The following is a 72,089-nucleotide window of genomic DNA, read 5'->3' on the forward strand; positions in this document are numbered from 1 at the left end:
TTCAAAGAATGAGATTTCCCTTCCTTCACCATTGATGCTGCCCTCATCCGCATCTTCTCCATTTCTTGGACATCACTCCATCTTCCCGCTGCCTTACCATGGATAGAGATCCTCTTGTCCTCACCTACCATCCCATGTGTCTCTGCATCCAGCACTTCATCAACTGCAGCCTCCTCCATCTGCAATGGGATCCTACCACCAAACATATCTTTACCCACTCCCTTCCACTTTCTGCAGGGATCCATCATTCCCTTGTTCATTCATCCCTCCCCACCTATTTCCTTCTTGGCATTTATCCCTACAAGTTTTCTGCTATATCCGTCCACTCACCTCCATCCATGGTCCCTAACTGTCCTTCCAGGTGAGGCAACACTTGGAAATCTGTTGGGATCGTATCCTCTATCTGGATGTGACCTCCTGTACATTGGTGAGACCCAATGTAGATTTGGGATTGCTTTGTTGAACACCTTCACTCCATCCATAAAAGGGATTTCCTTTTGGCCAACCATTTTAATTTCAATCCACATTCCAATTCCAGCAAGTTGGTTCTTGGTTCCTCTACTGCCACAACGTGGCCAATCTGAAGTTGGAGGAGCAACACCTCATATTCTGTCTAAGTAGTCTCAACATGATGGCGTGAACATTGATTTCTCTAACGTAATTTTCCCCCTCCCCTTTCCTCTTCAGTTCCCCAGTCTACCCCACCTCTTGCCTCTTCTCACTTCCCCCGGTGCTCCTCCTCCTTCCCTTTCTCCCATAGTCCACTCTTGTCTCCTGTCAGATTCCTTCTCCTGTCCTTTACCTTTTTCACCTATGATCTCCCAGCTTCTCACTTCACCCCCTCCCCCACCCACCTATCACTAACAGCTTGTACTTACTCCCCTTTCCCACCTTCTTATTCTGGCTTTTTCTGAACATTTCCTTTCCAGTCCCAATGAAGGGTCTCAGTCTAAAACGTTGACTGGTTATTTACCTCCGTAGATGCTGCCTGGCCTACTGAGTTCCTCCAGCTTTTTGTGTGTGTTCTGAAGTTTCAGCATCTGCAGAATCTCTTGTGTTTACTCAAGGTAAACATTTATTATCAGAGTACTTGCATGTCACCACATACAACCCTGAGATTCTTTTTCTGTGGGCATACTTGGCAAATCTACAGAATGATAAATGTAAACAGGAACAAGCTATAAATGCACATATAAATAGCAATAAATAATGATCATAAAATAAGATAAGAGTCCTTAAATTAGTGTAGTTACCCCTTTTGTTCAAGAGCCTGATGATTGAGGGGTAGAACCTGTTCTTGAACCTGGTGGTGTGAGGCCTGAGGCACTTGTACCTTCTACCTGATGGGAGGAGTGAGAAAAGTGCATGGCCTGGGTGGTGGGGATCTTTGATAATGGATGCTGCTTTCCTACGGCAACATTTCACGTAGATGTGCTCAATGGTTGGATGTGCCGTGATGTACTGGGCCGAATCCACTACCTTTTGTAGGATTTTCCACATTGTGTTCCCATACCAGGCCCAAATGCAGCCGGTCAGCATACTTTCCTCCACACATCTATAGAAGTCTGCCAAGGAAACTCAGGGAATAATGTTTTTTTTAAAACCTGTTTTCACTGCATAGTTATAAGACCACAAGTCACTGAATTAGAATTAGGCCACTCAGCCCATTGAGTCTGCTCTGCAAAATTAATTGGATAAGTCAATACTTGATCAGTACTTCAATTTTGATCCAAACCAGATGGTATTTGAACTTCATTCTGGCAGTGGCCCTTGTGCTGACTTAAAACAAGTGACAGCAATAATGTAGTCACTTCATTACTTACATTGAAATATGCACTTCAGTAGCTTAAGTGTCTTGGCTTCTGCCCAAAATAACTCTAGCAGAACAATTTGGACAAATTCTGTACTGCATGGAGAAATCGTAAGGCCATTGCAATTCCGTTAGTCTTGCGAGACCAAGTCTTCACTCTCCAGGGCGCAGGCCTGGGCAAGGTTGTATGGAAGTTGCCCATGCTGCAAGTCTCCCCTCTCCATGACACCAATGTTGTCCAAGGGAAGGGCATTAGGACCCATACAGCTTGAACCAGTGTTGCAGAGCAATGTGTGGTTAAGTTCCTTGCTCAAGGACATAACGTTGCCTCGGCTGGGGCTCGAACTCACGACCTTCAGGTTGCTAGTCCAATGCCTTAACCACTTGGCCACATGCCGATACGCTGCACTGTATGAAGCAAAATATCTCCTAACTGTCTGTTTTCAATAAATAACTCTTGTCAAGAACAATTCTGAAAATCCTTTTACCTCTCATGGCCTCAATCAAGCTGATGTCAGTTATGTTTAAGTGTTGAGATAACAGTTGAGGACAGTTCTAATCCAAAGAACCCCACTCACAGAGAGAAACAGATATTGACTCAGGCTTGCCATTGCAATCAGTGAATTCGAATAAAGAACAGGCATCTGGGCAACTGAACTAGCCCTACTCTGTTTTTGTCTTGTAAACTGTTTAGTAAAGACTTTAAACAATAAAACCATTCTAGAAAGGCATTTTAAACAATTCAATGTGTCAGCAACAACCTTGTGAGCCAAATATAGGATATTATATCAAATCATATAACATTCATTACACAATCAACAAACAAAAAATGCACAGTTTCATATAGTTTATAAATTAATATCTAATTTGACTCCAAAGGAGTGCGTAATTTGTCATTTTATCCATAGTCTAAATTAATAAAGCTTTAATTATTAAGAAAATATTGTATGGCTATTTTCTCTAAATATCTGACTCATTGGTTCTAACTCTACCGTCATTTATTGCTAAGGATGTCAGCCTTCTGCCTTATCTTCAATTTTCCAAGTTCAAAGTACATTTATTATGAAAGTATGCATGCTAAATACAACCTTGCGATTCCTCTGCTTACAGGCAGCCACAAAGAAACCAAATAAAACCCATTCAAGAAAACTTAAAACACCCACGTGCAGAATAAAAAGTACCACTATCGGTCAGTAGAACTGAATTTCTGAGATGCTCCTGCTCGTTAACGTGCGTCCATCTCGAGCAACGAGGACCATTACCATCATGACATCCACTGGGACTGGCGTGTGAGTTTAATGAAAGTGAGGGAGAGTCTCATTCTCTCGTCCTAGTCTATCTGGATGGATCCAGTGGCAAGAGGGGAGTCAAGGCGACTGGAGGTAGGTCAGGGTGCGGTGGATGGCCAGGGCGATCTACGTTTTTTGCCGTTCTCTTCGCGCTCCACAACGCGTGCTGGGAAACGCCGTCCTGCCCGCTGAACCAACTGGTGGTTTCCTTCGCGGAATCCAGTCTCCACATGCTTTGAGTAGACAAGCCCGAAATCACCGAGGGTTCAGAAAAAAACCCCTATGGCTACCCTCACCTGGTTTGGCCAGTCTGCCGAAGCTGTGGCCGCTGTCGCAAGCAAACAGCTTACTTAGAGCCACAGGTGAGAGCTGAGTACCAGGTGAGGACCTACCTCGGAAGGTACGACAGGTCTTCACACCAGATGTGCTACCCCTCCCTGACGCCCTGCAACCCTTGCTAGTAAATAATACATTTAACACAGTCATCCATGGTTCGATTGGCAATTAGATGCTTTCTTTTTGTTGTCTGAGAATTTGCTGACTAGGCCATAAACTTGCAGGGGTGCATGAGATAAGAAAGGCAATATACACATTTGTTTTTCCCTGTTGCAGTTCTCAATTTTTTATTTTGCTCTTTTTTTAATGTCTTTAGCTCTTCACAATCTATCCGTTGCTCTTACTTTATTAAGTGAAGTAACTATTCAAAGGTGTAAGTAATGGATATAGTTGAAAATACTAATCTTTGTTAACTGCAATGAGGAAGTGAGACCTGACGTTGGACTTTGCAAAGATGTGAACGGAATTGAGAAAGGACTGGTAAATCAAATAAGAGAATATTTGACGAGCACACAATGAGGGCCAGAATAGAAATGAAACTAAATTTGTGGGGAACCAAAAACAACCAGATGGTGAAGAGCTATTTGTTAAGATCTTGTTACTTCCATCTCTTGACAGAAAAGATAGCTCCATAGACTTCCATGTACACAGTATAACAATAAATTTAAAGTTATATGGTGAACAATGAACTAGCCCCGCGAAAAGTCAAAAACAACATGTTTGTATTAAAGTTCAAAGTAAACTTATTATCAAAGTATATACATCTCAACCTTGGGGTCTGTGCAGCCTTGCAGCTGGGCTGTGGAAAAGGTTCGGCAATCTCGCTTGTGATGGACTCAGATATGTCTACTGCTTTTTGTAGGATTTTCCAACTGAGGGCATCGGTGTTTCCACACCAGGCTGTGTTGCATCCAGTCACCACACATCTATAGTGGTTTGTCAAAGTTTTAGGTATCATGCGGAATCTTTGCAAACTTCCAAGGAAGGAGAGGTGCTGCCATGCTTTCCTTGTAATTGTACTTATGTATTGGACCCAGGACAGATCCTCTGAAACAATAACATTGAGGAATTTAAAGTTGTTGACCCTCTCCACTTCTGGACTAGCTTATAGGACTCCAGTTTTCTCCTTTTGAGATCAATAGTCAGTTCCTTGGTCTTGCTGACATTGTGTGAGAAGTTGTTGTTTTGACACCGCTCAGCCAGATTTTCATTTTCCCTCTAAATGCTTTGATTTGCCCATTGGTATGTTATTCCTGTTACATGCAAATTAATTTTCCTGATTTACGCCACACCCTGCTCAGCCTTCCCAGCATTTTTCAGTGTTAGTTCAGATAACTTCAAGAATAGAGGAGATCAGGTGACACATTGGAGGGATTGAAGGTGGCATGCCAGTGGAAGTGAGCTTGGCTTACATTTTAGTTAGCGGACATATAAAGTATTGTGCAGTTAACAATAGATTTTCTGCAGAAAGAAAGCAGTCTTCTTATGAACCTTACACTTCTCACTAAGACAGCATGGCAGCATCTCTACTTCCTTAGGAGTCTGTGGAGATTCAGCATGACAACTAAAACTTTGACAGACTTCTGTAGATGTATTGACTGGCTGCATCACCAATGCCATTGAATGGGAAATCCTACAAAAGGTTGTGGATTTGGCCCAGTACATCACAGGTAAAAATCTCCCAGCCACTGAGCACATCTACATGAAATGCTGTTGTAGGAAAGCAGCATTCATCGTCTGAGATCCTCACCACCCAGGCCATGCTCTTTCCTCACTGCTGCCATCAGGTAGAAGGTACAAGTGCCTCAGGACTCGCACCACCAGGTTCAAGAACGGTTACTACCCCTCAACCATCAGGCTCTTGAACAAAAGGGAATAACTACACTCACTTGTCCATCCGTTGAGAAGACCCCACAACCAATGATTTCACTTTAAGGAGTCTTTATCTTGTTATTTCGTGTTCTCGTTATTTATTGCTACTTGTTTATATTTGCATTTGCACAGTTTGTTGTCTTCTTTCATGGTTCTGTTTATCTTCCATTGATCCTGTTATAATTACTATTCTATCGATTTGCTGAGTATGCCTGCAGGAAAATGAATCTTAGGGTTGTATATGGTGACACGTATGTACTCTGATAATATTTACTTTTGTACTTTGAACTTCTTGTGCTTTTTCAATGCCTTTAATAAACAGCTTCTGGATTTCTATTTCTTTGTTTACAATTAATTAAGAACTTTCTTAATATCCAACCTATTGGAAAACTAGTTTAACTTCTTATTGGACTTGCTGATTGATTCATGCAGGCAGTTCGTGGAAATATTAGAAAGAAAGTAATAATTTTTTTTCTTTACAAAAAATTAATTTCTGGATGAAATAGGAGGTTTTTACAATGTTGAACATTTATAGTAGAATGCCAGTTTTAGACCCTTTACTTAAGGGAAGATATGCATGTCTTGCTGTAGGTGTGGCTCATTTTCAGGAAATTGATGCTTACAGTAAGAGGCTATCATAGCAACAAGCTGAATACAGGAATTCTAAGTAGGCCATAAGGCCTTGCAAAACAGCTCTGCATTGAACACGTGTGTATACAATATTCTCTGTTATTATGCCCAGGAATGGAAATGGCTACAGAAAAGTGATGGATGTAGGCAAAACTCTCTCCACCATTGGGTACAAATTATATGGAGCACTGTCACTAGAAAGCAGCACCCATCACCAAAAACATCCACTATCCAGGCCATGCCAGCTTCTCACTACTAGATTAGACAGGAAGCCTAAGGTCACACAGCACCAATCTCAGCAAGTTATTACCCCACAGCCATCAGGCTCCTAAACCAGCTTGGGTAATGTCACTCACCTCATCTCTGAACTGATTCCACAACCTACAGGAATTTTGATAACCTACCAAAATCCATGTTTTTGGGATGTTGGAGGAAGCCCACACGCTCACCTGGAGAACATGCAAATTCCTCACAGTACCCAAGGTCAAGTACCCAGTCTCTGTCACTACGTTCTACGAGCTATGCCACTGAGCTGCCTTTTGACACAAGACTGGGATATGGAGGAATGAGGGAGTTGTGCATCTTTGTAACTCTTTATCTAGACAGCTGCAGATGCTGTGTACTGAGGAGTGGAGAGGATTTACGCATTGAGAATTGTGGCTGCAGAGTAGAAATGTGGAAGTCGATCATCAGAATTTACTGAAAACACAAAGAACTGCAATGTTGGAAACTGGAGCAACACAAACAAAGTTGAGAGAAACTCAGTGGGTCAGGCAGCATCTATGGAAGGAAATGGACTGTTGATCCTTCAGCTGGACAAATGAAGTATCCAGATGAAGGGACTGGACTACAATTTCACTCCATAGATGCTGCCTGACCTGCTGAGTAATGCGTTAGAACTCGTGTCTAGGATCAGAAGACACAGCATGGAAGTACATCCCTTTAAAACAGGAGGAATTTCTTTAGCTAAAGGGTGATGAATCTGTGGAATTCATTGCCACAGATGGCTGTGGAGGCCAAGTCAAAGGATACGTTGAAAGCAGAGCTTGATAGATTATTTTAATATATATTTTTATTGAAAGAATGACACAATACAGAATGGATTACATTTTCCTCCATTTTGCTTTTATATCTTACCCCTAAACAAACCTTCCCTCACCCGCTGATGCACTATCACTTACTCCAAGAAGACTGGAAGTAGAGTAAATACTGATCGCACTGAATCTCTGTTGCAGAAATTGGCTGAAATGCAAAATGTACAAACCTTCAATGTACTTCTCATTTTACTTCTGTTTTCTGTTGGACAGTTGAACGTTTGCAGCCAATTATTCCTTTCCTGATTGCATTAGTCCAATGAAGTGCAGGAAAACCCGCAGGCATTAGGCAGCACAGCCCGGGCTGCCGCAGTAATTGGCTCTGAGACTTCAGTCGCATAGTTGAGGCCTTCTTTCCACACAACTGCTTTTATTAACAGTAAAATGGGTCCTCGTCCATGCTGAGTCTCTGCCCTGGACTGAGAGGAGGAGCAGTGGCGCAATCGCCTTTATTCAGGGGTCTGTGGGAGGAGCCACAGGGGCAGTCAGCAGAGGGGCGTGTCCAGACAGGTAACCCAGTTACAACATACATATATATATGGTTTACCACACCCGCCCTCCCCGAACATACCATGGCAGCTAATGTATTTACAATACAACAATTCACAAATACAAGTACGGACATTTCACTGTCATACCCCCACACTACTTCAAGATGAAGGCCCACACACATTCACAACATGTCAGATGATCCAAAATACACTCATATTACAATTCATCAACCACCCTGTGAGGTAAGCCATATGTGTGTTAAAAGGGAGGCAATTTCCCAAGTACAATCGAATGTAAGGGCAACAAAGGTTATGGAGAGAAGGGAGAAGAGCGGGGTGGAGAGCAGAAACAAGTAAGTAAATCAAGTCCTGACGAAGGGTTCCGGCCCGAAACGTTGACTGATCGTTTCCACGGATGCTGCCCAACCTGCTGAGTTCCTCCAGTGTGTTGTAAGTAAATATTCATGATTAGATAGTGGAGCAGATTCAATGGCGTGAATGGCCCGATTCTAACTTATTGAACAGCAGACAAGAGAAAATCCAACCAACACACACAAAATGCAGGAGGAACTCAGCAGGCCAGGTAGCATCTACCGAAAGGAGCACAGTCGACGTTTGGGGCTGAGACTCTTCTATTCCTGCTGAAGGGTCTCGGACCGAAACGTCGACTATTGAACAGCAGAGCAGGCGAGGGCTGCTTGTATTTCTTACGTCGGAAATAAGCTCTTCCGGAGCTGGACCAGGACATTGTTTGATGTTTTCTTCCTGCAGCCATTAGCACCAGGTCATCATCATACGGATGGAGAGGGGGAGGTTTGATTGGCATCTCCCGCACCAGGGGGCGAGGCTGTGGGTAACCCCGCCTACCCAAAGCCGCAGCCGGGGAAGGAGAGGAGGAAGAGCCGGTAGTAGGTCGATGGTTTTGGTTCTCGCGCAGCAATGAATCTTCGTGGGCTTTTCCAGGACTTTAATCCTAGGTAAAGTCCAGTTTCTTCTGAGATACGGGGATTGTCTTCGAGGGGAGGGAGGGAGGGAGGAAACACCGTGGCCGGTGCTGGCTGGGGAGGGTGGGGGGTGTGTGCGGAAAGAAGGCCTCAGCTATGCGACTGAAGCCTCGGAGCCAATTACTGCGGCAGCCCGGGCTGTGCTGCGTAATGCCTGCGGGTTTTCCTGCACTTCATTGGATTAATGCAATCAGGAAAGGAATAATTGGTTGCAAACGTTCAACTGTCCAACAGAAAACAGGCGTAAAATGAGAAATACATTGCAGGGTTGTACATTTTGCATTTTAGCCAAATCCTGCAACAGAGATTCAGTGCGATCCAGAATGCAATCACGCGATTTGTAACGCAGATGAAGTTTTATATGTCTTTTTAAATGTCGCATTGAGTTTATTAGGACATAATTGGCGAATTTAAGTTTTCCAGAATTCCTCAAAGATTTACGTTTTCCAGTAGACAAAGCGGGTATGATTTCCGGATTGCGACCAGGGTAACGAATGCAGAGTCAAAGTAAATTTATAATCAAAGTGCGTATATGTCATCATATACCACCCTGATATTCATTTTCCTGCAGGCATTCACAGTAGAACAAAAATACAATAGAATCAAAACTACACACAGACAAGGCCACAGAGTACTGAGATGTGGCATATAATTCATATGGTCCTTGTAGTATATGTTCTATATTATTTAGTCAATATAATTCATAGACCTAGTTGAAATCTAACCAGAGTAGTTGGGTATTTTAATTTGATTATATAAATAAATCTGCAACAAATGATTGGAAAACTGCCAGATTGTCTTGTGAGAAGCCATTTGATTCAATAATGTCCTAGGTTTGGGGTTGCTGGGGGGGGGGGACAGGGGACCTGACCTTGTTATATCAGATGGCAGTCGTCTAGTGATGTGGTTCAGTTTTAACTGCTCTCTCAAATAGCCAAGCAAAAATGAGATTAGTGTGGGTGGGTTTTCAATGGTCGGCACGGACACAGCGGGCATTAGAGCCAGTTTCTGTGCTCTGTGACTTCCCAGATACTGCACTGACTAATAATGAGCTCGTGGGGCTTATACCAATGATCTGTTAACTGAGGACAGAGTATACCCATTGAGCCAAGGGCCTTTACAAACCAGTAATAAATGATACATGTGAGTGCTGGCTCTTGCATTTTTGTTCTCTGCCAGTACACTTGAATGAACATTAAATCTGGGGGCATATCCCTAATACTTTTCTCTGTTTTTAATTCAGGATTTTGCTTTTATTTGTGTATGGTATTTATGTGTTTAGCTAATTTCTTTATTCATTAATAAGCCAATCTGTATTGCCAATTCATAATTGCTGAGGAGGGGCTAGTGAGTGGTAGTGTAATGGTTAGCACGTCGCTATTACAGCTCGGCACTGGAATTTGGCGTTCAATCCTGGCGTCCCCTGTAAGGAGTTTGTACGTTCACCCCAGGACCGCATTGGGTTTCCTCCGGGTGCGCTGATTTCCTCCCATACTCCAAAGACATACCAATTAGTAGGTTAATTGGTCATTGTAAATTGCCTCGTGATTAGGGTATGGTCGCTGAGCGGTGTGGCTCATTGGGCTGGAAGGGCCTGTTCCACACTGTATCTCAATTAATAAACTGCTGCCACATGGTAATTGTGCAGGGAATCGGGGAATTCCAGAATTTGGTGACAACGGAGGGGCTGTGAAATATTTCGGAATCAGAATGGTATGTTTATTAGGATGAAAACTTGTTGGTGATGGCGTTACATTATGGTGGCCACCCTAGCTCTGAGATTCAGCAATGCAGTCGGAATAGCCTGCGTAAGGAACAGCAATGTATTTTACAAAGTGGACTTGGAGAGGATATTTGCTATAGTGAGGGAGTTTAAGACCAGAGGGCACAGCCTCAGAATAGAAAAATGTCCCTTTAGATTATGAAGACACGCAGTCCTCTTTTATTGTCATTTAGTAATGCATGCATTAAGAAATGATACAATATTTCCTCTAGTGTGATATCACAAAACACAGGACAGACCAAGACTGAAAAAACTAACAAAGCCACATAATTATAACATATAGTTACAAACAGTGCAACAATACCATAACTTGATGAAGAACAGTCCATGAGCACAGTAAAAAGTTAAAAGTCTCTCAAAAGTCCCACATCTCACGCAGATGGGAGAAGGAAGAAAAACTCTGCCTGCCATGCCTGACCACAGTCCGACTGAGTCGTCTGAAAACTTCGAGCCTCCTATCAGCTCTCCGACACCAAGTACCGAGCACCATCTCTATGCGAACGATTCGACCTCAATCTTGGTCGCCAACAGCAGGCAAAGTTGGGGATTTTGAGGCCTTCCCTCCGGAAGACTCTCGATCGTGCAGTAACAACAGCAGTGAACTTGCGTTTCAGAAATTTCTCCAGATATTCCTCTGTGCTTTCACTCTGTATTCATCAAATCAGAATTGTCCTTTAGAAAAGAGATGAAGAAGAATCTGTGGAATTAATTGCCACAGACGGCTGTGGAGGCCAAGACATTGGGTATATTTAAATTGGAGATTAATAGTTTCTTGATTAATGAGGGTGTCAAAGGTTATGGGGAGAAGGCAGGAGAATGGGGTTTAGAGGCATAGTCAACCATGATGCAGTGGCAGAGCAGACTTGATGCAGGAATGGTCTAATTCTGCTCCTGTGTCCTATGATCTTATATGGCAGCCACTGCACCGGTGGTGGAGGAGCTCAGTGCTTAGAATGGTGGCTGACGTGAGTAACACACACACACACACACACACACACACACACACACACACACACACACACACACACACACACACACACACACACACACACACACACACACACACACACACACACACACACACACAAAATGGTGGAGGTACTCAGTAAGTCAGGCAGTATCTTCCAGCTCCTACGAAAGGTGCAATTGTTATCCTTTACATTTTTTTTTTACGATCATGAGACACTGCTGCATATTATGAACATCAGCTACTGCAGGTCTACCCTATCAGCAAATTGCTTGATAGCGGAGGAACTGGTCTTGCTGTGGACCGTGTTGCCGTCTGCTACAGGAAGGCATTGGAGGCCGTGCGCAGTTTAACAAACGGTGCAAGTGACTGTCTTGGATATTTTTCTTGTGATTGCAAGATACTTTCTTTTTCTTTTTCAATCCTTTTATTAATTTTCCAAAGTTATGAACAGGATAACTGCAAGATCCTGTTGGACACTGGTAGTCCGGTTCACTAGTTCATTGGTAAGACTGACGGCGCAGGAGCTGTGGTACGGACCAGACCCTCATGCTGTGGGGTCACCTTTTGCAGCTACCCAGGAGAGGAGACGCTGGAGGCAGTGAAACGCTCATCCATACTGGGTTGGGGGCTGGCCTTTCCCATTGGTGCTGCTCTCCGGTGTTGGCTTGGTGGAAGACAAGCTGGATTGTGTTCTGTGGCTGCGCTAGCATATGATTATCAGACTGCCGCTGACAACATCCCATGCACCTTCAATCTACAGGACATGACACTCAGGGTCTTGGGCTATATTATTATCTTATTGTGACTCAAGTGTTTTACTGCTATCATAATTATGTGTGCTATATGTGCCTTGCGCTGTGTATGACTGTTCGTACTGTGTTTTGCATTCTGTCCCCAAAGGAACGCTTTTTCATTTGGCTGTATTCATGGGTGTTCATATATAGTTAAATAATTAAACTTGAACTTGATCTATGGAGAGGAAAGAGGAACCAGTTAAGGAAGTCCTGATGAAGGGTCTCAGCCTGAAATGTTGACTGTTTGTTCCTCTCCAGAGATGTTTCGCTGACCTGTGCATGGCGTGTGTCTCTGGATTTCCAGCATCTGAAGAATCTCTTTTGTTTATGATGGTTTTGAGCTCGAGTGTTGTTGCAGTGAAACATCCAGCAAGGCAGCATGGTGGCGTGATGCTGTTACAGAACCAGTAAGCAGGGTTCAACTCTGCCACTGTCTGTTAAAGAGTTTGTACCTTCTCCCTGTGACTAAGTGGGGTTCTTGAAGGACCTTTGGTTTCCTCCCACTTGCCAAAGATGGACAGGTTAGTAGGTTAATTGGTCACATAAGGTTAGTAGGTTAATTGGTCACATAAGGTTAATAGGTTAATTGGTCACATAAATTTAATTGGCAGCACACACTCATTGGCCTCGAACAGTCTGTTGCCAAGCTGTATGTTGAAAAATCTAAAAACATGGAGAGCAAATCGTGAATGTGAGGTAAATCTTGTAGATGGTGGAAAGGCTTGGAGAGTCAGAAGATAGGTCATTCACTTCAGGATACCTAGCCTCTGTCCAATTTGTGTAGTCATGTTATTTGTGTGGTTGATCTAGTTAAGTTTCTGGTTGTTGGTGACTCCCAGGATATTGATGGGTAATGACATTGATGGTCAGTGGGAAGGGGTAGACTTCTTTGTCTTGGGAATGGCTGCTGACTGGGATGTGTGATGTCAGTGTGATTTCTCAGCCTATGAATGTTTTCCAGGTCTTGCCATGTGCAGGCATAAGGTTCAAGATTGTTTAATGTCATTTCCAGTACACAAGTGTAACAACCTGGGAAAGGTTTCCCTGCAGATGAAATGGTTTCTCTGTAGTGCAGTGTTTGGGTTATGACTAGAGATAACGGGGGCTTTGGAATGTGTGCTGGCCAATGAGGGGAGATGTTTTTTTTCTTGTGGGCCTGAGAGAAGGTTTTGCGGTCTTTTGTTTGGCGGTAGATGGAGAGAGAAGATGCCAGAATGGGGACGTTATAGACTGTAAGACAGAGTGGACTTGGATTGGGGTCTGTAGTTGACGCCCGGGGAGAAAATTGATGGAGAATGAACAGACGGGAAAACAGTGAACTCCAATGTTGCTCATTTGACTGTTTCATGAGAATGGACCTTTTTTCTTTTTTGTTTTCTTTACTAACCCTATAGTCAAATTAAGAACTATAAAGCTCAATCGTTTAATCACATATAGTGTACTGTTTGTTATTTGGTGGTACTGATTGGTAACAGGGGACACATCGCGCAGCCTCCACCCAAACAAGATTTCTTAAGTTTGGCCGAGCTGGAGGCTGTCTTCCCCTAGATTAAGCCGCTAGCTGAATCTAGGGTTACAAATGCGGGGGCTCATCTGGGATTGATTTTGTTGGTGCTGTGTGATTACCCTGAGCATTGTACCAGCGGGTAGATATTCGTACACCGAATGAATTGTTAATTCACCTGTAAGTACTATTAAAGCTGCGATTGTGGGCAGAGGTTTGATAAAATGGCAGGTTCAGTTGTCATTTTAATGCAGACCAGTGCTGACGCAGTGGGGCAGGCCGAATCACAAGTCGAGTTTCCTGTAGCTGGGGGCGGAGATTTGAAAGACAGGGTTCTATTGTTTCTGAGGAGTGAAGGGAAGGAGTGGTCGGATTTGGAATGTCTAATTAGTCCACGTCCCCAGTGAAGAGTGAGAATTCTGAGGTAGTATCCGCCCTTACTCTGGCGAATAAATGGAAAAATGCCGAGGTTCAAAGTCCCAGCTGTGGTAGGCTCCACCTATTCTCTAGAATAACACCCACCCCTAAAGGGGAAGAGGAGTATGAGACTTGGGCGGAGCGGACCTCTCAGTTGTTGGATGAGTGGCAGTGCTCTGATGACATAAAGCGACAGAGATTGGTTGAGAGTTTGAGTGGGCGGGCTGCTGACTTTGTGAGAGCCGTCAGGTTACAGTATCCGGTAGCTACAGCTGTCGATTACATGAAAACATTGGAAAATCCTTTGGCCCAACAGGAAGCCCAATGGAGCCCATGGTGTGGTTTCAGAACATGTCAGGAGAAGGCTGGGGAGAGCTTTCTGGGAACATTGTCCATGCACCCGGTGTTTCGAGCTGCTTTTGAGGAAGTGCGTGGCTGCATTGGGCGACTTTAGACGAGGCACTGTGTGGTTTACCCAGTCGAAGCCAATAGTGTTATGGTCCGGGGAAGTAGCGAGGGTGATGGGGACCACCAAATTTCCTGGAGTACCTGAGGGTGAGGCCCTCTTAGTGGGCGCTCTGCAAGACCATGAGGCAGTGTCAGGATTTCCTGCAGGGGTACTGGTGAGGCCAAACTGCAGAAGCCCTGAGTTGTACAGGCGAGCAGGATGGCAGTGATTGTCAGGAACACTATGAAGAGGGAGGTCACCTTCAGGCGGGGGATGCCCCTGTTGTATCTGTTCCTGGTGACAGTAATGTCTGGTGTCCCTGTGAGACAAGCCGGGGAGAAACTATTGGAAAAGGGGGTACAGTTGACTGCAGAGTCATTCAACTTCGGGGACTCCCCGGTTCCTGTGGGTTGGAAGAGGAAGTTGGCAGAGAGGAGGTTGGTAGAAAAGATGTTGAAGGTGGGAGGTGTCTTTTCTGCTGACGAGTTTGATGTGGGTTGTTCCAAGAGCACTCGTCACGCTACCCAGGTGACCAAGGACACCCCGCTCAGAGAGAGGTTGCGGTGACTGGCTCCTGCAGAGGTGGAAGACGTTCGGCAGCATTTGTGTAAGTTGAAGGAAGCTGGGATCATCACCGAGTCCCAAAACCCCTATGCGTCTCCAATAGTAGTGGCCAGATAGAAGAATGGGAAAGTACAGATATGTTGTGGACTATAGAACTCTGAACAGGCGCACCATCCCTGACCAGTATACAGTTCTGAGGATTGAAGATGTGCTGGCCTGTCTGAGTGGTGCGTAGTGGTTCAGTGTGCTGGATTTGAGGAGTGGATGTTACCAGATCCCCATGAGGGAGGCTGACAAAGAGAAGACGGCATTCATATGTCCCCTGGGATTCTTCAAATTTGAAACGATGCCCCAGGGCATATTGGGAGCACCTGCAACCTTCCAGCGGTTCATGGAGAAGAGGGTGGGAGATATGAACTTGCTTGAGGTATTGATGTATCTGGATGACCTCATAGTGTTTTGGTCCACCTTGAAAGAACGAAGCGAGGCTAGTGAAGGTGCTGGGCTGCCTGAAAGCTGGAGGGTTAAAACTTTCTCTGGACAAATGCCAGTTCTGCAAGATGTCTGTTAGCTATGTTGGGCACATAATGTCACGGGATGGAGTAGCTACAGATCCAGCTAAAGTAGAGGTGGTTACCACTTGGCCAAGACCCCAGATTGTGAGCGCTCTGTGGTTACTATTGGAGGTTCGTGAAGGGCTATGTGAAAGTGAGTCACCCATTGAATCAGCTTCTGTGTTATTTCCCTCCCTTGGGGAAGAACGGTGGGGGGGAAGGAGAGGAGGATAAAGAGTATCTTAGCCTGTTGGAGCCTTTTCAGCTGAGGTGGGATGCAAAATGTGAAGAGGCCTTTTAGTCGTTGAAGGAGCTGCTGACCGGGATGCTGGTGCTGGCTTTTGCGGACCCCCGCTTGCTGTATGTACTGCATACGGATGCCAGCCACGGGGCGTAGGGGACGTCCTGTAATAGGATCAGGGCACCAGGTTGAGACCCGTTGCATTTGTCAGCCAGAGTCTGTCGCCCTCTGAGGAAAAACTATCCCTTACATAAATTGGAGTTTCTGCCGTTGAGATGGGCTGTGGTGGATAAGCTGAGCGATTACCTCTATGGTGTCAAGTTTGAGGTGAGGACGGACAACAATCCCCTAACATATATCCTAACCTCGACGAAATTGGATGCCACAGGCCAGCGGGGCTTTGTCTGCCTATGATTTCAGCCTGAAGTACCAGCTGGGAAGCAGGAACATTGATGAGGATGCTTTGTCCCAACGGGCACATGAGGGGCTGGACAGGAATGAAGAGTGAGAGAGCTTGCATGCTCTGGGAGTAAAAGCCATGTGCCAGTTTGCCATCATGGTGAAGGCTGACAGAAGGCAGGGGCAGGATCGAGTGGTACATCAATTGGGAGCTTCTGATGACGCCATTCCACAAGTTTACTATAACCTGACTGCTCTGAGGACAAATCAGTTGCTGGAATTGAGTTCTGGGGAAGTGGCAGCTGCTCAGCGAGATGACCTGGGCATCGGTACTATTTGGTCAGCAGTCCAGAAGGGAGACGTGGCTCAGGTGGAGAAGACGAAACATACCATGGTGCCCCTATTACTGAGAGAATGGCCCCGGTTGGAGTTGCGGAACCAGATCCTATACAGGATCATGTCACCTCCGGACTGACCTCAGCACTCCCAGCTGGCTCTGTCGGAGAAGTATCGGAGGATAGTGTTGAAGTCACTTCATGATGATTCTGGACATTTGGGCATTGAAAAGACCTGTGAATTGCTCAGAGACTGGAAGTCGGAGGTCGAAGAATACTGCAAGTCGTGCATTCACTGCATACGACAGAAGACGCTGCTTACATGGGCAGCTCCTTTGTCCCACCTGCAGGCTGTGGGGTCCCTGGACCTGGTGTGTATGGATTTCCTGTCAATAGAACGTGATACCAGCAACATGGTGAATATCTTAGTCATCACGAATCACTACACCAGGTATGTGCAGGCTTTCCCTACCAAGGACCAGATGTAATCTAGGGTTACACAAATATAAAGGAGAACAAAATGATTGTTAATCCAGATCCAATGCAGCATATATAAAAGACTCTGAGATAAAGAACACAATATTGTTCTCTATCTTAGTGATTTAGCTGTCATTTTTCCAGCTGCCCAATCAACTTAGGAATGAGAGAAGAGGTGACCCACAGGTCAAGGAGAGAAATTTAAAAAGGAGAGTTTGTGGCTTTCAGCAGTTTTTTGACAGCCCAATCAAATTGCGATTCATTAGCGAGGGCAAATAAAAAATAAGACAGGGACAAGTGGAACGGCAGTTGTTGGGCTGGACCAGTGTTAGAGTGGGGAGGCTTTGACTCAACAGGCTTGGGCAGGGTAAATATCTGATACGTTTCTTCTTCATTCTTTCTCTGGTAGTACATAGAGCAGTGAGAATTGCCCCTGGGGCTGTGTTGTGTCCTTTGTATGAGATGTGGGAATTCTGGGAGACATCCAGCCTCCTGGATAATGACATCTACACCAGTTGCACTGAGCTGCACCTCGATGACCTTTGACTCATACGGGAAACTGAGGAAATGGTAGCTAGGAGGTACAGGGGAGGTAGTCATCCTGAAGTTGCGGGAGGTAGGCACCTTGGTGACTGTAAGGAGAGGGATAGGAAGTGGGCAGCCAGTACAGAGTACCCCTGTGGCGATTCCCCTCAGTAATAAGTATACTGCTTTGGATACCGAGGGTGATGACTTAAGGCTGAGTTATACTTGTGCATCAAATGTATGCTGTAGATACTGCGTACCCTACGCCGTAGGGTGACATGCATCTCCCCAAAAATGTAACTCGCTTCGCGACGATGCTGACCACAACAACTGTGATTGGTCTGCTTGGTAGTATCACATTTCCAGTTGCTTTTCTCCGCCATGTCTGTACACTGATGCGAAGTAAATGTTTGGAGACGATGAACCAAATCGTCAAATCTACCTGCTGACATCCGAAAATATTTGAAATGCATTTCCTCGTCCAGGTCTCTCACGAAGAAACTCAACACAGTGGCATAGAAACCCCACCGCCAACTAGCGTTTTGGCGGTGAATTGCTGAGCGACGCAGACACAACTACGCATGCTCGCTACAGCGTAGGGCTACGCAAAAGTATAAATCAGATCTATGGCATAGGCTACGGTCTAGCCCGTACGCACAAGTATAAATCAGCCTTTACTAGGGGAAGCCATAGTGACCGGGTCTCTGGCGCCGATGCTGTGGCTTAGAAAGGGAGTGGGGGGGGGGTCGGAAAAGAAGGCTGCAGTTGTGATAGGGGATTCCATAATTATGATTATGAAGACACGTAGTCCTCTTTTATTGTCATTTAGTAATGCATGCATTAAGAAATGATACATTATTTCCTCCGGTGTGATATCACAAAACACAGGACAAACCAAGACTGAAAAACCTGACAAAACCACATAATTATAACATATAGTTACAAACAGTGAAACAATACCATAACTTGATGAAGAAGTCCATGAGCACAGTAAGGTTCAAAGTTTCTCAAATGTCCCACATCGCATGCAGACGGGAGAAGGAAGAAAAACTTTCCCTGCCATGCCGACCACAATCTGACTCTGAGTCATCTGAAAACTTTGAGCTCTGATCAGCTCTCCGACACCGAGTATTGAGCGCCATCTCTGTCCGAACGATTCGACCTCCTTCTCGGTCGCCAAAAGCAGGCAAGGCTGGGGATTTTGAGGCCTATCCTCCAAAAGGTTCCCGACCACACAGTAACGACAACAGCGAATGGACGTTTCAGAAATTTCTCCAGATGTTTCTCTGTGCTTTCACGTCCATTCTCCATCAAATCAGAATTGTCCACAGCCCCTATTTAACAGGTACGATATCATTTTTCACGGGAGGGCTGCGCACATGCAGGCGTGCCGCCATCTTCTCCTCCCTCCTCCCGTTAAAGCAGTAGACATGAAATTCTGTAGATGCATAAGGACATCAGGGTGGTATGTTGCCTCCCAGATGCCAGGGTCAAGGACATCTCAGATTGGGTCCAGAACATTGCAAATGATATACGTAGGAAAAAGGAGCTCCTGAAGAGAGAGTTAATGGGGCTAGGTAGAAAGCTGTAAAGCAGGGCATCCAGGGTAGTAATCTCTGGGTTGCTGCCTGTGCCTTGTGCCAGTGAGGATAAGAATAAGATGCTTTGGCAGCTGAATGCATGGCTGACTCATTGTGGGTAGAGTTAAGAAACTGCAAGGGTAAAAAGACGCTGATGTGAGTTATATACAGGCCTCTGAATAGTAGACAGAATGTGGGCTAGAAATTACAACTGGAGATAGAAAAGGCATGTCAAAAGAGCAATGTTATGTTAGTTATTGGGTATTTCAATATGCAGATATACTGGGAAAATCAGGTTGGTGTTGGATTTCAAGAGAGTGAATTTGTAGAATGCCTACAAGATGGCTTTTTAGAACAACTTCTGGTTGAGCCCACTTGGGGAACAGCAATTCTGGATTGGATGTTGTGTAATGAACCAGATTTGATTAGAGAGCTTAAGGTAAAGGACCCCTCAGGAGACAGTAATCGTAATATGATAGAATTCACCTTGCAATGTGAGAGGGAGAAGCTAAAGTTGGATATATTAGTATTATAGTTGTTCGTCCATCATTGACGTCGATGAGGACCTCGACACCATTATGATGGTGTCGAGACTAACGCGTGATTTGGATTTAAGTGAGGGAGAGTTGCACAGCGTCAGCCTCACTCTCTCTTCCCAATTCCCATCTGGATCCAGTGGCAAGACAGTCTAGACGGCTGGAGATGGGACTAGGTGCAGTGGATGACCAGGATGTCTTCTGTGTCTTGTCCTGCTCTACACGTTCCACAACGCTTGCAGAGACCGCCTTCCTGACCGTTGGACCTTCCATTGGTCTCGTCCACTCAATCCACCGGAGTCTGTCTTCACGGTATTATAGTGGAGTAAAGGGGATTACATGAGCATGAGAGGAGAGCAGCAGAAAGTTGATTGGAAGATGACAAAAGCAGGGATAATGGCAGAGCAACAATGGCTGGAGTTTCTGGGAGCGATAGGAAGGCACAGGACAGGTACATCTCAAGGAAGTATTCTAAAGGCAGGAGGACACAGCTGTGGCTGACAAGGGAAGTCAAAGCCAACGTAAAAGCAAAAGAGAGGGCATATTATAGAGCAAAAATTAATTGGAAGTGAAGAGGATTAAAGCTTTTAAAAACCAACAGAAGGCAATTAAAAAAGCCATTAATTTAATATGGACATAAGCTAGTCAATAATATCAAAGAGGATACCAAAAGTTTTTTCAGATATATAAAGAGTAAAAGAGAGGTGAGAGTCGATATTGGACGCTGGAAAATAATGCTGGAGGGGTAGTAATGTGGGGGCAAGGAATTGATGGATGAACTGAATGAAGTATTTTGCATCAGTCTTCACTGTGGAATATGCTACCAGTATTCTGGAAGTTTGAGAGTGTCAGGGCAGAAGTGAGTGCAGCTACTATTATTAAGGAGAAGGTGCTTGGGAAGCTGTAAGGTGTGAAGGTGAATAGGTCATCTGGACCAGATGGACTACACCACAGGGTTCTGAAAAGATTGTGGAGGCATCAGTAATGATCTTTCAAGAATCAATGGATTCTGGCATGGTTCTGGAGGATTGGAAAATTGCAAATGTTACTTCACTCTTCAAGAAGGGAGAGAGGCAGAAGAAAGGAAATTATATGCCAGTTAGCCTGATCTCAGTGGTTGGGAAGATGTTAGAGTCGATTGTTAAGAATGAGGTTTCGGGGTATTTGGAGGCATTTGATAAAATAGGGCAAAGTCAGCATGGTTTCCTTAAAGGAAAATTCTGTTTGACAAATCTGTTGGATTTCTTTGAGGAAATAACAAGCAGGATAGACAAAGGAGAATTGGTAGATGTAGTTTACTTGGAGTTTTAGAAGGCCTTTGACAAGGTACTGCATATGAGGCTGCTTGGCAAGATGAGAGCCTGTGGTATTACAGGAAGGATACTAGCATCGATAGAGCAGGAGGCAAAGAATGGGAATAAAGGTAGCCTTTTCTGGATGGCTGCCGGTAACTAGTGGTGTTCCACAGGGTTCGGTGTTGGGACTGTTTTTTTTGTTTAATGTCAATGATTTGGATCACAGAATTTAGATTTAGATCCCCTCCAGTTCGCCTACCAGCCCCAACTAGGAGTTGAGGATGCCATCGTCTACCTGCTGAACTGTGTTTACGCCCACCTGGACAAGCCAGCGAGCACTGTGAGGGTCATGTTTTTTGACTTCTCCAGTGCGTTCAACACCATCCGCCCTGCTCTGCTGGGGGAGAAGCTGACAGCAATGCAGGTGGATGCTTCCCTGGTAACATGGATTCTTGATTACCTGACTGGCAGACCACAGTACATGTGCTTGCAACACTGTGTGTCCGACAGAGTGATCAGCAGCACTGGGGCTCCACAGGGGACTGTCTTGTCTCCCTTTCTCTTCACCGTTTACACATCAGACTTCAACTACTGCACAGAGTCTTGTCATCTTCAGAAGTTTTCGGATGACTCTGCCATAGTTGGATGTATCAGCAAGGGAGATGAGGTCGAGTACAGGGCTACTGTAGGAAACTTTGTCACATGGTGTGAGCAGAATTATCTACAGCTTAATGTGAAAAAGACTAAGGAGCTGGTGGTAGACCTGAGGAGAGCTAAGGTACCGGTGACCCCTGTTTCCATCCAGAGGGTTAGTGTGGACATGGTGGAGGATTACAGATACCCGGGGATACGTATTGACAATAAACTGGACTGGTCAAAGAACACTGAGGCTGTCTACAAGAAGGGTCAGAGCCGTCTCTATTTCCTGAGGAGACTGAGGTCCTTTAACATCTGCCGGACAATGCTGAGGATGTTCTACGAATCTGTGGTGGCCAGTGCTATCATGTTTGTTGTTGTGTGCTGGGGCAGCAGGCTGAGGGTGGCAGACACCAACAGAATCAACAAACTTATTCGAAAGGCCAGTGATGTTGTGGGGATGGAACTAGACTCTCTGACGGTGGTGTCTGAAAAGAGGATGCTGTCTAAGTTGCATGCCATCTTGGTCAATGTCTCCCATCCACTACATAATGTACTGGGTGGGCACAGGAGTACATTCAGCCAGAGACTCATTCCTCCACAGAGTGTCATAGGAAGTCACTCCTGCCTGTGGCCATCAAACTTTACAACTCCTCCCTTGGAGGGTCAGACACCCTGTGCCGATAGGCTGGTCCTTGACTTATTTCATAATTTACTGGCATAATTTACATATTACTATTTAACTAATTGTGGTTCTATTACTATTTATGGTGCAACTGTAACGAAAACCAATTTTCGCCTGGGATCAATAAAGTATGACTATGACTATGACTAGAATTGATGGCTTTCTGGCCAGGCTTACAAATGATACAAAGATGGGTGGAGGGGCAGGTCGTTTTGAGGAAACAGGGAGGCTGCAGAGGGACTGAGATTAGGAGAATAGACAAAGAGGTGGCTCATCAAATACAGTGTCAGGGGGTGTATGGTCGTGCACTTTGGTAGAAAGAATTAAAGTATAGACCTTTTTTTCCAAATGAGAAAATTCAAAAATCCAAGGCGCAAAGGGACTTGGGAATCTTCATGCAGGATTAATTTACAGGTTGAGTCTGTGGTGAGGAAGGTAAATGTAATGTTAGCATTCACTTTGAGAGGACTAGAATTTAAAAGCAAGGATGTATTGCTGAGGTTTTATAAGGCATTTTTGTGTGCACCATATGGCCCCAACAGTGAAGTGTTTTCCATTTGATTCTCATTCACCAGTTACATCATCACCACCATCATCATTTTGTGCCGTGTCATATGATGTAGGCGATCGCAGTCTCATGACCATGATTGTTCTTGGCAACTTTCTCTGCAGAAGTGGTTTGCCATTGCTTTCTGGGCAGTGTTTTTACAAGATGGGTGACTCTTCAGAGATTGTCTGCAGTGGTCACATAACCAGGATTTGTGATATACATTAGTTGCTCATATAACTATCCACTATCTGCTCCCATGCCTTCACATGACCTTGATTTTGGGGGGGGGGGGCGGCTAAGCAGATGCTACACTTTGCCCAAGGGTGACCTGCAGGCTAGTGGAGGAAAGGAGTACCTTACATCTCCTTTGGTAGAGACTTGTCTCCACGCTGACACCCATCCAATTACACCAGGATCCTTTATGCCATGGTAAGTCAACTGTTTCCTTAGTGTCAAGGGTAGTGACTTGAAGCTTGCATCTGGACAGTGGCTCTTTGGCTAGAATGAGATGTGGAACCCAGTAGTCCAATGGTGAATTCTATCAGTGAACAGGTTGTTGATTTTTTAAAAAAATTGTTGATGAAACTTTCCAGGACTCTGTTATTTGAGAGCAGATTGATTGGGTAGTAATTAGCTGAATTGTACTTGTTTTGTTTTCCTGTGGGGGAGAAAAATATTAAGCAATTTCCATTTTATTTGCATTGATGGAGGAAGAGGTCCAATTCAATAGATGAGAGAATAGGGTGGTTAAGAAGGTGTATGGTGTATTAACCTTCACTAGTCAGGGTATTCAGTTCAACAGCCACGAGGAGTGGTGGTAGCGGTTGATACAATAAGAACATTTAAGAGACTTAGGCAAATGGATTGTAAGAAAAATGGTGGCTTATAGACTGTATAGGTTAGAATGATTGTGGAGTACTTTTATATTGATCGGTACAATATTGTAGTTCAAACGGCTGTACTTGCTGTACTGTGTTCTATGGCGGTATTGTAAATACTGTATATTGGAACATCTCAGCATTATCACTTTTCAAGTCTTGATTTAGTGGGCATATGCTGCTAATGTGTTGCTTGAAGTTCTGATCCCACATTACAGGAAACGTGTAATATCACTGGACAAGTTTCAGAGAAAACTTAAGCGGATTCTTTTGAAAGGTACAGAAACAGCGACAATGAGGAGTTGTTTTTAGAACAGAGAAGGGTTTTATTGTAGTGTATGAAATGAAATTGTGACGTCTCCATAGGGTGAACATGAAAGAGCCATTTGCCTTGGTAGACAAGTCAATAACTAGCAAACATAGATTTAAAATAATAAGATTCAAGAATGATTAGTCATTCTTCGGTACACTAGTGTAAAGGAGAATGAAATGATGGTCACTCTGGATCTGATGCAGCATAAAAAAACAATAACTATAAAAGCACTATCAATAGTGTTACGAGAATACACATAAAATTAAGATGTTTGCTGGCCTGGGCTAGCATCAGTGGCATCAGCAGTTGGTCTGCCACCTGCCCTCAGGGGAAGGAGAGATAAGGAACAATGGAGCAGCGTCTGGAGATGTGTAATGAAGGGATGTGGGAGGAAGAGCTGTCTGGAGCGGCTCCCCCCCCTTTGAACCCTGAACTGTTTGAAGTGATGGACAGGCGATACCCCAGCAGGGGGATAAAAAGGGACAGGTTCGCTAAGACAGACACACGCCACCCGAGGTAACGAGACCCTGGAAGCGGTGCGCTTCTCACGAGTGGGTGAGAAGTCCCAGACAACGACAAGGGTGGAAAGGTACGATCAGCGGGAACCCGGTGTGTGTCCGCCCTTGCCTGGGTGCCGGGTTCACTGCAGAGGATCGACCGCATCTGGAGGAGGGGTCACAGTCGGTGACCTCAGGTGACATCACCAAGGACCTGCCCAAAAGCTGTTTGTGAGCCATCTCGCTGGTCTGTGAGCCATCTTGCTGGTCTGTGAGTGAAGCCGTTCTGAATGATGAGTTGTTCCTATTCTATCTCTCTCTTCCCCCACGTTGTCCACCGCCATGGCAACGATTACTGCGAACTGAACTACTAAACTGGACTGAACTTTGAGTCATTTTGAAATTGGTCATTTACCCCTAGACAACGATAGAGCTTGATTGATGCTGTTATCTTAATTCTGTGCACATGTGTGTTTATCATCACTGAACTGTTGCATTTATTATCCTTTCGATTACTGTGTTGCTTGTTTCTTTAATAAAACTTTCTTAGTTCTAGTACTCCAGACTCCAACTGAGTGATCCATTTCTGCTGGTTTGGCAACCCAGTTACGGGGTACGTAACAATAGAAATATAAAAACAATTCTCTAAAACACAACATACAAGTAGCACACACACAAAATGCTGGAGGAACACACAAAATGCAAGGCTTATTGAGAAAGCAAGGAGGCATGGATTCCAAGGGGATATTGCTTTGTAGATGCAGAACTGGCTTGGTCACAGAAGGCAAATAGTGGTTGTAGACGAGTCATATTCTGCATGGAGGTCAGTCACCAGTGGTGTGTCTCAGGGATCTGTTCTTTGACCCCTACTCTTTGTGATATTTATAAATGACCTGGATGAAGAAGTGGAGGGATGGGTTAGTAAATTTGCTGATGACACAAAGGTTGGGTGTGTTGTGGATAGTGTGGAGGGCTGTCAGAAGTTACAGTGGGACATTGATAGGATGTAAAACTGGGCTGAGAAGTGGCAAATGAAGTACAACCCAAATAATTTGAGGTGGTTCACTTTGGTAGGTCAAATATGATGGCAGAATATAGTATTAATGGTAAGACTCTTGGCAGTGTGGAGGATCAGAGGGATCTTGGGGTCTGAGTCCATAGGACACTCAAAGCTGCTGTGCAGGTTGACTCTATGGTTAAGAAAACACACGGTGCATTGGCCTTCCATCAATCGTGGGATTGAGTTTAAGAGCTAAGAGGTAATGTTGGCAGCTATATAGGACCCTGGTCAGACCCCACTTGGTGTATTGTGCTCAATTCTGGTCACCTCACTAAAGGAAGGATGTGGAAACCATAGAAAGGGTGCAGGGGAGATTTACAAGGATGTTGCCTGGATTGGGGAGCATGCCTTATGAGAATAGATTGAGTGAACTTGGCCTTTTTTCCTTGGAGCGACGGAGGATGATAGGTGACCTGGAGGTGTATAAGATGATGAGAGGCATCAATCGTGTGGATAGTCAGAGGCCTTTACCCAGGGCTGAAATGGCTAGCACAAGAGGGCACAGTTTTAAGGTGTTTGGAAGTAGGTACAGAGGAGATGTCGGCGTAAGTTTTTTACGTAGAGAGTGGTGAGTGTGTGGAATGGGCTGCTGGCAACAGTGATGGAGGCGGATACAATAGGGTCTTTTAAGAGACTCCTGGACAGGTACATGGAGCTCAGAAAAATAGAGGGCTATGGGTAACCCTAGGTAATTTCTAAGGTAAGGACATGTTCGGCCCAGCTTTGTGGGCTGAAGGGCCTGTATTGTGTGTAGGTTTTCTATGTTTCTATGAACCCAGGCCAGACAGCATTTATGGAAAAGAGTAAACAGTTGACGCTTTGGGCTGAGACCCTTCATCAGGACCACATAACTGTTTGAGTGTGGCTGCATGTATATTAGATTAGCTTATATAGGTAGACTGATTTATTTACATGAAGTGGGTGCTAGGTGCAGAGGTATCTATATATAGGTGACTCTTGACTGGAAATGATACAGCAACAAAGTAACTCTTGGAAAGAGGACATTTTGCATGGAAACACCAACACACTTGTATGGAAATTCCTACAAAAAGTAGTGGATACAGCACAGTCCCCTCCCACTATTATGCACAACGACATAGAGCATTGTCACAGGAAAGCAATATCCATCATCAGGGACCCCCATCACCTAGGTTGTGCTGTCTTCTCACTGCTGCCATCAGGAAGAAGGTACAGGAGCCTCAGGACTCACACCACCGGGTTCAGGAACAGTTCTTATTCCTTAGCCATCAGACTCTTGAACCAGAGGGGATAACTTCACTCGTCCTGTTATTGAAATGTTCCCACAACCAATGGGCTCCCCTTCAAGGACCATTCATCTCATTTTCTTGATACTTATTGCTTATTTATTTATTATTATAATTTCTTTTTGTGTTTGCACAGTTTGTTCTCTTTTGTACACTGGTTGAATGCCCAAGTTGGTGCAGTCTTTCATTGATTCTGTTATGGTTATTGGATTTATTGAGTATGCTTGCCAGAAAACAAATCTCAGTGCTGTATATGGTGATATATATGTGCTTTGATAATAAATTTACTTTGAGTTTTCAAATCTAAGTAGCAATAGAACATATAGAAGCAGTAGGACAGTGACTGTCCATGTAGGTGTGTGGTGTGGAGTGTAACTGTAAAGCGAGTGTATGGGGGTGAAGGATACTGAGAGGCCGTGGAGAGAGTGGCTGATCTGGATGTAGTAGTGGTGACGTGGATTAATGTGTGGTGGTGATCATCTTGAATGGCTTAGGGGAAGTAACTTTATCAGTCTAATGGTCCTGGTGTGGATGCTGCATAGCCTCCTCCCTGATGGGAGTGGGAATCTGCAGTTCATAAGCACAGTGGGTGGGATCCTTCATGACATTGCTGGCTGATAGGAGAAAGATTTAAAGGGCAGTTTTGCTTTATCTTAAGAGTGGTTGGGTTCTCATGGTCATTGTCTTAGTTATAGGGAAATAGAGCATGGAAACAAGCCCTTCAGCACTGTTCAGCAAACAGATGGTGAGTCTGCACCCACCATCAAACACCCATTTATACTGATTAATTCCACTCTCCACATTATCTGGAACGCTGCTTGACGCACAGAATCTTTTCATTTTAGACTTGAAGAAGTATGTGATGTGCTGGTACCCAGATTACTCAGGAGAGCTCTTGGCTAGCATGGACATGATAGGCCAAACTTTCTCCTTCAGTGCCTTAGACTCTGATTTTTTTTACATGAATAGAGTAATTCTGTTGACGGTACATCGTAGGTTCTTGTAACCCTCGATGAAGTGTCATGGAACCTTACATGGTGAGATCTGTTTATGTATATACAAATAGATACAGGCATCTCTTTGTTTAATTGCTGAGACATTGTTTCATTTCACATTTATCTGTGAAAATTAGTAGGCAGATGAGATGGTTTACAAATACAGGTGATCTGGATCAGTCTGGCCCAAGTGCCCTGGATGTGAGATTAAACAATACTGGGCACACTATCATGGCCTTTATCCAAAAATCGGAGGATTTGTCCTGGGACCAAAAATCAAAGGATTTGTCCACGTGCCATTACAAAGAAGGCAAAACAGTGCCTCTACGGTGTTAGAAGTTTACACTGATTTGGCATATCGTCTAAAACTTTGACCAACTTCTATAGGTGCACAGAGGGGAGCATCCAGACTGGTTGCATCACAGCCTGGTATGGAAACAGCAATGCCCAGGAATGGAAAAACCTACAAAAAGTGGTGGATACAGTCAGTCCATTACAGGAATAGCCCCTCCCCACCATTGAGGGCATCTATAAGGTGTGCAGCCACAAGAAAGTAGCATCCACCATCAAGGACCCTGAGGCCATGCTCTCCTCTCACCACTACCACCAGGTAGGTACAGGAGCCTTGGATCCCACACCCACCAGGTTTAGGAACAGTTATTACCCTACAACCATCAGGCTCTTGAACCAGTGCGGCTAAATTCACTCACCCAACTGATTCCACAACCTATGGACCCACTTGCAGGGACTCTACAACTCATGCTGTCAGCATTATTTATTTACTACTACTTACTGATTTTTGTATTGCACAGATTTGTTGTCTTTTGCACATTGGTTGATCGTCTTAGTGTGTGGCTTTTCATTGAGGGGGACAGAGGGGAAGAGAGACACACACAGACACACTGACCTGCTGAGTTCCTCAAGTGTTTGTGTGTGTTGCTTTAGATTTCTTGCATCTGCAGAATCCCTTGTGTTTATGTTTATTGAATCTAGTGTGTGTGGAGTAGAAAGTCAATTTTCCTGGGTGATTATTGTAACTTTTCTATGTTGTTCATGGCCTCCAAAGTTCATTCGGTTTAATTTTCTTTAATTTCTGCTCTTGTACATTTATTATTCTGCCTAACAAGTATTGTTACTACTTGACAGGAGAAGGCTCGATGGGCCGAATGTCTAATTTTGCTCCTATGTCATACTGACCGAGATTTGTTGTGTTCTCTTGCAGCAAATTTCTGATCTATGCCTGCCTGCTACTGTTCTCCATTTTACTCTCACTGCGCCTGGATGGGATCATCCTGTGGAGCTTTTGGGCAGTCTTTACTCCTGTCTGGCTATGGAAACTCATGGTGATCATAGGAGCCTCGGTGGGAACCGGGGTGTGGGCACGTAATCCGCAATACAGGTGAGAAATTACTGCTGCAAGGTTGAAAGTATTGCTCAGTGTTTAACAAAGTAGGCTGAAGGTGTATATTAGAAAAATGATTAAGTGGGAACATCTGTGGTCCATAGCTTTACTTTTTCCTTCTGCTGTTATTAACTAACATCGCATAGAAAGAGGCCTGCTATCATCCAAAAGCTCTTCTCTCGAAAGTGTTATAGGGCTATTAAAACATCATTTTAAATGTTTTTTCTCCCAGGAGGCTAATCTGATCAACCATTCTAGTTAGCCCCCTCCCCCACCCCCTCTATCCATTACCCTCTGCACAATAGGCACTTTACACTACCTTTTATAATGTTGTTTCCATTATAAATACATGTTTGTGTTTATGCCCATTTTATTCCAAATCCATGCTTTAGCCTCTAACTTTTATCAGTTCCCTGTGGGACCTTATTCCTGAGCCGTTGATCTGTTCTGCAGAGAAGTTGGGCTTTCAGCCCAGCATATCAAAATAGGGATTCCCACCCTGGGGTCTGCTGACCCCTTGCTTAATTGTATTGGTCCATGGCATAAAGAACGTTGGGAAGCCAGATGTACAGTAATCCCATTTACCTGTATGAGGGTCAGGTCCTTCGATTTCCTGTACAAGTGTCTGTCTAAATGTTTTTTAGATGTATTAATTGTATCTGATTCCACCACCACCTCTGATTCAAGATTGTTTATTGTGATTCTTCAGTACACAAGTGTAAAGCAGAACAAAATGATTGTTACTCCGGTTCCGTTGCAGCATAAAAAAAATTCAATAAATATAAAAGCAATCCTGTAAAACGTATTGTACAAGTAACTATAAAGTGGCAGTGCACGGGGGTGGGGTGGGTGTGTTGGTGAAGTGTGTTAAGGGGCTGTAGGGAGGAGTGGCTGATGTATATGTAGTAGTGGGGTGGGTTAACGGGTGGAGGTGTTAGCCTGACAGTTTGGGGGAAGTAACTGTTTCTGATTTTGGTGGTCCTGGCATGCGTACTCTGTAGCCTCTTCCTGATCAGAATAGGACAAACAATCCAAGAGCAGGGTCAGTGAGATCCTTCATGGCCTTTTCCCAGCTCGTTTCTGTATATATGCCCTTGATGGTGGGTAGGTTGGTGCCAGCGATGCATTGGTTAACCAGCCATTGTGGACCCCTTCTGTCCACCGCAGTGCTGCTTCCGTACCCAGTGCATTCCCAAAATCAGCCTCTCTGGGTGTGAGGGAGAGGGAAAATTACTCCTTGCATCTCCTTCGGAACTCCAAACTGATGTTCACTTGTTTTGAATGGTTGAGAAAAGACAGGAAAAAGTAAGAGAAGAAGAGATCACAGTTTGATTAAATACTAGAGGGAACATGTCCTGGTACAAACAAGGACAATATCCATGTCCCAGATGTGATTACACCATTGGGCCAAATTACGTACCACCAACTTGTGGGAAGGAGCAACCTTACAGGAAATTATAAAGATGGGCCAGCCAGAGAAAATTAATAATATGCAACTAACAAACTATAAATTAGTGTATAAATAACAAAAAGGATAAGAATGGGAGAATCATTTGATATGGATTCAGAGAACTTACTTCATTAGTATGTACGTTTCTGGTCCAAAAGAGTATGTAAGTAAACTAGAGAATGAGGTTCTGGAGTGTGGTGAAAGTACAAGTTGAGGTGAGAGGGAAGTTATTTGGAAATGACATAATTTTTCTGTAGCTGATGTGTGTGGAGATATGTCTCTACCAAAGAAGGTGTAAGGCACTACTTCCCTCCACTAGCCTACAGATCACCCTTGGGGAAGGTGTAGCATCTGTTTAGCCCCCCTGATCAGGGTCACATGAAGCCATGGGAGCAGCTGGTGCGTATCTGCCGTCGTAGTTACGTGATCACTGATGCCAGACAATCTCTGAAGGGTATTGATGATGGCTGGGGTCACCCTTCTTGTAAAGACACTGTCCAGAAGAAGGCAATGGCAAACCACTTCTGTAGAAGTAAATTGCCAAGAACAATCATGGTCATGGAGACCATGATTCCCCCATGTCATACAACACAGCACATAATAAACGAATGTGTGGGTGAGGTATGTAGCATGTATCAATATACAATTCACTCTGCAATACAATACTTTTATATTCAGTTAGCATCTTAATTTAAAATGTGTGCTTCTGCAAAGGAAAATAAGTAGTTATTTAAAAAAATGTTTATGATTGGTTTTGTGCAGTGCCTTGGTACATTTTCCTACATTAAAAGAAGCATTATAATATTGTTGTTAACCAGAGAATCATATGACATAGATAGAAATATCTGTGCTGTCTCTTTTAAAAGGCTGTTTCAGTTAATCACATTAGGAGGGCTGAGAGTAGGTTAACCTCAACTCCACAATTCCACAACCAATGCACACAAAATGTTAGGGGAACTCAGCAGGCCAGGCAGCATCTATGGAAAAGAGTATAGTCGACATTTTGGGCCGAGACCCTTCATTAGGACCGAGTCGACTGAGCTCTTTTCCATAGCATGCTGCCTGGCCTGCTGAGTTCGTCCAGCTTTGATTTTTCAGCATCTGCATAATTTCTCATTTCTGATTCTAGAACCTATGCTTTCACTTTTAGGGGCTCTACAACTCGTTTTCAGTATTACTTTATTATAGTTACACAGTTTGTCTTCTGCACCTTGTTTGCTTGTTAATGTTTGTGTGCAGTTTTTCATTGATTCTATTGTATTTCTTTGACCTACCATAAATGCCTGTGAGAAAATGAACCTTAAGGTTGGGTATGATGACATATACTTCATAATAAATGAACTTTGAAAAGATCGGCACAACATTGTGGGCTAATGTTCCACATGTGTCCTACCGCTAAAGTAACAAATAGTATTTTTCTCTATTGTTCATTTGTTTACACTAATAAGTATGACGAAATTTTCTGACAACCCACTGGTGTGAAAGATGAAATGCTCCCTAATTTACTCCTTATTGTATTTTGCTGCAGGGCTGAAGGAGAAACTTGTGTGGAATTTAAAGCAATGCTGATAGCAGTTGGAATCCATCTGTTGCTGTTGATGTTTGAGGTTCTGGTGTGTGACCGGATTGAGCGAGGAAGCCACTACTGGCTGCTTGTCTTCATGCCACTGTTCTTTGTGTCTCCGGTGTCAGTGGCTGCCTGTGTGTGGGGTTTTCGACACGATCGATCTTTGGAGGTAGGTTATACTGCCGTGGGAGTCTTGGCCAAGCTAATTCTGAACTGGTCTATTAGGATTTATCAGGGTTTTGTTCATCATGCCTTCTTGTTTTGGTGTGGTACAATGCCAAATACGGTAAATGGTTACTCTTGAATCACTAGGAGAATTTTACAGTTGGGCACCAAGCAGAAGTTTATTTTATTTAGAGATACAGCACAGTAACAGGCCTTTCAAGCCCAGTGAGCTGGCGGCATCCAATTGCACCCATGTTACAGATTAACCTACTAACCCGTACATATTTGGAATGTGTGAGGCAACCAAAGCATTTGGAGGAAACCCACATGGTCACGGGAAGAATGTATAAACTCCTTACAGACAATGCTGAAAACTGAATCCTGGTTGCTGGTGCTGTAAAAGCATTGCAATAACCATGATGCTACAGTGCCGCCTTATTGTTATTAATACATGCATTAGTGTGCCATATCCTGCTCTGCAAAATGTTAGAATAAGAAACGTTCTGAATTTCTTTCAACCTCAAACCAGATTAATGAAAGTTATTATTCATCTAACATTAATTATCAATGGAATTGTATAGCACAGAAACGGACCCCTTTAGCCCATCTTGCCCATGCCATCTCCGCCCATTTGATCTAATCCTATTTGCCTAAATTATATTCCTCTGCGCCTTCCCATTCGAATTATCTTTTAAATGTTGTAATTGTATCTGCCTCCATCACCACCCCTCCTCTCTCCTCCCTTCTCATCTTAAAGCTATACCCTCTAGTTGTAGATGTGTTGTTCTGGGAAAAATATTCTGACTTAAGAATTTTGTAAATCTCCATAAGACCACCCTTTAGCCTCCCGAGTTTGAGAAGAATAACTCCAGCCTATCGGATTTATCTATAAAACTACAGCATTCCGTTCTGGAGGTTTTGGTGAATGCCTTCTGAACTTCCTCTATTGCTACCACATCATTCCTCCATGAACTCTACATAATGGCTCCAAAAGCACTTTAACCAGTGTTTTACACAGCTGCATCATGGTGTCCCATCACTTATACCAATTGCCTTGGCTATCAAGGCAAGCATTTCAAAAGCCCTTTTCACTACCTTTATCCATCTGTGTCCTCACCTCCAGTGAGCTACGGACTTGCATTCCTTTATGTTTCTAAACATCAGCATTCGTGATGTTCCTCTGTACGTCCTACTGGAATTTGAGTTTCCAAAGTGAATGCCTTGCATTTGCCTGGATTCATTGAAATTTGCATAGACAGGTTTCATAGGGCTGATGGGGGTCTAACAATTCTATCAAAAATTAAACTGTAGCTGCTGTTATGAATTAAATCATTAACTTTTAAAGCTTTGTCCTCTTGGGTTAATGCAAATCATATATGTTCATATATTCACCCTTTTGAGCACACTAAAGTTTTTATGAATAAATCTGGAAACACGTTCTTTCTGGTTTTGTCACTTTTTCCCCTTTCTTTTCTTTGTGCTGACCAGCTGGAAATCCTGTGTTCTGTGAACATTCTACAGTTCATATTCATTGCACTGAGACTGGATGAGATCATAAAGTGGCCTTGGCTGGTAGGTTGCTCTTTATTTGTGGCTTGTCTTTTATTGCTTTGTGATTCTTGTGGTGAGAAAATCTGAGACAAGGGGATAATTAGGACTAAGAATTAAATAGGGTTTTTTAAAAAAGTTGACAAAAAGTGGTGGATACAGCCTAGTCTATCACAGGCAAAGCCGTCCCCACTGTTGAGCACATTTATAAGGAGTGCTGCCACCAGAAAGCTTCCATCATCAAGAACCCCCACCGTCTAGGCCTCTTCTCGCTTTTATCATCAGGAAAAGGTACAGCAGCCTTGGATTGCACACCATCAGGTTCAGGAGCAGTTATTACTCCTCAACCATTAGGCTCCTGAACTAGTGTAGGTAACTTCACTCACTTCATACTGAATTGACTATAAACCCAATTTCAAGTACTGTACAACTCGTGTTGTCTCTATTATTTATTTACATTTTTTATTATTTGCACAATTTGTCATTTTTTTGCACATTGGTCGTTTGTCAGTCTTTGTTTATGTATAGTTTTTTTAAAAATAAATTCTAGTATTTCTTTATTTCCTTGTAAATGCCAGCATGAAAATGAATCTCAGGGTTGTATATGGTGACATATTTGTACTGTGATAATGAATTTAAGTAGAGCTTGCTGAACATTTAATTTTTCACAAGGATTGTAGAAATTTAGAATTTTATTCCCTGACAAGAGGTATTGGATGTGGTGGTAAAGAACTTCAAGACTGAGACTTGGGTTTGTTTGGCAATGGTAGTTAAACTGGGTCAGTGAAGTTAATGTACAGGTCAGATGTGATTCATGGAGCAGAACTGGGACTGAATGGGATACTTTAGTTATATTTTATGCTTTTAATAATATTGTCTAATTCAAACTTCTTATCCCTGGTACTTGTTTACTGTATTGGAGAGTTACTGATTGGCCTGTTGTTAGAAATGCACTTCCACGGGCCTTTGGCTGCCCTCAGACCAAGCACATGCTGTTTATTGGAATCAGGTGCTTTTCAACAAACAGATTTTCCTTCAGAAAAAGCTCATAGCTCAGTCATGAGGCTAATATCTCATTGTTTGCTAGAAGGAGGGGGAGGAGGTATAGGAGTCTTAGATCCCACACCACCAGATTCAGGAACATTTATTACCCCTCAACCATCAGGCTTCTGAATTGGCGTGCGTAACTTTACTCGCCTTAACTCTGAACTGATTCCACAAGCTTTCAAGGACTCTTTAACTTGGGTTTCAATTTTATTTATTTTTGTGTTTGCACAGTTTGTCGTCTTTTGTACATTGGTTGCTTTTTCCATCTTTGTGTGTAGTTTTTCGTTGATTCTATTGTATTTCTTTGTATCTACTGTGAATGCTTGCAAGAAAACTCTCAGGGTTGTATATGGTGACATGGACATACTTTTTAGAGGTTTTTTTCAACAGCAAGTGTAGACTACTTGTGAGCAAGTTATTCCAGGCAGCCTACAGGCTCTGTGAAACAACATGACCTGTTTCTCCTATTGAATGCATAAAGGCTATTATTGTAACCTTTGGATAAAGTGTTCAGCAGGCTGACAATCCAACTGGCCTGGACTAAACAAAGTATGCAGAAAAGCATTTTGTAGCCAGTAAAACTTCTTTAACCAATCTTTCTGCTGTTTCTTTGTAGGTGGTATGTGTCCCTTTGTGGATTCTGATGTCATTTCTCTGCCTGGTGGTGCTCTACTACATTGTGTGGTCAGTACTTTTCTTGCGGTCTATGGACGTGATAGCTGAACAAAGGCGGACCCATGTTACAATGGCTATCAGCTGGATGACCATTGTTGTTCCTCTCCTGACCTTTGAGGTACGCAACTCTCCTTTGATAATGGAGTCAGTGTGTCCTCCAGATGCTAAATCACCATTGCAGTTTAAAATGTTCAACCAGCTTATTTTTATTGCTGAAGATGTGTTGAATGCTTAGTGGCTGATTTCTTTATTTAAGAATACCAGAATTAAGTGTTTCTTTGCCTCTTTGCTTAATTAATCCAGCATTATAACATTTGGCATGTACAGTACTGTACAGAAGTCTTAGTCACATAGCTAGATGCCTTTGACTTTTGCACAGTCCTGTAGAAATTTTATGTATTGTATGATTTTGCTGCAAAAAAGAATAATGACGTATGTGAGTGATGATAGACCTGATTCTGATATGGGTCTCTACTGAGGACTAACTTTTTTTTAAGATTATGAGGACACTCAGTCCTCGTTTATTGTCATTTAGAAATGCATGCATTAAGAAATGATACAATGTTCTTCCAGACTGATATCACAAAAAAAAAGGACAAACCAAAGACTAACACTGACAAGACCACATAATTATAACATATAGTTACAGCAGTGCAAAGCAATACCATAATTTGATAAAGAGCAGACCATGGGCACGGTAAAAAAAAAGTCTCAAAGTTCCGATCGACTCCTGATATTCCCAATAGCAGGCAGCAAAAGGGAGAAACTCTCCCTGCCATAAACCTCCAGGCACCGACAACTGTCGATGCATTGGAAGCACCTGACCACAGCCGACTCGTGAGTCTGTCCAAAAACTTCGAGCCTCCGACCAGCCCCCCGATACAGCCTCCCGAGCACTATTCTCTGCCGAGCGCTTCGACCCCGCCCCGGCTGCCGAGCAACAAACAAAGCCGAGGACTCGGGGCCTTCTACTCCGGATCACACAGTAGCAACGGCAGCGAGAAAGGCATTTCAGAAGTTTCTCCAGATGTTCCTCCGATCTTTCACGTCTGTCTCCATCAAATCAGGATTGTGCACGGCACCCTACATGACAGATAACAGATATCATTCACCGGAGTGGCTACTGCACGCTGCGTCGTGCCGCCATCTTCTCCTCCTCCACTTTGCCTGGTGTCTCAAGACTAGGTGTGTCTGCACCCACGCCCTGACACACCTCCTCTGCCACCTGTCCCACACCCCTCCAGCTGCATTCCATTCTTGCCATTCCCAACATCATTTGCTTCCGTCGGATGTGCACACTTGCTCTCCTCTCTTAATGTTGGCGTGTACAATTCTGTGCAAAAGTATTAGACATCTTTATATGTGCCTGAGACTTTTGCACGGTATTGTATATACACTTACAAGTAATGATGAACGTTAAATGGCATTATTAGTCTGAAGACCACAGTCACAAAACACGAGGCCTTAAAAGATTCAAGGTTGTTTAATACGATTTCCAGTACACAAGTGTAAGGGAGAGCGAAATAATTGTTGCTCTGGATCTGATGTAGCACAAAAGAAACCCAAGAAGATATTCACAATAAATATAAATACATCAGATAGTTCTAATACATAGATTAATTGTATGTCCATAAAGTGATGTTAGGCACAGGAGTGTCTGTGCATAACATAACTCTGACAGGAAAGATAAAGTGGAAGGGTGGGTTACTGCTTGTGTGTTTGGTAAAGTGATTCAGAAAACTAGCCTAAAGTGATATCCATGGCGCATTCCTCACATCGCTATGCCATTGTCTGTAAAAGTACAAAGCTGTCCTTCCCGAATTCTGAGAAATTTATAAGAAATGGAAGCATCATTTACAAGCGTAGGGAAAACAGTATGAGCCTCTCCCTATCAAACTACTGAGATGTAGGACTTCCTGTTGCTGGCAAGGCGTCATAGGGAGACTCAAGGTTTTTCTTTCTCTTTCCAGATTCTTTTGGTTCACAAGCTGGATGGTCATAATAATTTCTCCTATATTCCAATTTTCATCCCTCTTTGGCTTTCTCTCATGACATTAATGGCAACAACTTTCGGACAGAAAGGGGGTAATCACTGTAAGTATCTATGTTGGAGTTTTATGGTATCCTCTGCGTTAATTCTCGTTATGAGCTAGTGATGTTCATTAGAACATAAGAAGTGGAAGCAGGAGTCAGTCATCTGGCCCGTCGAGCTTGCTCCATCATTCAATAAGGTCATGGCTGATCTGGCCGTGGACTCAGCTTTACCTGCCTGTGTTATTCCCACAATCCTGAAAAAATCTATCTAACTGTGTCTTAAATATTTTAATGAGCTAGCCTCACTGCTTCGTCTCTGATCTCTGTTCTAAATCTATTTCCTTGAGGCTGTATTCCCTAGTTTTAGTCTCACCTACCGGTGGAAACAACTTTCCTGTCTCTGCCTTATCTATCCCTTTTGTAATTTTATATATTTTTATAAGATCTCCTTTTATTCTTCTGAACTCCAAGAAATACAGTCGCAGATGATTCGGTCTCTCTGTAGGCTAACCCTTTTCATCTCCGGAATCAACCTGGTGAACCTCCTCTGCACTGCCTCCAAAACCAGTATATCTTTCCTTAAGTAAGGAGACCAGAACTGCACAAAGTACTCCAGGTGTGCCCTCACCAGTACCCTGTACAGTTGCAGCATGACCTCCCTGCTCTCAAATTAAATCCTCCCAGCAATAAAGGCCAACATTCCATTGCTTTCACGAGCACTCCAGAGTTCGACTGCACAATAGTGTGCAGGAATCTTTCACCATTTAAATAATAATTTTGTTCGTAATGTTATGCGCTTCAGTTGTTTGCATGATTTGTGCTTTTTTTTTCTTGCTCATCAGGTATTGGTCATTTTTAAAAATCAAATTCTTGTGGGTTTTTTGCTTTGTGGCTATCTTTGAGCAAACAGATCTTAAGGTTGTATAATTTATACATTCTTTGATAATAAATGTAGTTTGAACAACCTGATCTATTTTTTTCTTAAGTGCATTTACCAGTGTGATGCTCCATCTGCCAGTCCCTTGCCCGTTCCCTTAACCTATCCGTATCTCTCTGCACACCCTCCGCATGCTCTGCACGATTTGCTTTTCCAGTCAAATTAGTATTATAGCAAACTTGGATATGCTACACTCCATCCCCTCTTCCAAATCGTTCATGTATATTGTGAACAGTTGCAGGTCCAGCATTGACTCCTGTGGCACCCTGCTAACCACTGACTGTGAACCTGAGATGCACCATTTATCCCAACTCTCTGCTTGCTTTTAGTTAACTAATCCTCTATCCATGTTAATACATCACCCCCAATTCCATGTACCCTTATGCTAAGTCTTTTATTCGGCACCTTATCGAATGCCTTCTGGAAATCCAAGTATAGAACATCCACCTGTTCCCCTGTATCCACTGTGCACATTAAATCCTCAAAGACTCCAGTAATTTTGTCCAACAGGACCTGCCCTTCATGATCCAGTGCTGTGTCTGCCTGATGAAGCCACCTCTATACAGATGTTTCACTATTTTTTTCCTTATTATTACTGCTCATAATATTTTCCCTATAGTAAATAAAATGTATATGTGCACAGTGTAACTTAGCTTGTGGACAAATTGTTATAATTCAGTTGAAAGAATTGGATTCAGGTTTCGTTGGGATATTGATCCTTTCTCTCCTCCCATTCATATACTTAACTCCTACTGATTTAGGCTTGCACAAGATTATCTTTTCAAGGCTCTGCCTAATTCTGCTTTGAGTCTATTGGAGGTAAATATGATTCAGTCCACCACGTGGCTGCTGAACAATGCACACAAGATGCTGGAGGAACTCAAGCAAGTTGTGCAGCACCTGTGGAGGGGAAGAAAGAGTCAGTGTACAGGCAAAGACCCTACATCGGGACTGGAAAGGAAAGCAACAAAAGCCAGAAGAAGAAGATAGGGGGAGGTGAAGGAGTACAGGCTGGCAGGTGATAGAGAACAGGTGAAGGAGAAGGTGAGTGGGGACGGGTGGATGAAGTAAGAAGCTGGGAGATGATAGGTGGAAGAGGTAAAGGGGTGAAGAAGAAGGAATCAGACAGGAAAGGACCATGGACCAAGGGAAGAAGAATGGGCACCAGAGGGAGGTGATAGGTGAGGAGGAGAGAAAGGGCAAGAAGGGAATCACAATTTGGAATAGAAAAAAGAGAGAAGGGGAAGGGGGAGAAATGACTGGAAATTAGAGAGGTCGATGTTCATGCCATCAGTTGGGAGGCTACCCTGATTTACCAATCCAAATTTCTCTTGTATGTTGAAATATGATGTGTTACTCCTCCATCCTGACTGTTGCTTCATCATGGCAGTCAAGGAAGCCATGGACTGACAAGTTGGAATGGGAATAGGAAGTAGAATTTTAAAAAAGGAGCCACTGGGAAATCCTGCCTTTTGTGGTGGAGTGATGTGCTCGATGATGTAGTCCCCCAACTTACATCAGGTCTCACCGATGTAGAGAAGGCTGCACTGGGACCACCCGATCAGTAGGTGATCCCGACAAAATCACAGGTGAAGTATCATCTCACCTGGAAGGACCGTTTGGGGCTCTGAATGGTGGTGAGGGAGGAGGTGTAGCTCTTGCCCTGCTTGACCAAGTTGCTTTTCATTAATGGTTGTACTGACAGGAACATCTTCATCTTAAAGCATCAGTTGGAACTCTAGTTTTGTATTGAACCAATAGTGTAATTAAAATTGGTTTTCAGAAGGCTGATTAGGTTGAAATTTAAAGAATTTTGGAAGAGGTTTTCTTGAAGAAACTTCTAATTGTATTCTTCCTAACCAGTTTAATCATATCAGAAGAGTTGTTTGGTGTATTTAAAAACAAGATGCTGAAGAAGTAGTTTGAGGAAAGGTCATAGAAATGAAGTATTACTACATTCTGCCTGATCTACCAAAGAGCTCCAGTGTTTTCTGTTACAGCATAGAAACAGATCTTCGACCCATGTAGTCTGTCAAACTATTAATCTGTCTGTATCCTATTGACCTGTACCCAGACCATAGCCCTCCATACCCCTCCTATCAAGTACCTATCCAAATCTCTCAAACGTTTAAATCGAACCCACACCCACCACTTACACTGGCAGCTTGTTCCACACTCTCACCACCCTGAGTGAAGAAGTTCCCCTTAATCCCTGACCTCTAGTTCTAGTCCCACCCAACCTCAGTGGAAAAAGCCTGCTTATAGTTATCCTATCTAAACCCCTCATAATTTTGTATACCTGTATCAAATCACCCCTCATTCTCCTATGCTCTAGGGAATAAGGTCCTAGCCTATTCAACTTTTTCCTGTAGTTCAGGTCCTCAAATCTCAGCAACATCCTTGTAAGTTTTCTCTGCACTCTTTCAACCTATTGATATGTTTCCTGTAGTAAGTGACCAGAACACAATGCTCCAAATTAGGCATCACCAACGTCTGATAACATCCTGTACTCAGAAGTTTGATTTATTAAGGCAATGACCCTATCCACCTGTGATACTACCTTCAAGCAATTTTAGATCTGTATTTCCATATCTCTGTGTTCTACTGCTCTCCTCAGTGCCCTACACCTCAGCATGTAAATCCAACCTTGTTTTGTCCTCCCAAAGCGCAACACTTCACACTTGTCTGCTTTAAACTGCATCTGCCATTTATCACCCCGTTTTTCCCATTGGTCCAGCTTCCACTGCAAGCTTTGATAGCCCTCCTCTCTGTCCACTACGTCTCCAATCTTGGTGTCATCTGCAAATTTGATGATGCAGTTTACCACATTATCATCCAGATCATTGATATAGATGACAAACAACCACGGGTCCAGCACCAGTCTCTGTGGCACTCTCCCAGTTAGATAGGCAACTATTTACTACCACACAGTGGCTTCTCCTGCGGAGCCAACGTTATCAATTTCTACCTCAAAATCAAGTTTCGACCTCATCCTAAATGCCAAGTCAGTGAACCTCCTTGACCATGCGGGATCTTGTCAAGGGCCTTGCTAAAGTTATTTCAAATACGCTAGCCGTTTCCTTTTTGGAGAAAGGAAGATGTAAGAGTGGTTTATTTTCAGTTAAGATTGTTTTGCCTATCCTTGTAGTTGTACTTCAGGTTTAGATTCATTTATTTATCACACGTACATCGGAACATGCAGTGAAACGCATCGTTGACGTTAAGAACAAACACAATCTGAGGATTGCTGGGAGCAGCCTGCAAGTATTACCATACTTTCTGGCACGAACATAGCATGCCTACAATATTCAGCACAACACAAGCAATGAAACAACAGCTTTAATGCTGTTTTTCAGGGTTGATATTGTAACAAAAAAGCTGTTTCTAAGATTCTGGTAGGTTTGGGACATTACCAGTATTCCAGGATCAGCATGTGTCAATTGAACTCAACCCTCCCATTAATAGCTTCCAGCTTTGAGATTACCATAAGGCCTAGCAGAATTGTGCCGTTTGGCCCTTTGAGTCTGCTCCGCCATTCCATTATGGCTGATTTTTTTAATCCCTCTCAACCCCATTCTCTTACCTTTTCCCTGTAACCTTCGATGCCCCCACTAATCAAGGACCCATCAACCTCTGTTTAAATATACCCAATGACTTGGCCTCCACAGCCATCTGTGGCAATAAATTCCACAGATTCACCACCCTCTGGCTAAAGAAATTCCTCCACATCTCTGTTCTAAAGGGATGTTCTTATATTCTGAGTCTGTTACCTGGGTGAGCTGAAAAGCTGTATCACAAGGGAAGTAGTTCACTTGCATGAGTAAAAAGTTCACATAAACTGCTGGAGGAACTCAGCAGGTTAGACAGCATCTAGGTATGTTTTGGGCCGAGACCCTTCATCAGCACCAAAACATTGGTCTCAACCCGAAATGTCAAATGTTTATTCCTTTCCATAGACGCTGCCTGAGTTCCTCCGGTATTTTGTGTTGCTCTGGATTTCCAGCGTCTGTAGAATCTCCTATGTCTACAAGTTAGAAGTGACTCCTTTCCTCTGAAGAATACTTGGGATCAGGGCACCTCACTGACTTACTGCCATGGATCTATCCATGATGCTGGCACTTGGGTAACAAAAGGGCTTGAATCCTCAATTTAAAAAAAAAATTGAATGTCTGTCCATTCCCCCTGTTGCACATTGATGCTGAGGTCTTGTTAACATTTAAAGATTCAGATCTATTTATCTCATGTACATTGAAACACAGAGAAATGCTTCATTTGCATTAACAACCAGCATACGCAATGTGCTGGAGGTGGCCTGCAAGTGTTGCCACACATTCTGGCACCACCATAGCATGCACAGTGTTCCGCAGAACAGCACAAGCATCGACAAAGCAAGACAACAGAAAAACAAACCACACAAAGGATACACACACCCCCTAACTCTAGCCTCCAACCCTCAACCCCACGATAGACCAACTGTGGGCCTTCACTCCTTATCTCCAGATTCTCAGTCTCGCAGACATCGAGACTTCAGCTTCACACTTCATCCCAGGAATTGCTGATCACGAGTTTGACTTTTGGGTCCCAACTTCCTATTTTTAAACTCTAAGCTCACGCTGAAGTGGGACAATCAGACATATATTAATGCGTTGGACTTTACCCTCTCTGAGGCTGGTTGGTTTTCCAGATGTGTGAAAGGCTTTTTGAGATAGAAAGGATATACTTTTTCTAACAGTTGCTGTTCACATCATTTTTGTAGGGTGGTTTGGAATCCGCAAAGACTTCTGTCAATTTCTTCTGGAAATCTTTCCTTTCTTGAGGGAATATGGAAATATTTCATACGAACTTCAGTATGATGACAGTGAAGAATCCGAAGAAATACCTATACCAGAACCTGCTAAGATCCCCCCCATGTTTTATAAAAAGACTGGTGCTGTGATTACCCAGAGTCCTGGGAAGTATTTTGTCCCCCCTCAAAAGCTGAACATCGATATGCCTGATTAAGAAATGTACGAGAGGATATTGGACTTGAATGAAATAGTGCTGGATATGGTACGCCAATGCTAGGTGTTGTACAAATGGGACTCTCTTTGGCATACAACACTGTGCTGCCAAATATGTAAAAAAAAAATATAATCCATGAAATCATATTCTATTTGCTATAGAACACCTTTCTATTTAAAACTGAATAGAACACCTGTGCCACAGTGTCATTAGCAGCAGTAATTTCAGATTCTGCTATTGTATTCCCACAGTGACAGCGTATCTGCTGTTCAAACCGTGTCGAATCCACATTTTACTATAGTTTAACCTGATAATTCCAAGCTTTCTTGCACTTAAAAAAGAAGTTTGAATTACAGATCACATTGCAAAATGTTTAACTGGTAAAGGAAATCTTAATGAGCTGATAATTAGAACTGAGATGGTTTGAATTTACCAGGATTAGGGTTATTTAAATATTGCAGGAACGTGGATAAAATATCACCATAAATGGGTTGGGTTATGTCAATATTTTATTGCTGTGGTGATTGACAGCAACAGAATTGAACAAATAGAAATAAATCATCCACCTTTCCATCAGAGCATAAATGTTTATATAAATAGACTACGAAAGGCAGTGCTCTGTTTCGTGCTTGCCTTCGGTAAATCCATGTAGCCACTTAACACTGCACACAGTGCTTTACACAAAGTTCTGTACACAATTAGGTAACCTGGAGAATAGTGATTCAATGTGAACGCAGAGGCATTAGTTCAGCGTGATTCTGTGCATCTTGCTGTGTTCAAACACACGTTTGGGTCTATTTATCACAACCTGACAACTCTTAAAACATTAAGTGAGTCTCTACTTGAAAGAAAACAGTTCAGACATTGTGCGTCTGGATCCATTTTGTTAAAGAGAGACTTTGATATTGCTTGGATGTCGGCGTGTTTGCAGCTACTTATAATGTAATAGCCTCCTCGAATAGAAAATTAACAAAACTCTGCTTGGAAAGCAGTGAGACGGGTTCTTACTTATCCTCAGAGAAGTATGCAGCTGTTCTTTGTGCCCGATGCATTGCGTTGTGCTCGGTCTTACTGCTAACAAAAACATGGCGTGCAATAATAATGAGTGTGTTTTAAAAAAGTTTTTTTAAATGCACGGACAGAAATTTCAACAATTTTTTTTTGTTGTGTGAATTATTAAAATGCATTTTGTAATATAGTTGGCTGTTTAGCCAGTTTTTATCCAGTGAAAAGCTGGCTGTGCTTTTTGAGTAACCTAAATACGTTAAATTAACTCCTACTCTTATTAAGATAATATCCCTAGTTAAGTGCTGGATGCAATGGAAAACACTGTAATATATCAATACCTACAAAGCTCCCCTAATTCTACTGGTACCTATTCAGTGAATGGGAATCATGTTATCTGCTTGCCTGCATTTGCAAGCAGAATATAATAGGCTCATGGATGTTATGAAATATCAGCGAAGATGAGGTTTGAGATTGTTGCTCTTGATTTGAATATGTAAGAATGTTTTTAGTTTGAGCAACATAATTATGCAGTATTATCGATGCCTCAGATATTTAATCTCTTTACCAATGCATCAAAGGTGTATGATCAGTTTAAAACATTGTACTTCTAACCTTGACTGTATAAAATCTGTTTGCTATGTTTGCTTTTATTTTGTGCCACACAACCAACATTCATTGAAATGTCTGTACTGATTATTTAATTGAATTACTGATATTTACTTAGGTTTTAATTAATTACCGCAACCTTAAGTGACTCAGCCTAAAATGAAAGATAGCATTACAAAATACTTGTCTTAAAGATGTTCTGATTCTCTTTAAAAATTGTAATTAAATTATTTATAATTTACTTAAGTCCCTTTAAAGGGGTAAACTCTGAAGCATTAACATTGAAGTTGCAATCTCTAAAGCTAGAGATCCTGTCTTGGTGTTTTTATAGCTGTGTGGTGGATTTAAGGAAAACTAATTTGTATCGAGAGAATCTGGCTGAATATTGAAATGTTTATAACTATATAACAGGCTGACTGAATCTTCTACTTGTAAGACACAAACTATGAGATCTGTTAATTGAATTTATGAAATTATTTTGCATTCAGTGATCAGGGGAAATGTAATATCATGATTGGATTACTATTGTGTAATAGGGGGAAATGTGTTTTGGTTTCAAAGTTTGCTTTGGACCATATTTGGTAGTCCTTTTGGTATGCTTTCCCCAACTATGGTTCAATGCTAAAAGCTATTTTAGTTTCTCCCTTCATGTTTTCTCTGCTGGTGCATTGATACACAGGTGTGGGCTGTCACTGTTATTAACACAGCATAGAAATATTGAAGAGGCCATATCTAGCTTCCACCACCTGCGCCGTAACAAGATGGTCCAGATTGTCCAATTGTAGAATGGTCCTGCCTTCAGTAGGTTGGTTTCAACTGAACAACACAATCAGAGGGTTCTGACCTGGCACGTAAAGCTTCGCCAGACCATTGCCCTTGTGTATTTGAGCAGTAATTGTCAACCAGTTCTGAAAGGTTTGAATTGTTATTTGCCATTCTGTGAAGGTGCAACAAAAATCTTGTGCTAGAATAGCAATGTTGACATTAACTTTTCTCTCATTTTGGTCTCTGTCTTAACTTTCTAATTTTGCAGGCAGTGTTTCAAGCTGGGAAATTACTGCTATTACATGGCGAGAGATCACCACTTCTGTAAAATCTATCTTTCCACATTAAATTATTGGCCCATTTGACAAGCTATTTCTAGAGTAACTGTTATGGCGAACCATAAAATGAAGTGTGCAAACATCCTATACAACTGATGATTTACTTAAATTGTGATACTGTTAATTTTATGAATATTATATAATTTCTACCACACCTTAAACTGGTGAAATGGGGGGGGGGCTATTATGCTACGCAGAGTGGCTACATAAACGGGTATGAGGTGATATGTATTTCAAACCCAAAGATTTCTCAGCTCTTAGCAGTGCAGATGTTGTCTTGACCGGGGAGAGAGAGAGAGAGAGAGAGAGAGAGTGCACAAGGTGGGGAACTCAGCTGGACTGAGAGAATGAAGTGCAATTGTTGTTGTTGTAGAAAACTCTTGCTGGACCAAACCAACATTGTTGTTCATTGTGAAATGTTTCTGTAATATCTGAAATGTGTATTAATGTGTAATGAGTACATGCTGCTTTTTATTCAGTAAATTTAATAAACAAATGTTTCTGAATTCTATTTCTCTACTTAAATCTTGATCCATATACTGATCTTTAGTGTACATTTGGTGGAAGGTGCCATCAGAACTTGTGATGGCTGTTGACCCTTCTTTATCTTTCCTGGAGAAGAAGAATGCTTATGTGAGAATGCTGATCGCGGACTACAGTTCAGCATTCAACATCATAATTCCATCCAAGCTCGACAGGACCCCGCCTTGAGGAGTTGAATGCTGGACTTCCTGTCAGATCACCAGCAGGTGGCAAGAGTGGGCTCTCTCACCTCCACCCCTCTGACTCTCGACACAGGAGCCCCTCAGGGCTGTGTCCCAAGTCCCCTCCTTTACTCCTTGTATACCCATGACTGTGTCATCACCAACAGCTCTAATCTGTTAATTAAATTTGCTGACACTACATTGATTGGCCTAATCTTAAACAATATTGAGGTGGCCTACAGGGAAGAAGTCATCTCTCTGACACAGTGGTGTCAAGAAAACAATCTCTCCCTCAATGTCACAAAAACAAAGGAGCTGGTTGTAGATTACAGGAGGAATGGAGACAGGCTAATCTCTATTGACATCAATGGATCTGGGGTTGAGAGGGTAAACAGCTTTAAGTTCCTCAGCATCCACATCACCGAGGACCTCACGTGGTCTGTACACACCAGCTGTGTGGTGAAAAAGGCACAACAGTGCCTCTTTCACCTCAGATGGTTGAGGAAGTTTGGTATGGGTCTCCAAATCCTAAGAACTGTCTATAGGGGCACAATTGAGAGCATCTTGACTCCTGCATCACTGTCTGGTATGGGAACTGGACCTCCCTTAATCTCAGGATTCTGCAGAGTGGTGCGAACAGCCCAGCACATCTGTAGTTGTGAACTTCCCATGATTCAGGACATTTACAAAGATGTGTAAAAAGGGCCCGAAGGATCATTGGCGACCCGAGTCACCCCAACCACAATCTATTCCAGCTGCTACCATCCAGGAAGCGGTACCGCAGCATAAAAGCCAGGACCAGCAGGCTCTGAGACAGCTTCTTCCACCAGGCCATCAGACTGATGAACTCACACTGATTTGAGTGTATTTCTATGTTACATTGACTGTTCTATTTATTATAAATTCCTATGATTGCACACAGACAGAGACGTAAAGTAAAGATTTTTACTCATATGTGAAGGATGTAAGAAATAAGTCAATTCAATTCTCAATAGACATCTCTCTACTCCAGTGCAGTGATAGGATGTTTACAAAAGGTGGAAATGGGTTTGGGCAGCTACTTGACTTTACCTTAAAGAGGAGTGAACAGGTAAAGAGCATTAAATGAAAGACATTGAGTATAAGCACAAGATTCTGCAGATGCTGGAAATCCAGAGCAACACACACACACAAAATACTGGAGGAATTCAGCAGGACAGGCATCATCTATGGAGGGGAATAAACAATCGATGTTTCGCACTGAGCCCCTTCATCAGAACTGGAAAGAAAGACAACAGAAGCTGGAATAAGAAAGCTGGGGGATGGGTGAAGTACAAGCTGGCAGGCAAGGGGAGGGAATAAAGAAAGAAGCTGGGCAGTGTTAGGCAGCAGAGGTAAAGGGCTGAAGAAGGCCTCTTAAATGTGAGAAAGTCTGCAGACTCTGGAGATCCAAAGAAACACACACAAAATTTTGGAGGAACTCAGCTGGTCAGGCAGCATGTATGGAAATGAATAAACGGTTGGTGCTTTGGGCCTGAGACCCTCCTTCAGGACTGAGGAGGAAGGAGAAAGATGCCAGAATAAAAAGGTGGGAGGAGGGGAAGGAGGCTAGCTGGAAGGTGATAGGTGAAGCATACCTCGAAGTGACAAAGGGTTCCGGCCCGGAACGTCAACTGATCTTTTCCATGGATGCTGCCTGACCTGCTGAGTTCCTCCAGCGTGTTGTGAGAGGTGATAAGTGAAGCCAGGTGGATGTGAAAGATCCAGGGCTGGAGAAGAAGGGATCTGATAGGAGAGGACAGTGGACCATAAAAGAAGGACTATGAAAAATGATGGAAGTATTCAGCAGGTCAGGCAGCATCTGTGGAAAGAGAATCAGCATTAACATTCCAGGTTAATAGACTTTAATGAGAATTAAAACATTAACTATCTCTCTCCACAGCTGAGGTCCTACTGAATACCTACAACATTTTCTGGTTTTATTTGAAATTTTCAATGTCCACAGTATTTTTCTCCAGTTTTATCATAAGGTTTTGCCTAGTAGTGGTAAAACCAAAGACTTTAACCAATAATTTTTCCATTGGGAAAGGGCTTACTACAATGAAGTGGAGGAGGATTTGGTAAAAGTGAAATGGAAATACAAGCCAAGAGAAACAAAGCCAAATTACAGCAGCAAACGACGCTCACCATCTTACCTCAACGTCCATCTACAGAGTGATATATTCTCTTCTGTCTCTTTCACCAGTCAACTTCCTAGCGCTTTGTTTCATCACGCCCCTCCAAGTTTCACCTATCGCCTGGCGTTTCTCTCCCCCCACCCCACCCCCCCCTTCAAATCTGTTCAGCTGTTTTTGCTCCAGTCCTACTGAAGGTTTTCGGCCCAAAACGTTGACTGTATTTTTTCCCATAGATGCTGCCTGGCTTGCTGAGTTCCTCCAGCATTTGTGTGTGTTGCTTGGATTTCTAGCATCTGCAGACTTTCTCTTGTTCTAGATTCTCACTGGTGGCCAGTGGTTTACTCAATGAGTCTTAAGATAGTATCAAGTGTCAGAAAATCTCCCATGGCCAAAATGTGAATGCTCCTGTTTTCTTGATTCATTAACATTAATTTGTGTCAGTTTAGCCTCCACTCTGCTGAATGAATTGAGTGTTGATCAGAAACAGCTCTATGCCTAGCACCATTTCAACATTTAAGTTCCTGGGCATCATTATTTTGCAGGACCTCATGTGGGAGAACCATATCTCCTTTATTAACCAGAGAATGCAATTCTTGCCGCAGTTGTTAAAATGCTATCTTCCCCAGAACATACCGGTTCAATTCTACACTGCCATCTTATAGAGGATCCTCACATCAATCATTACTGTCTGGTTTAGTGCAGTATCAAAACAGGAAAACTACAGCAAACTATTAGGTCAGCAGAAAAGGCTGCAGTTTACCATTACTGCAGGACTTGTACGTGTCTAGGACAAAGAATCAGGCAGGAAAAATCATTGCAGACACAACCCACCCGACAATCTGCCTTTTCCAAAAGATTCCTCCTTGAAAGCTCTATAGGGCTATTAAAACAAGCTTCACACCATTTTAAAAGCAACCCCAGCATCTGCAGAGTATTGTGTGTGTACACCATTTTAAAAGTTTCTTCCCCCAGGCAGTTAATCTGATCAACCATTCTAGTTCACACCCCTCCATCCATTACCCCCACTGTACTGTACAAACCACTTTTTATAATAGTTTAAATTGTAAATACATGGTAGTGTTTAAGCACATTTTATTCTGTATCCATACTTCAACCTCTAACTTTATTTTTTATAATTCTTTATTTCTTCTTAATGTCGTACACCCTTCATTTCTTGTTGAATGTTGTACGTTGTGGCAACACACCACAGCAAATTCTTAGTACAGTATATGTAAATGTATATGGTGAATAAAATTGATTCTTGATCCATTTCCGAGGAAAACACACAGCTGATGGTTCATTTACTGTTTAGCGACTTCTCTAAAGTACACATTTGGCAAAATGGCATATGGCTTCTTGTCTTTTTTAGTTGAGGCACTGAGTTCAAAGGTCAGGAAGTTGTATTGCAGCTTTATAAACTGCATCTGGAGTGTTGTGTACAGATCTGGTTGCTCTATTATAGGAAGGATGTTGAGGTTTTGGAGAGGGTGCAGAAGAGGATTACCAGGATGTTACCTGGATTAGAGGGTATCTGTTATTATGAGAGGTTGCAGTGGTGGAGGGGGGCAGAGATCTGTTAGAGGTTTATAAGATTGAGAGGCATAGATGGAGTAGACAGACAGCATCTTTCCAGGGTTGAAATGTCTAATACCAGAGGGCATATATTTAAGGTGCAAGGGAGTAATTTCAAAGGAGATGTGAGGGGCAAGTGTTTTTTTCCCCACAGAAAGGTGGATGCCAGGGATGTGCTGCCCGGGGTAGTAGTAATTATTTTGAGACATTTAGACTGACACATGAATGTGAAGAAAATAGAAGGATATGGGCATTGTGTAGGCAGAAGGGATTAATTTAGTTGGCCTTTAGATGACTAATTAATTGGTTCAGTACAACCTTGTGGGCCAAAAGGCCTGTTTCTGTGCTGAGCTGTTCTATGTTCCAAAGGCAAGATGAGATGGAATATTACAGTGTTAGTGAATGAGTGATCTCCTATGTTCAGTGTCTGGGATCAGGAAACGTGACTAGTTACTTGGGTAGAAGTAACATTTCCATGGACGAGTACCTTCAGAAAGACTGAGCACAAATGGACTGACAAATAGCAACAGCAGAAGAACCTTTTACAACAACTAGATTTGTCCATTTCTCAATGCATTCACTGACTCCATAAAACACTTTCCACAACTCCTAATGTGAAAATAATATCCCCTGGGCATCCGATAAATGGAATTATTATCCCTGACCTTGCAGACAGAAGCTGCAGCTGAATGTACCTATATTAACTGAAGTCTCAATGAATTCTACAAAGATAGTGGGTAATAACAGCTACACAGAGGACAGGAGGTTCTAACAAACACTAAACTGATGGAGATCTCTGTTGGAACCTGAAATAAAATGGTTAGAAATCATTCATGAGCAGTTATAGTTTCTTGATTTCCAAAGTACATCATTCCAGTGGGTTTCTGGATTAAGTAAGGCATTATATTATGATGTGAGATCAGGTAAATGAACCAGGAAGGTGGGAGGAGGAATAAACTATTAAAAAAAAAAGTCAGAAAGGTATCAAGCCAACCGGTGGTGTAGTGGTATCCGCACCAGACTTCAATGTGAGTGATCCCGAGTTCGAATCCGGCCAGCTCCTATCACAGTTTCCATCTGTGCTGGGTAGAGCTCATAAAATAGACCACTGCTAAAGAAATGGCAAGATTGCTATCTGATGCACGAAGAGGGGCAACAACAAAGAGTTCATTACAGTATCCTGTTTTCTCTTTGAATTGCAATATTACAATAGAATTGGTGGTGTTACAACACAAATGTGTTATTTATCTATTAAGAGAAAATTAAAACTAATCCTATTGTCACACTCTCTTCTAACAGTGGCACCAAATCTACTTCAAGCACTTATCTACATGTACTTGCCCACCTTAATTGATTCACCTCATTTGCTCATGACAGATCATTCCATTCTCTTTTTAAAATTCAATAGTTCTTTATCATTTAGACCATAAGACATAGGAGCAGAAACAGGCCATTCGGCATATCGAGTCTGCCCTGCATTGCATCATGGCTGATTTATTTTCTCTCTCAACCCCATTCTCCTGCCTTCTCCCCATACCTCTGATGCCCTTGCTAATCAAGAACCTATCAACCTCCGATTTAAATATACCCAATGACTTGGCCTCCACAGCCGTCTATGGTACAGAATTCCACAGATTCACCACCCTCTGGCTAAAGAAATTTCTCTTCATCTGTTCTAAAGACATCCTTGTATTCTGATGCTATGCCCCCCTGGTCCTAGACTGTGCCACTATAAGAAATATTCTCCTGTCTTCACTTTATCTAGGCCTTTCAATGATTGATAGGTTTTAATGAGATTACCCCCACCCCCAACCATTCTTCTAATCTCCAGTGTGTACAGGCCCAGAGCCATCAAATGTTCCTCATGCATTAATCTTTTCTTCCTGGAATCATCTCATGAATCTCCTCTGGAACCTCTCCGATGCTCACACATCCTTTCTTAGATATGGGCCCAAAACTACACACGATGCAGTCTGACCAATCCCTTACAAAGTCTCAGTATTACATCCTTGCTTTTGTATTCAAGTCCTCTTGAAACGAATGTCAACATTGCATTTGCCTTCCTTACTTTAGGTCTAAGTAAAGTTTATTAACCTGGAATGTTAATGCCAATTCTCTTTCCACAGATGCTGCCTGACCTGTTGAGTATTTTCAGCATTTGTTGGAGTTATTTTGTACGACAGAATGAACACTGTCCCATATTTTTTATAGCATAGAAGGAAGCTATTTCAGCCTATTGCGTCTATGCATACAATCCCACTCCCCCTGTAAAATACTCTCCCATGCATTCTGTTACACCATCCCAGGTTCTACCCCTCAGCTACACCCAAGAGACAATATTCAGAGGCCAATTCGCTGCATATCTTTGGGATTTGAGAGGAAACTGCAATTTCCCAGGGGATCCCATGCTGTCACAGGGAAGGCATGCAATTGTCCACAAGGACAACACCAGGGGTCAGGTTTGAATCCAGGTTGGAGCTGAGTCACAACATGCCATCCAAGAGCTCCCCAAATGTTATCCACACTCACTAGGGCCATGTTGCCCACATTCCCCAGAACTAAACCTGCCTTCTGTATTAGTCTGAAAATATACACAGCAAGGAAATTCTCTGCATTGTTTTGGAAATTCCCAGCTTTTCACTTTATTCCAACTGATTCCAGTGTTGGTGTTACTGAATTTCCCATCTCACTGCTCTACAATTCTTGCATTTCCCTATAATTTCAAAAGTTCAATGTAGATTTATTATCAAAGTACGTATGCAGATGTTACCATATATTATCTAGTGATTCATTTTCTTGCAGGATGAAGTTAACACAACAAAATTTTATGAAAAATGTACATAAACAAAGACTCCAATCTCTGCTTCTATGTCTTATGGTCTAAGACTGACAAACAACCAATGTGCAAAAGACGACAAAATGTGTAAATAAGGATAATACTGAGAACATGAGTTGAAAAGAGTCCTTGAAAGTGAGTTTTATAGATTGTAGAATCAGGTCAGAGTGCTGTAGTAGTGATTGAAGTTATCCATACCAGTTCAGGAGTCTGATGGTTGTAGCTAATAACTGTTCCTGAATGTAATGGTTCCCTGCCTGTCTTCTCTTCCACTCACATTTTGACGGGATACAGAATACACCCTGTACATGGTAACACATTCTCTCCTTGTCCTCTGTCCCTCTAGTACATTACTGTCCCTCAATCTTTTAGTACTTCCCTTTTCTTTTGGAACAAGAACCACAAGTACCCACTTGGTCCATGTTTCAGTATCAACACAACAGCACAATGCAACAGTGAAAAGATATTTGTCTCTGCTGCTCACTGTCCTAACTTATTTCACTTTGGGCATTTACACAGATGCCTTCTAAATCTATCATTGTCTTTCTTGTAGCCAGACTTAGTATACTCCTACTGGGAACTCAACAACTCCCCACTCTAATACTACCTGCCCTATCAGATGTTTGAACAGTACACACAAGATGCTGGAGGAACTCAGCAGGTCAGGAAGCATCTATGAAGATGAATTAACAGCCGACATTTCTGGCCAAGATCCTTCATCCCCTTCATCAGCAACTTGGCTTGAAATGTCGACTGTTTATCCCCTCCATAGATCATAAGACCAGAAGATACAGGAGCAGAATGAGGCCATCTGGCCCATTGAGTCTACTCTGCCATTTCATTATGGCTGATCCATTTTCCCTCTCAGCCCCAATCTCGTGCCTTCTTCCTGTAACCCTTCATACCCTGACTAATCAAGAATCTGTCAACGTCTGCCTTAAATGTACCCAATGACTTGGCCTCCACAGCCACCTGTGGCAACGAGTTCCACAGATTTACCATGCTCTGGGTAAAGAAATTCCTCTTCATCTCCATTCTTAAAGTACAACCCTCTATTCTGAGGCTGTGTCCTCTGGCCAGACTCCCCCAACATAGGAAACGACCTCTCCACATCTACTGTGTCGAAGGCCTTTCAACATCTGATAGGTTTCAATGAGGTCACCTCACATTCTTCCGAATTCCAGTGAGTACAGGGACAGAGCCATCAGACGCTCTTCATAAGACAAGCCTTTCAATCTCAGAATCATTTTTGTGAACCTTCTTTGAACCCTCTCCAATGTCAGCACATCCTTTCTTAGATAAGGGGCCCCAAACTGCTCACAATACTCCAAGTGAGGCCTCGCCAGGGCTTTATAAACCTCAATATTACATCCTTGCTTTTATATTCTAGTCCTCTCAAAATGAATGCTAACATTGCATTTGCCTTCCTCACCACCAACTCAACCTACAAATTAGCCTTTAGGGAATCCTACACGAAGACTCCGAAGTCATTTTGATTCTCAGATTTTTGAATTTTCTTTCCATTTAGAAAATAGTCTATGCTTTCATTTCTTCTGCCAAAGTGCATGACCATGCACTTCGAGCCACTTCTTTGCCCATCCTCCTAATCTAATTCCTTCTGTAGCCACTTTACTTCCTCAAAACCATCTGCCCATCACCTATCTTTGTAACCTCTGCAAACTTAGATTAGATTAGATTCAACTTTATTGTCATTGTGCCGAGTACAGATACAAAGCCAATGAAATGCAGTTAGCATCTAACCAGAATTGCAAAGAATAGTGTTATTTACAAAATAACTGCGAATAAAAAAGTAAGTGCTACAGCACACAAATATAAAAGTACTGAGACAGTACAATATGGGTGCAATACTGCTTAGCGCTGTGATGTGAGGTTCAGCAGGGTCACAGCCTCAGGGAAGAAACTCTTCCTGTGCCTGCTGGTGCAGGAGCAGAGGCTCCTGTAGCGCCTACCAGATGGGAGGAGAGTAAAAAGCCTATGGTTAGGGTGAGATGCATCCTTGATAATGCCCAGGCAGTGTTTATGGTAGATGTTCTCAATGGTGGGCAATTGGGTGCTGATAATCCGCTGGGCAGTTTTCATCACATGCTGGAGTGCTTTGCGGCCGATATGGGACAATTACCATACCACTCTGAGATGCAGTTGGTGAGTATGCTCTCAATAGATAGATAGATATACTTTATTAATGGTACAGCAGTAAAAGTCCGTCAGTATCCTTGGACAGAGATGATGCTCTGCAGGAAATAATTTTTGATCAGGATGGAGGAGTTCAGGGACCAGGTGAGATCCTCAGAAATGTGGACACCAAGGAATTTGAAGCTTGATACACGCTCCACTACAGTTCCGTTGATGTAGATGGGGACATGAGTGTGGCTCCTTGCATGCCTGAAGTCCACAATGATCTCCTTGGTCTTCTGGGTGTTAAGGGCCAGGTTGTTATCGACACACCACGCGGCCAGGTGCTGGACCTCGTCCCTGTAGGCCATCTCGTCATCCCCTCTGATCAGGCCAACCACCGTGGTGTCATCTGCGAACTTGATTATGGAGTTAGAACCATGTACAGGAACGCAATCATAGGTGAAAAGGGAGTACAGAAGAGGGCTCAGCACACAGCCTTGAGGCATGCCGGTGTTCAGGGTGAGAGTGGAGGAGGAGAGGTTGTCTAACTGAACTGATTAGGGTCTGTTAGTCAGAAAGTCCAAGGTCCAATGCAGAGGGATGAACTGATACCAAGCTGGTGAAGTTTGGCGATCAGCTTGGAGGGGATCACAGTATTGAATGCCGAACTAAAGTCAATGAACAGCATTCTGACATAAGAGTTGGGGCTGTCCAGGTGGGTCAGGGCAGAGTGAAGTGCCGTGGAGATGGCAGCCTCTGTTGACCTGTTGGTGCGATAGGCAAATTGATGGGCGTCCAGGGTAGTGGGCAGACAGGATTTCAGATGTGATAGAACCAGTCTCTCAAAGCACTTGGTCACAAAGCCATTAATTCCATCATTGAAGTTATTGACATATAATGTAAGAAGAAGCAGTCCTTACGTAGACCCTTGTGCAACACCACTAGTCACCGGCAACTAACTAGAAATGGCTCCCTTTATTCCCAACCTTTGCCACCTACCAATCATCCACTGCTTTATCTATGCTAGTATCTTTCCTGTATGGGTTTTTAACTGTTAAGCGGCCCCATGCCTGGCACTTTGTCGAAGGCCTTCTGAAATCCTAGCATACAACATCCACTGATTCACCTTTGTCTATCCTGCTTGTTATTTCTTCAAAGAATTCCAACAGATTTTTCAAGGAAGATTTTCAGAATCAGAATCTTATTATCACCAGCATGTGACGTAAAGTTTGTTAACATAGCAGCAACATTTCATTACAATACATAATCTAGCAGAGAAAAAAAAAGTAAAACATAATAATGTAAATTATGTATATTGAATCAATTTTTTAAAAAAACATGCAAAGACAGAAATACTGTATATTTTAAAAAAAGTGAGGTTGTCCAAGGATTCAATGTCTATTTAGGAATTGGATGGCAGAAGGGAAGAGGTTGTTCCTGAATCACCGAGTGTGTGCCTTCAGGCTTCTGTACGTCCTACCTGATGGTAACAGTGAGAAAAGGGCATGCCTGGGTGCTGGAGGTCCTTAGTAATGGACGCTGCCTTTCTGAAACAGCGCTCCCTAAAGATGTCCTGGGTACTTTGTAGGCTCATGCCCAAGATGGAGCTGACTAGATTTACGACTTTCTGCAGCTTCTTTCAGTCCTGTGCAGTAGCCCTTCCATACCAGACAGTGATGCAGCCGGTCAGAATGCTCTCCATGGTACAACTATAGAAGTTTTTGAGTGTATTTTTTGACATGTCAAATCTCTTCAAACTCCTAATAAAGTATAGCTGCTGTCTTGCCTTCTTTATGACTACATTGATATGTTGGGACCAGGTTAGATCCTCAGAGATCTTGACACCCAGAAAATTGAAACTGCTCACTCTCTCCACTTCTGATCTCTCTATGAGGATGGTATGTGTTCCTTCGTCTTACCCTTCCTGAAGTCCACAATCAGCTCTTTCGTCTTACTGACATTGAGTGCCAGGTTGTCACTGCGGCACCACTCCACTAGTTGGCATATCTCACTCCTGTACACTCTCTCGTCACCACCAGAGATTCTACCAACAGTGTTTATATCATCAGCAAATTTAGAGACGGTATTTGAGCTATGTCTGGCCACACAGTCATGTGTATATAGAGAGTAGAGCAGTGGGCTAAGCACACACCCCTGAGGTGTGCCAGTGGTGATTGTCAGTGAGGATGTTATGTTATCACCAATCCCGGTAGATTATGGTCTTCCAGTTAGGAAGTCAAGGATCCAATTGCAGAGGAAGGTACAGAGGCCCAGGTTCTGCAACTTCTCAATCAGGATTGTGGGAATGATGGTATTAAATGCTGAGCTATAGTCGATGAACAGCATCCTGACACAGGTGTTTGTGTTGTCCAGGTGGTCTAAAGCCGTGTGGAGAGCCAATGAGATTGCGTCTGCTGTTGACCTATTGTGGCAATAGGCAAATTGCAATGGGTCCTGTTCCTTGCTGAGGCAGGAGTTCAGTCTAGTCATGACCAACCTCTCAAAGCATTTCATCACTGTCGATGTGAGTGCTACTGGGCGATAGTCATTAAGGCAGCTCACAATATTCTTCTTGGGCACTGGTATAATTGTTGCTTTTTTGAAACAAGTGGGAACTTCTGCCTGTAGCATTGAGAGGTTGAAAATGTCCTTGAATACTCCCGCTAGTTGGTTGGTACAGGTTTTCAGAGCCTTATCAGGTACTCCATTGGGATCTTCCGCCTTGCGAGGGTTCACTCTCTTTAAAGACAGTCTAACATTGGCCTCTGAGTCAAAGATCACAGGGTCATCAGGTGCAGCAGGGATCTTCACAGCTGTAGTTGTGTTCTCCCTTTCAAAGCGTGCATAGAAGGCATTGAGTTCATCTGGTAGTGAAACATTGCTGCTGTTCATGCTATTGGGTTTTGCTTTGTAGGAAGTAATATCTTGCAGACCCTGCCAGAGTTGCCACACTTCTGGTGTCGCCTCTAACCTCATTTGAAATTGTCTCTTCGCCCTTGAAATAGCTTCCTCAAATCATGCCTGGTTTTCTGCTACAGGCCTGGGTCACCAGACTTGAAGGCCACAGATCTGGCCTTCAGCAGATGATATACCTCCTGGTTCATCCATGGCTTTTGGTTTGGGAATGTACAATAAGTCTTTGTGGGCACACACTCATCCACACAGGTTTTAATGAAGTCGGTAACAACTGCAGCATACTCATTCAGGTTTGAAGATGAATCCCTGAATACAGTCCAGTCCACCGATTCAAAGCAGTCCTGTAGGCACTCTTGTGCTTCCCTTGGCCAAACCTTGGTCCTCATTGTTGGTGCTGCAGTCTCCAGTCTCCGCCTATTCTCAGGGAGTAGAAGTACAGCTAGGTGATCAGTCTTCCCCAAGTTTTCCCTTAAGGAAACCTATTTTATGGGAGAATGAGGGGGTGATAGATAGGAGCTACAGGGAGGTAGTCACCCCTGGGCTGCAGGAGGCAGGTAACTGGGTGACTGTCAGGGGCAGGAAGGGAAATGCACAGCCAATGCAGAGGACCCCTGTGGCTATTCCTGTCAATAATAAATATACCATTTTCAATATTGTAGAGGGGAACAGTGACTGGGTCTCTGACACTGAGTATAGTGCTGTGGCTCAGAAGAGAAGAGAGGTGAAGAGGACTGCAGTGGTGATAGGAGATTCCATAGTCTGAGGAACGGAGATGAGATTCTGCAGATGTGATCTAGATATCTGGATGGTATGTTGCCTCCCAGGTGCCAGGGTCAGGGGTGCCTCAGACTGGGTCTGTGGCATTCTAAATGGGGGAGGGTGAGCAGCCAGAAGTCTTGGTACATATTGGCACCAGTGACAGGTAAGAAAGGTGAGGAGGTCCTGAAGAGAGATTTCTACCTGTCATTGGTGCCAATATGTACCAGGACTTCTGGCTGCTCACCCTCCCCATTTAGAATGCCACAGACCCAGTCTGAGGCATCCCTGACCCTGGCACCTGGGAGCAACATACCATCTGGGTGTCTCAATTGTGCCCACATAACCTCGTCTCTGTTCCTCAGACTATGGAATCTCCTATCACCACTGCAGTCCTCTTCACTTCTCTTCCCTTCTGAGCCACAGCACTATACTCAGTGCCAGAGACCCAGCCACTGCTCCCCTCTACAATATTGAAAATGGTATATTTATTATTGAGGGGAATGGCCACAGGGGTCCTCTGCATTGGATGTGCATTTCCCTTCCTGAGCCTGACAGTCACCTAGTTACCTGCCTCCTGCAGCCCAGGGGTGACTATCTCCCTGTAGCTCCTATCTATCACCTCCTCATTCTCTCGTAGAAGTCGATGGTCATCGAACTGCAGCTTCAGTTCCTTAATACATTCTCCCAGGAGCTGCAGCTCAGTGCACCTGGTGCAGGTGTGGCTATCTGGGAGACAAGAGGTCTCCGCGAATTTCCACATCTTACACACCGACCTGTTGAGCTCCTCAAGATTTCCAACAGCTGCAGGATCTCTTGAATTTAAGATTCCTGAACTGTTCACAAATCCACAAATGCATTTTGCTCTACATGAACACAACTATTTATTTTTGTAACTTAGGTAATTTTTATATCCCATACTGTACTGATGGGGTGGCAGGATGGAGATAATAATCTTTCAAAGGAGGTGCAAGATGCTCTTTCCCTCCACCAGCCTGAAGGTCACCCTTGGGCAAGGTGTAGCACCTGCTTAGCACCCATATCAGGGTTACGTGAAGTCATGGGAGCAGGTGGTGGATGGTCGTTTGAGCAGCTGGTGCAGATCACAAGTCCTGGTTATGTGACCACTGACACCAGGCAGACAATCTCTGAAGAGTATTGATAATGGCTGGGGTCACCCATCTTGTAAAGACACTGCCCAGAAGAAGGCAATGGCAAACCACTCCTGTGGAAGAAAATTGGAAAGACCATGATTACCCATGTCATATGACATGGCACGTAACAAATGGACTGTATTAATGCCACAAAACAACAACGTTCATGACATATGCCAGTGATAATAAATGCAATCCTGATTCTGTTACATGGTTCACTTCATTTTTTATCCCCAAGCTACCTGCTTGGTTCTACACGAACACAACTAAGAACTTACTGGTTCAGCTAATAACGTTCATTTCGTCATATAAAGCATCTTGATACTTAACATAGACAGTAGTCTTAGCAGCCATAAAAGTTTCAGTAACATACAGCAACTGTTTGATCATTGAGGCTTGATGAATGAATGATTGTCAAATCATTGGCAAAATCTCCCAGCAGCCCCTGAAGAAATGACGCAGAGCACAGACTCAAGCTAAATCAGTAGAGGAAGACGTCATTAGCTGTATCTGTTCTCTCAACCCAAGATACATCTTCCAAACAGTAAAGATTTTAGTGTGTAACTAGCTCTGACATTAATACAGATCTGACAGGACCTAGGCTGCATTCACTCAAGGCCAGAAGGCCTGTGTGATGTCACAGCAGAATGTGGTCATGTGACTCGAGCTTTGGGGCAATTAGTGCACAGTTCTAAAGAGAAGCAATCATTCGTGAATTTTCAACAGCTAATGGAGGGTGCAAATCACTTTTTAATTTTGGCCTCTTCCTCTTTCCTTTCCAGTCCTGATGAAGGTTCTTGGCTCAGAAAGCTGACTATTTATTCATTTCCATAGATCAGTCTGCCCTGCTGAGTTCCTCCAGCATTGTGTGTGTGTGTTGTTCTGGATTTTGAGCATCTGCAGAATCTTTTGTGTTTATAGATCACTTTTTGGTTTTGGGATATACATTTTATGAAATGATTGCATTAACTCCCAGCCCCCTGTGGAGATCTCCAATGATGGGGAGACTCCATTGAAGGAATGTGCAAAGATTGGTCTGCTGAAGAGGGCATACAATGACTACTAAACTTTCACTCAAAGTACTTGAAGCCTTCAAAGTGCAATCCTCCAGCCACCTACCATTCCTGCTGGACACCCTGAGGCGGTTTTCTTTGGCCCAAAACAGCAGAGCTGGTGACTGCAAAGAGCCTGAACTGCTTCCAGCTCACAAAATCTAACCGCCACCCAGAGACCGTGTCCAGCCCTAGCAGCAGGCTGGAGGGTTAGAGGCAGGCTTTGGGCCGCTGTGGGTCATTTCTCCTGGGGACAGGATGAAGTTTTCCATATTGTGACGGCCTCTGGATTGTGGCAAACTCCATTGTGACGGCCCTGAGGCGCGTTGGCGGTTTGGTTTTGTGACGAACGGAACTCCGCACCATATCTCACGACACATCACTTAACTTGCTCTGTCCGGTGCTAGCCTCTGTGCAGATCAAAATAAAAGATCAAACCTGGTCAGACTCCGCTGGAACGCACGGCGGACCCAACACACACCTGTCCGAGACTATGTCTGCGCACCAGAAAGCCATCCCAGTGGGAAAGGAAGGCGAGACCAAAGGTGACACACGCTCCACGCCGCCGCCGCCGCCCAACCAGCCCGAGCAAAAGGGCGCCGGCCCGTCCACTGAGAAGCCTCATGATAGATCATCAGCCGGCTTGGCTTGTGACCACACCGCGGCGGGCGACTCGGAACTCCGGACGATGCTGGAAGAAAATGCTCTCCAAGCCCTGACCGGGGAGTCGGTTTTAAAAAGACCCAGGCTTGTCTACTATGAAGAGGTAGGTGACACTGACCTTATGTCACTCACCTTCCCGAAAAAACTCTGGAAGATCGTTGAGAGCGATCAGTTTGCGTCCATCCAGTGGGACGATGGTGGAAACTGTGTAGTTATAGATGAGGAGTCCTTTAAGAAGGAGGTGCTGGAGCGGCGCGGCCCCGCCAGGATTTTTGAAACTGACTGCATGAAAAGTTTCATTCGGCAGCTGAATCTATATGGTTTTAGCAAAATCCGCCAGGATTTCCAGCGATCTGCCTCTCTTTCTGAATTCATTGCTGAAGAAAAAGGAGCAGTTTCAATGACCAAGGTAGAAAAAAAAACACAAATATAGAGTAACAAACGATTATTGTCGCTAATGTTTTACGGAACCTCTCCAACCCTCCCCCTTAAACCACCTGTTCTCAAAACAAATTTTCTAGGAATGCAGAAACACTGCGCCAATTCGTGAGGTGAACGATTGCCACATTCTAGTTTTTGAAAAGGTATAACACTACTGGATCGGGAAATAGGTAATAATATTTATAAAGCTTCCACCCAAAATATAAATAGCTCGACTAATTGGCATGGACACGTGGCAAAGTATTTATAAACGCACCTGTGTAAGTGTTGATCCTTGTACATGCGTTATTTAAGCCAGCGGCAAAGGAAACCACAGTGTGTGTTTGGAAGTCTGTGATAAAATTATCTTTTTTTCTATAATTATTTAAAATGACCTGTAAAAATGTAAACTGACAAACCAGGTCACTGCAACACTCTGAAAGAATTGGTTCTCTACGGGAAAAATGTCAGTGTTTTCCCCTCAAGCTCCACAAATTTCCTTGTAAAATGCTTAAACTAATCGAAATTAAAGTGTTCCATTGCATATAATGGGAAATAAAATGTAAACTGACCAATCAAGTCGCTGCAACAGTGAAAGAATTGGTTCCCTGCAGGAGAAACGTCAATGTTCTCCCCTTTGTGACCAACTTCTCTCAAGATCCACCACGTTTAATTGCAAAATGGTTAAACTAATCGAAATTAAGGTGCTTCAGTGTATATAATTGAAATAAAACACCAAGAGCTGATAATCCATGCTTTTTTATGTAACGTGGCATTGATCATCACAATGCTGGTAGATTGTGACCAGACTGGAAACCACTCATGGAATAAATGCATTGCAGCACGGAACTGTTGACCTCTGTCCCCTGCTCATTTGTACCAGGTTGACCCTAATGATATGGTTGCTAAGGTGATGATGTCATAAAGGTCATTCCCTGTTGCTATGCTGATTATATTATCGTGATGTCAAAATGAATTGAAGACTTGACCTCCCTGACCAACACACTCCTTATGGAGAGAATATGTGTTGGGGATTCCTTGGCTATTCAATTAATCCAGTCTGACCAAATAAAGCAAATATTTTAGAACATTACAGTACAATACAGGCCCTTTGGCCCATAATATTGCGACGACCTTTTAACCGAGTCTAAGATCAATTGAACTCCTCCCTCGGACGTAGTCCTCCATTTTTGTTGGAGTTAAGAAGAATGGGGGCGGGAGGCGGCGGGATCTCATTGAAACCTATTGAATATTGAAAGGCCTAGATAGAGTGGATGTTTCCTATAGTAGGTGAGTCCAGGAGCAAAGGGCAAATCCTCCAAACAGAGGGATATCCATTTAGAATGGAGATGAGAAGGAATATCTTTAATCAAAGGATAGCGAATCTGTGGAATTTGTTGCCGCAGACAGCTGTGGAGGCCAGTCATTGGACATATTTAAAGTGGAGGTTGATAAACTCTTGATTAGTCAAGGAGTCAAAGGTTATGGGGAGAAGGCAGGAGAATGATATTGGGAGGGATAATAAGTCAGCCATGACTAATGACAGAGCAGACTTGATGGACTGAATGGCCTAATTCTGCTCTTATGCCTTATGGTGTAATAGTCTAAAGCTCGTGTTCACACATGAATTAGGAATGCCCACGTGTTTGGGGTTGTGGAGGTAATTGAATTTTGTTGCAAATCACCTCTGTCAGCAGAAGGAGAAAACAAAGGCAGGGGGAGTGAAGCAGGAAATAGAAATATTGCTATTGGTATTGTGAACACAAGAGATTCTTCAGATGCTGGAGATTTAGAGCAACACACACAAAATGCTGGAGGAACAGCAGGTCAGGCAGATTCTATGGAGGGGAATAAACAGTCAACATTCTGGGCCAAGGCCCTTCATCAGGACTGGAAGAGGAGGAAGAAGCCAGAATTAGAAAGTGAGGGGAGGGGGAAGGAGTACAAGTTGGCAAGTGATAGGTGAGGCCAAGTGAGGGTGAAGGAGGGTGGGGGAATGGGATGGGGCATAAAGTAAGAAGTTAGGAGGGGATAGATGGAAGAGGTAAAGAGCTGATGAAGAAGGAATCTGATAGGAGGGGACAGTAGACCATGGTAGGATGAGAAGGAGGAGGTGCATGGGTAGGTGAGGAGAAGAGTATGGATGACAGGGGAACCAGAATGGTGAATGGAAAAAGGGGAGGGCGGGAAAGAAATGACCAGAACTTAGAGTAATCAATATTCACGCCACCAGGTTGGAGGCTACCCAGGTGGCATTTGAGGTGTTGCTCCTTCAGGCTGAGGCTGGCCTTATTGTGACCATAGAGGACACCATGGACCAACATGTTGGAATGGGAATGGGAAGTTGAATTAAAATGGGTGGTCACCGGGAAATCCCACCTTTTGTGGCAGATAAAGCGAAGGTGCTCGACCAGTTGGTTCCCCCTTCTATGTTGGTTCTCATCGATATGAAGGTGGTCACACAGGGAGCACCAGATACAGTAGATGACCCCAATCGACTTGCAGGTGAAGTATTGCCTCATCTGGAAGGACTGTTTGGAGCCCTGAATGGTGGTGAGGGAGAAGGTATAGGGCACTTGTACCTTCTATACCCAATAAGTGGCCACTGTGTGTACATTTATAGTCTTCTGCTGCTGTAGCCCATCCACTTCAATGTTTGACATGTTGTGCATTCAGAGGTGTTCTTCTGCACACCACTGTTGTAACGCAAGGTTATCTGAGTTACTGTCACTTTCCTGTCAGCTTGATCCAGTCTGGCTATTTTCCTCTGACCTCTCTCATTAATGAGGCCTTTTCACCCACAGAACTGTAGCTCACGAGATGTTTTTTGTTTATTGCACCATTCTCTGTGAACTCCAGAGATTGATATGTGTGAAAATCCCAGGGGATCAGCCGTTACTGAGATACGCAAACCATCCCATCTGGCACCAATGTCATAGTCTAAGTCACTTAGGTCAGATTTCTTCCCTATTCTGATGTTTGAACAAGTAAACCTTTTGACCATTTATGCATTGAGTTGTTGCCACAGGATTGGCTGATTAGATAATTACATTAACGAGCAGATGTACAGATGTACTTAATAAAATGGCCACTGAATGTACATTAACTTTGTTTATTGAAAATTTAAATACAACTATTAGGAATTTTGTTTCAATGGAATGCTTAGGTGATCTGCTTGCATAGATTATAACCCATTATGGCAAGAGGTAATTTAGATACATACTGAGGCCACTTCCAAAGGCCTTGCTTATTACTGGGGTGAGTGGCCTACTTGGAGTACCTTGCAGTGTCAAGTAGGAAGATCTACATGTTCAGAGTTAATTTTTGGACGCATTTGTCCATTAACTTCCTAAAATAGCAGATATGAGAGAAGGTGGGATATTGACAGAGTGCGCTTTTTGCATCTTTGGTCTGCAAAGAGAGGAGAAGGGGTTGAGAGGGATAATAAATCAGCCATGATGGAATCACAAACAAGAGAAAACCTGCAGATGCTGGAAGTCAGAGTAATACACACAACACGTTGGGGTATCTTAGCAGCCTAGGCAGCAGCTATGGAAAAGAGTAAAGTCCCGAATGACAGAGCAGATGTGATGGTGCTAATTGTGCTTATAGTTTCATGGTCAAAGGAAATGTGCTGTGGGAGTTGCTTTGTTGAGCAGTTACTGCTGCGTTGGGATCATATCCAGTGTACTGAGCCAGAGGCCTGTTATATCACTGGTCTGAACTGGTGTAGATGCAGGTCTACGAAGGGGACTTGATCCAGAGGTGCACAGACATCGGGTCATGGAGGTCTAGAGCACTGCAGCTCAGAAACAAGTCCTTCAGCCTATTTAATCCATGTCGGACTATTACACTGCCTAGTCCCATCAGTCTGCACCCGAACCACAGCCCTCCCTACCCCTCTCATCCTTTTACATAAAAAAGCTCTTAAACGTTGAAGTCCAACCTGCGTCTAGCACTCCCACTGGCAGCTGGTTCCACACTCACAGCACCCTGTGAGTGAAAAAGTTCTGCCTTGTGTTCCTCTTAAACATTTCACCCTTGATCAGATGTAGCGACCACCTTAAATTCCCACAGAATTCTTGGTTAAACTGATGAACGGCTTGACAAACCAGATGGCCAGAGGGTCAGGCAGCATTTGTGGAGGGAAATGGACTGTCAACATTTTGGGTTGAGACCCTTCATCTGGACTGAAAGAGTAGGGAAAAGTTAGTTTGCATGAAGAGCTGAAGGGGAGTGTTTGGCAGGTGATGGGTGGATCCAGGTGAGGAGGGGTAATAGGTAGATGGCGGAGGAAAGGTTGGGGATTGTGACAGAGCCTGGGAGGTGAAAGGCGGAGGGGGACAAAGGAACTCAGCAGGTCAGGCAGCATCCGTGGAAACACTGACTGATCGTTTCCACGGATGCTTCCCGACCTGCTGAGTTCCTCCAGCGTGTTGTGAGTCTTGCTTTGACCCCAGCATCTGCAGAGTATTTTGTGGAGGGGACAAAGGGCTGTAGGTGGTGGAATTTGATATGACAGAAAGGTGGAGCTTGGAACCAAATAAGGGAGGTGGGGTGGGAAGATAGGGTCGGAGGAGGAAGAGGAAAATCTGGGAGATTAGAGGCCTAGGGTGAGTGTAGGAGGAACTGATCAGGAGAATAGGCAAAAGGGACAGATGGGGTGCAGGTTATCTAAAATTGGAGAATTTAATGTTCATGCTATTCAGGCTGTAGACTACCCCAGGTGTAATCTGAGGTTCTGTCCTTCTGGCTTGCATTTAGCTGCACCCTAGAAGTGGAGGAGGCCAAGGATAGACACGTCAGTGACATTTTGGGTCTGCTGGAGAAAGGAATCTCACCAATTAGATCCGGGCAATCATATACATTACAGATACATTAATGAAGTGACGAAAATCAATACGATTTCTTTGACAAGGAGGTTAAAGAGTGGGCTAGTATGTTTGCAGATGTCACAGAGATTGGTGGAGTTGTGAATTGTGTAGAAGATTGTCATTGGTTACAACAGGACATTGACAGGATGCAGAGCTGGGCTGAGAAGTGGCAGATAGAGTTTTCAACCTGGAAAAGTGTGAAGTGATTCACTTTGGAAGGTTGAACTTGAAGGTGGAATACAAGCTCAATGACAGGTTTCTTAGTAGTGTGGAGGAACAGAGGATCCATATCTGTAAATCCCTCAAGGTTACTGCACAGGTTGATAGGGTTGTCAAGAAGGCGTATGGTGCGTTGGCCTTCATTAGTCATGGGATTGAGTTAAAGAGCCATGAGGCTCTATAAAACCCTGGTTAGACCAGTCTTGGAGTATTATGTTCAGTTCTGGTTACCTCATGACAGGAAGAATGGGTGAGCTTTAGCAAGAATGCAGAAGAAATTTACCAGGATGCTGCCTGGATTAGAGAGCATGTCTTGTGAGAAAAGGTTGAGCAAGCTAGGGACTTTCTCTTTAGAACGTAGGAGGATGAGAGGTAACCTGGTAGAGGTGTACAAGATGACAAGAGACATAGATCGAGCAAATAACCAGAGATTTTTTTCTCCCAGGACAGAAATGTCTAATATGAGAGGGCAAAATCTTAAGGTAATTGGAAGAAAGTGTAGGGGGCTTGTCAGAGGTAAATTATTTACACAGAGAGTAGTGAGTGTGTGGAATGCGCCGTCAGGAGTAGAGGCAGATACTTTAGGGGCATTTAAGAGATTCTTAGAGAGACACATGAATGATAGTAAAATGGAGAGCTGGGTGGGAGGGAAGGGTTGGATTGATCTTAGAGTAGTTTAAAAGACTAGCACAACATTGTGGTCCAAAGGGCCTGTAATGTTTTATGTTCTAGTTACCCTAATGAAGTGATCAGTAGTGTTGGCCACAGTTCTATTCCCTTGAGGCAAAAATGCAGAACTGCCCCCATTACAGTGGTCCAAAGGTATTCAGGGTTGGAAAGGTTAAAACAATGATGTCCATGCAGAGATTAATAAAATGATGGTATTCTTATTTCAGTTTCAGTTTTACCATAACCTGAATTTCAGAAGAGATTACCCTCATCTGCTGCCCAGAATGAAGCGAAGAGTTGGGATTAAAAGTGCAGTTCCTAATCTTAACTGCACAGAAGGTGATTCCGGCCGTGAGACCCCTGCCAGTGGGGGAGCAACAGGTGGCACGAGGCAGCTCATACAGACACTAGCTGTTAAGCAGAACAGCTTGGTCTCGCCGATGAGGGAAAACGAGCAGAAATTTGCATTTGAGACTAATGTCAGCAGCCATCGGGTCGCCAGTACCGGAAACTCGAGCGGTTCCGGCAATGCGGCTTCCTCTGCCTTGGCGGTGAGGTCTGCCGACCACGCGGCAACGGAGCAGAGTGCCAAGGTAAACCACATGGCTCAGTTCCACCCGTCGCAACACAGCAGCCTAGTCCGGGCTGGCAATCACGCCATGGAGACCAGCAGCACCACCTCAGCTACCTCTGTGTACCATCTCATGCCCCCCATGGCGGCGAGCTTTGGAGCTATGATGGGGATGCCAGGCTTCCAGGGCATGTACCCGGACCTCACAGCGGCCGCTGCCCAAGCCCACCTGGCCAGCCTGCTGCCATTTTGCAATCCGTGGTTCTCCATGCCCATGATGGCGGCTGCCTCTGCTATCTCCATGTCGTCGGGGTCTTCGGTCCACCATCACCGACCTCCGCCACACCATCACCACTGTCCTAACTGCAACTGTCAAGGAGGCAGTGCGTCGTCCACCAGAGGTGGTCCTAGAAACAGTGAATACATGACAGGACCACACAGATAAAATTAAATAAGTGATGAAGACACTTAACTAAATAATAACTAAACAGAAATAATAACTAAAGAACATGTTAAAATAAACTCCTAAACAAATGTTCTTATCAGCATTGGTGTATTTGCTTGTGATTTGTTTCCCCTCTCTGTTCTCTTCCTTTGCTGCCCTTCTCTTTTTTAGTCTCCTTACCCGACTTTGATTTTTGGTGCTTGCCATAAAAATCATTAATTCTATTTCCTAGCAAGCTAGGTGTGTCGTGAAATGGATATATGGTAACTGTAAAGAAGAAATATTATTTAGTTGTTCATGGTGATACAGTGCTAGGCTGAGCTTACACTAAACCTTCAATTTTGGTCTTTTTTTATGGATATTAAAATGTTGTTTAAAAAAAAAACTGTATTCCTGATTTGTATATCTGTTGCAACCTGTTGCCCCTCTGGAAGGGTCTGCAAGCTGTAAGAATAAAGAAAAATAAAATATTAAGAAAAGCTGTAGCAATTTGACAGTTGCCTCTATATTTAAACTCATCAAATAAACTCGTTCACCGTTCCAGTCCCTGGTGAGACAAAAGTCTTTTTGAACTTTGGCCTATTAGTTCCCGTCCAAAGACTTTAGTTCTTTCCAATTTCTATATGACCCTAAATGCTAAGAGGGGAGGCTGTCATAGTGGTTACCTGAAAACAAAGCAAAACTCCTCAGTGACTGACCACGGGCATTGATACTGTATAACACGCTTCTAAAATAATGAATTTCCAAAGTTGAAAGTTGAAAAAGGTACATTTGGTCCTTTATTACGAACCCACAAAGATGAATGATCGTATAGCGATAAAAAACTAACAAAACTAAAACTAGCGATATAACGAAATTAGTGTAACTAAGTGGTTGAACGAAATTAGCATAATCAGAATTAGTGAAGTTAGTATAATAGAGAAATTAACGGTCAATAAAAAATAATCACCTTTGCCCCGACTCACTCCCTGGCTCTAACCAGACCAAACTGACCCAAGGCAAAGTATGACTATGTAACTGTACTCATTCACTTCTACCACACCCCAACCAATGTGAGAACCTACTCATGATAAACGTGCAACACGAAATATAATACAGACAGACAGACAGAAAATAGATTCATGGCTTCTGCAATTGTTGTTTCATTAAAACCATGTCCAGAATCCCTGTGCAGGGTCAGTGGAGTAAGAACTCCAGAAGCTTTTGGTCCTAAGTTCATTCAGTGGAGCTTTCTAGATGTGTTAGTCATTAGGCATATAACTTGATCTCAAAAATCCATCTTCTTGCTTATTACAAATTGTCCATTTGTGGACATCTTTGATATGCACTCCAGTAGGGAGGTTATCCAGTCACTGGATGCTTGGTTAGATCGATCAATAGTGTTCAGTGTTAAGTTATTCTTCTTGGGGTGGTTTTGAAGAGGCAGTTCACTACTTTTGAGAGTTTTTCTGCATTGAATGCTTGTCTGGCTTGGATGGTAAAAAGTACAGCCAAGTTTTGATTTCAGTGCATTGGAACCTGGAACCAAAAAAAAACCCAAACAAGCTCATATTACTTTGAAATATAGATTTATTCCAAATCTTAGCAGAAGAGGGCAACCTTCCTGGATTTAGGATGACTTTGCAATTCTAAAGAATTTGCTTGTCTTATTAAATGGCACAAAGTTAGAAGTGCAGGGCACAGATGTAAAATTCTTTTGTTGTCCTCTCCAAATGATCTTTCCTTAAATTACACCGATAATGAAGGAATTAGTGTTTGAGGTGCAATAATTGATGCAAGTGTAGAAATTTACATTAACACCCATATGTATAAAAATTACCACTTTAACGGGCAACTTGTAAACTGCATTTGCTTCTAGTTTATGTGTCTGATGGGTGCTGATCTCTGTGAATGTTAGATCATTGCCCATTCAGCCCAGCCAGTCTGGTTTTGCACTTTTCTCCAAGAGTCGTGTGATTATTACTCTCGCTGGTGCCTTCTCCTTATATCCTCCCTCTCAGCTTTCCAAAGCTCTCTGGGCTCTACCTCAACTGTGGCCGGGAATTCACATTCTAACAACTTTTTGTGTGAAGATTTAATTTCTTCAGCCCTCCCCATTTAATTTTTTTGTGCGATTATCTTAACGTGTGGTTTTCCGGCAATTGTATCTGAATGTATGGATTTCCTTCAATTGTTTCACAACACAGGAAATAAATGTTTCTCTGCATTACTCTTTCTCACCCTGATGATCTCATCCTTAATCTACTTGGCGCAAAAGAAACCTTCACGCAATTTTCAGTATTTTTCACATGGGTTCCTATAGATGATTTGAAGCTATAAGTGATCTTGTTGAACTTCAATGTTATTTCTATGCTTTTGTATTTGAAGCCACTAATGGTGTTAGTGGCTGTGTCTATCTGAATTATGATCTTGAATTACCTGTGCACATGTACACCAATTTCCTTCATCTCCCCAACTCACTTAAGCTCTCTCCGAATGCTTTATTCAAAATACTCTATTTTAAATTTTCCATGTTGCTTATGCCATGTTTTTCCACCTGTGACTTCCTAATCCTTGCTTCAGTTTGTCACTGAATC

General features: G+C 43.3%; 2 protein-coding genes across 3 annotated transcripts; both read left to right on the forward strand.

Annotated features, from left to right (window-relative positions):
• Window positions 1-8,356: 8,356 nt before the first annotated feature.
• tmem185 (transmembrane protein 185) lies at window positions 8,357-46,857 on the forward strand. Of its 2 annotated transcripts, none has more exons than XM_063061102.1 (7): window positions 8,357-8,499; window positions 29,050-29,226; window positions 32,208-32,415; window positions 33,900-33,983; window positions 35,623-35,799; window positions 37,652-37,775; window positions 43,409-46,857. In XM_063061102.1, the coding sequence occupies exons 1-7, from the start codon at window positions 8,462-8,464 to the stop codon at window positions 43,651-43,653; spliced, it is 1,053 nt and encodes a 350-aa protein (XP_062917172.1). In that variant the 5' UTR covers window positions 8,357-8,461; the 3' UTR covers window positions 43,654-46,857. The 2 variants fall into 2 exon arrangements, with proteins under 2 accessions (XP_062917172.1, XP_062917174.1); XM_063061104.1 differs by lacking the exon at window positions 8,357-8,499 and adding an exon at window positions 28,316-28,437.
• Window positions 46,858-62,145: 15,288 nt separating this feature from the next.
• Window positions 62,146-69,513, forward strand: LOC134352573 (heat shock transcription factor, Y-linked-like). Its single transcript, XM_063059825.1, has 2 exons — window positions 62,146-62,724; window positions 68,725-69,513. Exons 1-2 carry the CDS (start codon window positions 62,146-62,148, stop codon window positions 69,511-69,513), a joined length of 1,368 nt encoding a protein of 455 aa, XP_062915895.1.
• Window positions 69,514-72,089: the final 2,576 nt, after the last annotated feature.

The sequence above is a fragment of the Mobula hypostoma genome, chromosome 10 (genome assembly GCF_963921235.1).
Source record: "Mobula hypostoma chromosome 10, sMobHyp1.1, whole genome shotgun sequence".
Classification (NCBI taxonomy): domain Eukaryota; kingdom Metazoa; phylum Chordata; class Chondrichthyes; order Myliobatiformes; family Myliobatidae; genus Mobula; species Mobula hypostoma.

What these genes read in the sequence shown, in the direction of transcription:
- LOC134352573 (XM_063059825.1), top strand. Translation starts at nt 62,146, where the DNA reads ATGTCTGCGCACCAGAAAGCCATCCCAGTGGGAAAGGAAGGCGAGACC. An exon ending in GAGCAGTTTCAATGACCAAG is followed by an intron (nt 62,725 to 68,724) that starts GTAGAAAAAAAA and finishes TTCTTATTTCAG; the next exon opens with TTTCAGTTTTACCATAACCT.
- tmem185 (XM_063061102.1), top strand. Translation starts at nt 8,462, where the DNA reads ATGAATCTTCGTGGGCTTTTCCAGGACTTTAATCCTAG. An exon ending in GACACGATCGATCTTTGGAG is followed by an intron (nt 32,416 to 33,899) that starts GTAGGTTATACT and finishes TGTGCTGACCAG; the next exon opens with CTGGAAATCCTGTGTTCTGT. An exon ending in ACAGAAAGGGGGTAATCACT is followed by an intron (nt 37,776 to 43,408) that starts GTAAGTATCTAT and finishes TCATTTTTGTAG; the next exon opens with GGTGGTTTGGAATCCGCAAA.